Below are 72,089 nucleotides of genomic sequence, written 5' to 3'. Positions count from 1 at the left end.
GTTTTTCTCGAGAAAATGCTTCCAACAAAACAAGCTATTTTTGACAGTTTTTGAAACGAGCTCAGATTCTGAAGTTCAATAGCTCATTGTGAAGCAAATCCAGTGTAAAATTTAAAAAATGTAATTTTGAAAGAAATCCAGATTATTTTTCTTAAGAAAATATTTCCAAATTTAGACTCCCGGGGTGAAAATGTCAATTTTGGAAACCCGAGGTTTGAAATTGATTTCTTAAAACTTTTAAAACTCAATCTGGATTGAAATTTATAAAACTGGAGTTCTGGACTTCGAAAATGAAATGAAATGTGATGAAATGTTATGATATGCTAAGAAATGATATGAAATGATGAGAAATGACATGCGAAATGCAGACCCTGAATGGAGAATTTTAGATGTTAGACCCCGATTGGCAGCTGTACCAATTTAAAAAGTATAAAAACTGATAAAATTTGCAAAATGATTGAAGAAATGGTTTTTGAACTCTACTGGGTTAGAGTGACACTGAAAATTAGGGTTTGAGCTGAATTGAACTGAGATGAGCTAGATTGAGCTGGGTTTTAGAGTTTCAGAACTCCAATGAGCTGACAATGATACTGACTCAACTGACCTTTCCGATTGAATTTTCAAGAAAAGTTGCCATTTCTAGAGAAATGGTACGGAATGATCACTGGAGCGAAGTGAATTACGAACCTGAGTTGGGTTTGAGCTTGAACGAAGGTCAGTAATACTGATATGAACTAAAATCAAAGCTTGAACACTAGCTCAATTAACTGAACTCAACTCAATTTCAGCAGAAAGAGCTAAAATGGACTAAAATGGGCTCCTAGACACTTGGAAATGGGTTTGAACTGAAACTGGAGCACTTGAACTCGTGGCGAGCTCAAGTTAGACTCTGGGAGTATGACTGACTATGAATGACTGACTTGGAGACAATTGGCTTGGATTTGAGTGAGAAGTAAGCTCATTTCTGAAGAAATGATCCCATTTTGGCAGGAATGGTCAGAAATGGAAATGGTTTATTCATTATGAGATCAGATGAGCTTGAGATGACTGATATTCTAACTGTCTTGAACTGACCAATGAGCTTGGTTGACTCCGACTGACTGGGGTCCGGGATGACCTAGGGGTAAAATGGTAATTTTCCTAATGAAAATGGGTAAAATGGTGATTTTTTGAAATTGACTCTGGGTTTGACTCCTACATTGACCTAACAAGGTTGTCACTGCATGAGGGGGGTTGTTTGAGAATGGATGTGGAAAATTTGGGGTGTTTACACCCATCCATACCAGTTTCTGTCAAAATCCATACCTCCCACAATCCATGTTAAGATCATGCTAACACTGAATAAAAAAAATGTATATTTTTTTTTTCAATGTCACTCTACAGATTCAACCTATGTGTATGATACTGTGATCATCGCAAAATTTTTCCTATTCTCTTGTGGTTTCTCTCTCTTCCGTCTCTTTTCCTTTTCTTATCTCTATTTTCCTCCTTTTTGAAGGGAGGAAAATAAAAGAAAGAAAAAAAAGAGAGAAGAGAAAAGAAAGAAAGAGAGAGAGAAGAGGAACTATTTTGCGGGTTTTCACTTGACCTTTATTTGAAAAATATTTAAAAAATAACTCGCCTCCGTTTTGAAAATTTGTGGGAAAATGGAGAGACGGGATTCGCTCGTCGGTACGAGGTTCGACCGTTCCTGGCGCCTTTACCAGGGGTAATCGAACCAAGGATTGAATCTATGCCTTTTTGCATTGCCTAAATATAATCTAAGAATTTATTTTAACTCTAAATGCACAAAGAATCATACTTGTGCAATGCAAGGATGTATGCTCTTTTGAAAAGAATGTTTTGGAAATTTCCAAGTATTCTGAGATGAATTTGATAAGGGAGTAAAGAAATGATTGAATCTAACTTTAGAACTTGAGATAGATCAGAGAAGTTCTAAGTCTTTGAGGTAAATCAGATTTGGAAAAATAAATTTTTGACTTTGAGAGAGAATGATTTGAAGCTTTGAAATAAAAGGAAATGAAGTTTCAAAGTCAGAAATGGACTTTGAATTTAATCATGGATTTAGGAGAAGATGAAATTTTGAAGTGACATTGAATTTTGAATCTTAGAATGGATCTGAGAAAATGGCATTAAAAAATAGAAATGGATTTAGAAGATTCAGATTAGATCCGAAAATGGAATTTGGATTCAAATTCTAGACTTGGGAATGTAATTGGATTCTGGATCCTCAAATGGAATTGGATCTGAAGTCTGAGATCCAAAGTAGAATTGAGTTCTGGATCCTAAAATGGAATTGGATCTGAAGTTTGAGATCCAAAGTAGAATTGGGTTCTGACCCTAGAATGGATTTGGATCTGAAGTTTGAGATCCAAAGTAGAATTGGGTTCTGACCCTAGAATGGATTTTGGATCTAAGGTCTGAGATCCAATGTAGAGTTGGACTCTGGACCCTAAGATGGATTTTGGATCTGAAGTCTGAGATTCAAAGTAGAATTGGGTTCTGGATCCTAAGTGGATTGTGGATCTGAAGCCTGAGATCTAAAATAGAATTGGATTCTGGATCCTAAAGGGGGAATTGGATCTAAAGTCTGAGATCCAATATGAATGTTGAATCCTGGATCCTAAAATGGATTTGGAGTTTGTTAAATTCAGAAGATGAATTAAGAACTTCTAAGTTTGAATTGAACTTGAAAAATGAAATTTAGAATTTGACCCTTGAATATACAAATGAATTTCAAAGTCGAATTAGACCTTGAATTTGAAGTTTGAATTTGGAATCAGAAGATGAATTTAGAAAACTTCAAAGTTTTAAATTAAACTTTGAATTTGATTGGAGTTTTGAATATAAAATGAATTTGGAATTTCAAAGTCAAATTGAACTTTGAAATCTGATTTGAATTTGAATATAAAAATGACTTTGAAATCTCAAAGTTAAATTGAACTTTGAGATTTTGAAAATGAAATTGAATTTGAAATTGGATTTTATAAAAATAGATTGAGGAAGATATTTACATCACTTGGAGTTTTTGAAAAAGGGAATTTTGAAAATATGATGCAGTTCTATCCTAAGTGATTAATGAATTTAAAGAATTTGAAATTAGATTTTGAAAAGCTATTTCATTCTTTGGATGAATTAAAACAAGAATGAAGATATAATACATCATTGACTATGGTCATTGAATGTATTATATAATAATCTATATTTAGATTCAGGTGAAGAATGAAACATATTTGGTGCTTTTATAAAATTTAAAATGAAATTAACTCTCAATATATCCTGACTATGGCCATTGGTATATATTTTGAATTAATTTTAAATTAAATTCTGATAAAAGAAGGTAATATTTGGAAAATATGATGATTTTTGAAGAGGATCCAGTGTGGATCAGTGTTATTTCATAAAAGATATAAATCCTAAGTCTTGTTTACATCCCGACTATGGCCGTTGATGTAAATCATCAACTTAGGATTAATTACCTTTCATGAAATGGTGCACGTGCCATTCGTGTTGCCATTTGTGAGAATTTGAGAAATAAAGACAAAATACATGAACAAGTAATTCATGATATTTACAATGCTCATTCATTCTATCTAAGACAGGAAATATAAATTCTCATTAAGATCTAACTATTACAGTACATGAAATTGAATTTACAACTCCAAATAATGATATTTTCCGCATATTCCTTGCAAAACAGAGTTAGCAAGATGCCACATACGGAAGAAGATAAAAAATGCTATCTTGAAAAATGGATGTGATCATTTCTATTCACTTATGCAAAATGCTATGCTTAATATCGACAATGAAATGCACATATGTGTCTTATGCTACTGAGACAATAAACTCGCATATGGCATCTTAGGCTGATGAAAATGTACATATGAGAAGGTCTGTTCAGTGCCTTTTGGGTTTAGTGAATATATATAATGAATGATCTACTGAAAGTATAACAATGATATGGTAAGTGGGAAATTGACAGCAGGTGAACAGTAAAATTGTGAATAGTGACAGTGAAGGCAATATGTTAAATGAGTGTGAAGTAACATAGTGTGCTGATGGTGGTTGAGGTGATGTAAAGGGGCAGGAAGTAGTGTTGAAAGGTGTAAATAGTGGTGTTGTATATTATGACAGATGATACAGAGGATGTTGGAGCTGTAATGCACAAGCTGTGGGCCTTACTCTACTACAGTGGGTATCACCTTGCTGCAAATGGATCATTTGCAGGAAAAGTATATGGTGATACTGCAGGTTATAAAGAGGGCTGGAGCATTGGAAGTTGGTGGCAATATTAATGGGTTGAGAGAACTTACAGCAACAACTGATGCTAATAGGGGCTTGGACAACCACAACAACGGCTGTGGGTGTGAGGTGGTAATGAAAAGGGAAAATATATATCAGTTGATGAAACGGGATAAAATGGGTTGAAAGTAGGTGACAGGGTGCTGTTGGGCAGCAAATATTGTTGTGAAGAGGGTAGCAGGATGTGGAGAGTTTTCAAATAATGAATGGTGACATGATTAAAAAAAAAAAAATGGCTATACAGATGATGAATAAAAATAATGAACTTGTGCATTAAATAGCTATTATATGAAGCACATAAGAGGGTATTTATTGATGTGCATTGACTAAGTGTATGGGTCGACTAGCAGACATATGGGTATGGCTGCTACTACAGATGGGTGAGAGTGGTGGTGGTATAAACATAGTGCAGTGGGCTGTTGTGAAGGAGATAGCTATGGTGCTGCTACAGCAAGTGTTGTGTGCAGGATGGTATAGGTAGTGTGGGTGCTGTGAGCCAAAAAAAAAAAAAGTGGATGACAGGGGCTGACTTCCTGCAAAATGGCAACAATCAAGTTGTTGTAAAAGTGGAGTTGGTGCGGATGGAGAATGGGGATATTGTGACTGAGATGACATATGCGGCTGCGTCAGTTCTTGCGGCTGGGCTTGCTCCCATTGTCCAGCATGGGACAACCTCCATGAATTGCTGGATAGTGGCAGAGTGAGTGTGGGTTATGTTGCAAGGCTGGCAACATACACATGCTGTGCTGTGTAAAGGGGGTGAAGGTGAAGTGTTTACAGCAGTCTCGAACTGCTGTGGATGCCTGTGAAAAAGTGTAGTGGCTATAGCTGTATTATAAAAGTACAGAAAATTACATCAGCCCATGAAGCTGTTGTGCTGTGAATGGATGGAGTGGCGTCTGAGCCCATCTCTTTGCAGTCTTCCAGAGAATTCTAAAGGTCACAACTGGTTTTCACACCAACTTCACTATCACTGTAAAAGCTTCTGATGATACATAGTTTGGTGAACTCTATGTTTTTTTTTTCAAATGGACAACACTTCTGATCCCACCAACCACTATTCATGTGGTCAGTCTGGTGTGCATTGTGGCTGGATTTTCAGATGCTCTCAACAGTGGGTATACACTTGCAATAGTGAAGGGGGTGTAAGTGTAGTAGAGAGGACGTAGATAGGGCTTGGTTCTAAGAAAATGATTTTCCCTATCACCTTTTTTGCTGGAAGTACTCGACTGTCAAAAAGACAACCGACACATTGAATACAAATGACAAATTTTGCAGAAAAAGAAAACTTACCTCACCAATTGATAATGAAGATTCCGATATAGCTCAATGGCTTGATAATCAATTGCTCCTGAAAAGAAATCAACCATTTCTTTAGAAGATGAGAAGTGTGTTAAACTGAGATAATAATGTTAACTTCCTCACGAAGACAGTTGGGTGCAGCACCTCCAAAACCATCCGTACCATGTACTAGCTACTACTCAAATATTAGACAGTGTATTTATCAAATAAACAGGGCTGAATTGTAGCAGGAACACCAAACTTACCTGAGCTTTCAACCAATATAAAACTGTAGCCTTCCATAACCTTTTCAAATGTAGGAAGAGAATCATACAAGGTAGATGTAGGTTCTAAATTGATAAGCTTTGTCCCTGCCAAGAGTTTATATCATAGCTGGAAGCTTTTGCTGGGCCATATGTGATGAATGGCTTCAACGAATGTAAACTTTCAGCTATTAGGAACCTAATCCCCATATTGCTTGGACCCATCTTTTTTGTCTTTGTTTTTGCAGATTCAGCAGTAACCACGTATGGCCTACTTGAAGAGACCACAACTACTGAGGGAAAGTTGATTTCCTCTTTGATATTTAGTGTATCTCACGCTAGCACAAGAGACAATTTTCACTCCAGCTTCCAAATGCAAAGATTCACATATCCTGTGAACTTCAGGGTAATAAATCTGGATATGTTTCCTGAGGTGGTTTTATTGACTCACGTAAGGTATCATCCATTATGAAAGGGGACTATTATCAGCCAACAAAGTCAAGGTTTTTATAGAGGTTATAAACAAAAGGTGCTAAGGGGCGAGGGCTGAAGTCTCTTTCTTCAATGGCACCAGAAAAGAGGTAACGAGATCATATAATATTTACAGCCATTAAACATTGACTCAGTTTAGTATTTACAGAGGTGGTCTATGCGCTGATCTATGGGGGATAAGTATACAAAATGCAAATCATAGAACCTCAAACAGCTCAAAGAGAAAAAAAAAAATAGCAAAATATGAAGAAAAAAAAATAGAAATAATGAAAGGTGGGAACGAGATCGTTCCTTTGATATAGCACAGGGAGGTTTTCAGGTTACTACAGGTAACTCGAAAACCATCCGTGGTGCGTTACATGGAAATCTGAAACAGAAAAATTAAAGGAAATCAGGAAAGTAAAAGAAGAGAAGGGAGACTTACAGGAATGTTGCAGGGACGACTGATCTTATTGCTGATTGGAGAGCACCAGAAAGAGATCAGGGGTTGAAGAGATAAGAAGGGGAAGAAGAAGGAGAAACGTCGAGAGGAAGTTTAATGAGGAGGTGAGGCATGGATGCTGTTTAATGGATCCCCCTAATGAATAATTGTTCACCACCGAAAGTCTGTTAAGGCTTCAAAATTTGAATGGCAAAACAATCAGTCAAACTGATCCAGAGATCAGTAGCTCAGCATTCACAACATATCCGGCGATCGGACTATCCCACCAAGATCGGAAAAATTGGCAAACCGTCATCCAACCAGTTGATCAGATTTTGAAATTTTATTCTTGTTGCAGAGAGTCAAAACATACGAAGCAAAATCAAATAAAAGTATTGAAATGCTATGAAATGAAATGAAACATGAATCAAAATGTAATGACTAATGAAAATATCAAATCAAATTCTGAGAATGATAGTAACGTGAACAGAGAATTGAAAACTCTCAGAAAAACGAAAAAAAAAAAAATGAAAGCAGAAATAAAAATCACCAATAGAATGAGAATTCAGATGAATTACATAAACTCATAAACTCACTAGATATGATAGTACAAACAAAACAAGGATGAATAAAATATAAAACCAAAGGAAAATGTTGGAATCATGAATTCCGTTATTGTGGCACAGAGATGGGTTGAGGTTGCTATTTGCAACTCAACACCATCGATGGTGCGTCAATGGTGTAAAACCGATAAAAAATCTAAAAGGAAACCAAAATTTACAAAGGGGAAGAAAGGATTCTTACTTGGTTATTTGTTGTAGGGAGGATCGTTCTGGTAACTACAGATGCTTTAGAATGATCGGCTGATTTGCAGAAGTTCTGAAGAAAGAGGGAAAGTGGCTTCTTTTGTGACCTTTGGGAGGAAGACTTCAGAGGAGAGAGAGGGATCGGAGAAGAGACGTGGCGAGGTAGAAGACGATCCCCTTGAAGAGGCTCCAAGGCCTCTTCTTAAAGGGAAATCGAGAGCTTGAGCGTGAGGTCAGTTGAAGATGGGAGGCTGAGAGAAGAAGAAGTTGTTGAAGATGGAGGGTAGGCGAGAGAGAGGGGAAGTGCGCGGGAGATGGTTGTTGGAGATTTTCCAAATTTCCAAAAGAAGGCCCCCTTGAAAGAATTTTGTAAATAAAAAAAAAAAGGTTCAAAAAGAGGTTTTTTGGCAAAAATTCAATTTTTCAATTTTTAGAACTATTTGCTTTTCTCAATTTTTGGATTTTTGTATTGCTTTTCCATTTTTTTGTACTTTTGTAGGAGAAAACTAAGATTTTAAAAGAAAACAAAGTTTCAAACACTAAATTTTTGTATTTTTCTGAGAAATATTTACAAAAGTATTTTTCTGAGAATTTTAATCCATTTCGGGGAAATTTCTTCAGAAGAATGGGTTTGGATACCAGGTTTTGAGAAAATGTTCGAGTTTTGATGCTCGAATCAAGAAGTACAATGTAATGGATCCAAACGGATGTCGAATGGACTATTCGAGCTATTTAAAGGCTTTTTTTGGTATTTTCTATAATTTTGATTTAAAATTTGAACAAGGAGATTCAGATTTAGATCTAGACAATGAATCCAGATCCAAAATCAATTTAAACATATGAAATGAATTTAATTTCAATAAAACTAGAGAAATGTACCGGAATTTAGATTTTAAATGACCCATTTGCTCAGAAAATGAATTTAGGGGGCAAGAAGGAAATATTTAAAAGATTTTGAAAAATTTTGGGTGTTCACAGATGCCCCTCTTTGCTACTAAGCCGGTTGAAAGCCGAGCTTAGTGGCAAAGATAACACTCCAAATTTTGAAAATGCCCTAGTCAGCAGATCTGGACTGGGTGTGGAAGAATTTATTTGAAAGACATGGTTTTTCAGGTTTAAAACATTATCCTTGATGGCTTGGGGGGGACGAAATCCTTGAAAATGATATGACTGAATAATAGAGATGAGGAAATCGTGATGGGACTTTGGGTAATGATCCTGAAATGATAAAAGATAGGAGTTTTGGTCAAGTCTCACGGGTGAGGCGAGATCAATCTTTGTGGAATGACTCAGGTTTAGCCCTTAACCTGGATGGGACGAATATATCTCAAAATAACCTGGATGGGGAAGGGAATATATGAGGACTTTGATGGGACATTTATGAGAGAAGGCCTTGTGAGATGGAGTTCAAATAGGATCCTATTCTGGATGAATATACAAAGCATGAATTCCTCGATGGGAAGAATCATGATGGGACTGGAGGAAGAAAACACCTCGCCGAAACGAGACTCAGGTTTAACCCAAACCTGAAAAAGGAAGATACCTCGAGGTACGAGGTTCAGGCTTAACCCTTAACCTGAAGGGGACGACCATATGGAATCCTCGAGTAAATAGACCATGATGGGACCTTCGGCGTTTGGACGAACAAATCCGAAAGGGGTTTGCGAAAGGAGTAAGGAAATGGGGTTCCCTAAAGTTTGAAAAAAAGGATAAACTTGGGCGTCTCATTGCTGAGACTGTAACCGACTTTTGAATTTAATGACCTCTCGCAGGAAGTACATGTTTTGACCCTTAACCTGAGTGGGAACAACCATATGGATTTCTTGAAACCGTGATGGGACAGGAGAGATACTTCAACTGAATGGGGTAACTCTTCTGGAAGATATGAACAACACTAGGTTGCACCAAAATGGATATTGAATATTTATTTCATTCTTAGGATATCTAAAAAATTTTGCAAATAAGATAAATTTATAGTTGACTTCAATGCTTGAAAATGTGCATATGTGTGCAAAGATATTCCCTCTTTTACCTAGAGTATTTCCTCCAACGGGGTTAACTTTTTGGTTTTAAGAGTCAAATTCAGAACTTTAGCGCTGATGATTTTCTTTAAGGAAGCTATCCATTTCCTTGATATCAGGAGAGAAGAAATATTCTCAATTTCATAAAAGCAAGTAGTGAAAATATATTGATAAAAGATATTTTGCATAAGAAGAGATGATTTCTGGCAATTTAGGCGGTTTGATATCTGAGTGTTTTCTCATGGTGATCTTCTTGCACTCTTTTTTTGAGTCATTGGGCTTTTTCGGGCTCTTTACATCATCCTTCATTTTGGAGATGTCTTGACTTTTCTCTCTTTTTCAGGGAAGGGTACGTCACAAACTCCTTCATCTTGGAGATGCTTCGATCCTTCTTTTATCTCAGGGATTATAGATGATGGTATTGACTCAAAGGTCTTTAGATGATAGCTGAAATCAAATATCATTTAGGGTTTGCCGGTAGGTTCATCGCACTCGCCTTCATCTCGACGGTGATCTGAACTTTCCCTGGAAGGATCTGTCACAAACTCCTTCATCTTGGTAGATGATCCAAATCTTCTTTGGCCTCGGGGGTCTACTCGCTTAATTCGCCTTCATCTTGACGACAATTGAGAGATCCCTTTTGCCGATATTTGATTGCAGCTTTAAACTGGATAAGGTGATATGGATTAAGTGGATTCTTTTATGGCTCAGGATATTTCCACTGTCCAATTGCCAGGAAATCGTCTTTAAACATGCATCATAGCTATGATCAATATCAATTTGCTTCCGGCTTTTCAATGTCATCGAATATTTATTTCACTAATCATATCGAGGATATTTCTTTCATCCTTTTGGTTAATCAATAGGAAAAAGATTTGAATTTTACCTCTCTTTCGCAAAGAGTTTCACCTTTTATGAAGAAAATACTAGAGGTAATCTGAGGTAATTCTTTTGATGTGACCTTTAGTTGCAATTTATGATTTTGGACGTTCTGATCAGTAAAACTGGAACCTTTCATTTAACGACCAGCGAAGGAGATAGAACCTTTCATTTAATGACCAGTGAAGTAGCTGGGACATTTCATTTAACGACCAACGAAGTAGCTGGAACATTTCATTTAGCGACCAGCGAAGTAGCTGGAACATTTCATTTAATGACCAGCGAAGTAGCTGGAACATTTCATTTAACGACCAACGAAGGAGTTGGAACATTTCATTTAGCGACCAGCAAAGTAGCTGGAACATTTCATTTAATGACCAGCGAAGTAGCTGGAACATTTCATTTAGCGACCAGCGAAGTAGCTGGAACATTTCATTTAGCGACCAACGAAGTAGCTGGGACATTTCATTTAGCGACCAACGAAGTAGCTGGGACATTTCATTTAACGACCAACGAAGGAGTTGGAACATTTCATTTAGCGACCAGCGAAGTAGCTGGGACATTTCATTTAGCGACCAACGAAGTAGCTGGGACATTTTATTTAGCGACCAACGAAGTAGTTGGGACATTTCATTTAGCGACCAATGAAGGAGTTGGAACATTTCATTTAATCATTTAGCGACCAGCGAAGTAGCTGGAACATTTTCATTTAATCATTTAGCGACCAGCGAAGTAGCTGGGACATTTCATTTAATCATTTAGCGACCAGCGAAGTAGCTGGGACATTTCATTTAATCATTTAGCGACCAGCGAAGTAGCTGGGACATTTCATTTAATCATTTAGCGACCAGCGAAGTAGCTGGGACATTTCATTTAATCATTTAGCGACCAGCGAAGTAGTTGGGACATTTCATATAATCATTTAGCGACCAACGAAGTAGCTGGGACATTTCATTTAATCATTTAACGACCAGCGAAGTAGCTGGGACATTTCATTTAATCATTTAACGACCAGCGAAGTAGCTGGGACATTTCATTTAATCATTTAACGACCAGCGAAGTAGCTGGGACATTTCATTTAATGGCTTGATTTAAGATTGAGACTTTCTGAGAGACAAACAACACGAGGACTGATGAACTTGATTTTTAGATTTGGAAACTTAGCAAAATACCCAATGCGAACACTAGGTTTTTCAACTGAGAGTCGGGAAGGAGATCGGCCTATTTTAAGATATTTAGAGATTGAAGCAAGAAGAATGGTCGAGGTTTCAGGATTATCCCTTATCCTGAAGGGAAAATAGAATAGACATTTGATGAGAAATTTAGGAAAAGAATGATTCAGGTTTATCCCTTAACCTGAAACGGAAAATAGAAGATTTTATGAAGAGATAACCTGAGACTTGAATTTAGAAGGGATATGACAAGATTTAGAATTTATGATCTATGATTTAGATGGACCAGGTATGTGACGGGGAATATAAAAAGAATAAACTTTGAGAAGACAAAAGGATATAGAACTTTAAAAAAATGTAGAACATTTGAGGAAAATTTGATTTTTATTTTTGTAAAAAGAATTCTCACAGGTAGCATGGTTGCCCCTATGAGTGATCTCAAGATTATCCCTTATCCTGAATGGGGAAAAGAATAGAATTTAAGGAGATTTAATGAAGGGAAATTGATATAAATCTAGAAAATCAACAAAGATTGACAAAACTTGTATTTACAAAAGAATCCTCATAGGTAGCGTTATTGCTCCTACGAGGGGTTTCAGGATTATCCCTTATCCTGAATGGGAAAAGAATAGAATTTAAGAAAATTTAGCGAAGGCAAATTGATAAAAATCTAGAAAATCAATAAAGATTAACAAAACTTGTATTTACAAAGGAATCCTCATAGGTAGCGTTATTGTTCCTACGAGGGGTTTCAGGATTTTCCCTTATCCTGAATGGGAACACCTCGGACAACGAGGGTCAGGTTTATCCCTTAACCTGAGGGGGAACACCTCGGACAACGAGGGTCAGGTTTTTCCCTTAACCTGAAAGGGTACACCTCGGACAACGAGGGTCAGGTTTATCCCTTAACCTGAAAGGGTACACCTCGGACAACGAGGGTCAGGTTTATCCCTTAACCTGAAAGGGGCCACCTCGGACAACGAGGGTCAGGTTTATCCCTTAACCTGAGGGGGAATAAGAATAAAGGAAATACCTCATGGGAAAGAGGCATCAGGTTTATCCCTTAACCTGAAAGGGTAAAAGAATTGATAAAATTTAATGGATTTTGAGGAAATATTTGATAAACTTGATAAAATTGATGTAAACTTGATAAAATATGAATAAAATGAATGAATACCAAAAATTAACTGAAAATTTATAAGATATGAGAAAAAGGAGTTTTTCTGATCCTGCCTGCATATGGCATCTTGGAAGGAAAATGTTTATTTAAAAGATAAATGAGAAATCATTTTGGGGGAAGAAAATCCATCACAAGAAGAATGATCAGCGCGAGATCTGATCCTTTAAATCAAACATGAGAGATCATCATGAGGGTTAATTTTCGAAGGCAATGGTTTTGAATACCAAATTTTGAAGAAGAAGATCAACACTGGATCTAGTTTCTAAAAATAACAGTTCGAAATTGATAATAAGATCAATACAAGGGTTGATCTTTGAAGGTAATGTTTAAAAAAAACCAATCTTGGAAGATAAGACCAACACAGGGTCGATCTTTTGAATATAATGATTTAAAACCCATTTTTGGAAGATAAGACCAATGCAATGATTGATCTTTGAATATGATGATTTATAACCCATTTTAAAAGATAAGAACAACGCCAGGGTTGATCTTTGAAAAGTTTTGAGATCAATTTTGGAGGATAAGACCAACGCAAGGGTTGATCTTTTGACTAAAAAGATTTGAAATTCATTTTGGAAGATAAGATCAATACAAAGATTGATCTTTGAATATAAAGGTTTTTGAAATCCACTTTGAAAGATAAGGGTTGATCTATAAAGATTTGAAATCTATTTTGAAAGATAAGACCAACACAAGGATTGATCTTTGAATATAAAAGTTTAAAAATTCATTTTGGAAGATAAGACCAACACAAGGGTTGATCTTTTAATATAATGGTTTGAAAAACTTATTTTTGAAGACATGATCAACACGAGGGTTGATTTTTTGTCAAAGGTTAGACCAAGGAATATTTGAACTCTTTGGTCATAACGAAGATTTTTTAAAATTTCATGATTTTTGAAAAAGCCCTCATAGGTAATATCATTTCTCTCATGAATGATGTCAGGATTGCCCCGCATTCTGAAAAAAAGAATGGGAATTAAAATGCCCAAAAAAAGAAGCATTATAAAAGATATAAAGGAAATTGACATTTCATTTGATAAGCAAAAGTTTGATAACAACTGAATATTTACAAGAACTTAAAAAGGAAAAGACTCATAGAAGACTGGGCTGACTAGCCCCTACAAGACAACTGACAAAAAGAGACGAAAGCAAACAAAAAACTTTGGCTTTATCAATTCTTCGAGTGGTCCGAGAATGGTTCTGTCAGGACTGCTGGCTGCTTTTCTTCCTCGTCCTCTATCAAAATACTTCTATCAATGCAATCTTGTATCATGTGCTTGAGGACGAAGCAGTGCTCTGTGTCATGCCCCGTTGCTCTATGGAACTTGCAGAATTGATCTTTGAATTTTCCCAAGATTACGGGAGGATCCGCTATCTTAGGGACTTTGATCATCCCATGCTTTAAAAGGTAATCCAGAACTGCTTCCAAAGTTTGATCTAATGGAGTGAAGACTCGATCTTTCTCCCACTTGATGTACTTGGGCTTCTCTTGAAGATCACCCTTTTGCTGAAGGCCAATCGAAAGCGGTTTATCATTGTTTTTAAAGGATTTCTCCTTCTGGCCCTTGTTCTGATCTACTCTCGGACCATTGCCACTGTTGTTCTTGTTTCCTTTGCTGCTGCTGCCAAGATTATTGCAGGAGGCATCAACTGAATGAGCAAATTGTGCCTTTTTCTTCTGGTCTTGGACATTCTTGACCAGAGGCGTGCCCTCGTAAAGTCCGCTTTCTATTCCTGCTTCGAGCCATTCGGCTCGCTCAATCAACTTGATGAAGGATTTCGCCGGGGAAGTGGCGATGAGGCTCCTTATGGGCTGAGAGAAATTGTTGAGGATCACCTGCAATGCATGTTCCTCAGGAATGGGTACCTTCATCTTATTACAGGTGCTTCTCCACCTGTGAATGAAATCACCTGCCCTTTCATTCTCTCCTTGCTTCAGGTTGTAAAGATGAATTAATGTAGGTGAGGCTTCAGTGTTGAATAAGAAGCGCTCGATGAACTGATTTACTACTTTATCGAACTCTCGTAGTTCGATAGGATTCACATGATCAGCATACCATCTGGCTGCTATACCCTCCAGACTGCAGGGAAAACAGATGAACAGAGCCCTGTTGTCTTTTCTGAAATGGCTGCACTCTGCATAGAAGGTGGCTAAGTGGGCTTTAGGGTTGCCAGTCCCATCAAATTTGAGAAACTTGCGGGGAAGATTCTCCAGGTTCTCATCCCCATCTAGACCATCATAAAATTCTTCGCCGGTGTAGGTCTGCTTGCCCTTACCCTTGGCTTGAATATCCTTGATTGCTCGATTCATCTCCTTCATCTGCTTGCTCATCAGGTCCTCTGCTGGAGCCCCAGACTTGGGCTTGTTGACGGATTCGGGCTCTTCTGCAGCTATCTTTGTAGACTGTCTTGGAGGATTCTGTTTGTAGACAATCTGCTCTTCCTCTTCTGACTCTTCCTCGACTGACTCTGATTCTTCCAAAGTAGTGTCCGGTTGTACCTTCTTCCTGATGATTCTGACTTGCTTTTTTACAGGCTTCTTCCTCGGCTTGCTTTTAGGAATTGCCTCTTTCAGCTTGGCCTCGGCTTGCTCCGACATCATCCTCGCCATCAGCTTTTGGAACATATCATACATAGCGGGGTCGATGTCATCTTTCTTGCTCTGACCCTGTCCCCTGACTGATTTAGGAGAGCTTATCTCTTCCCCCTCACTATCGCTGAGTTGAGGAACTGTTTCTTTTCCCCCTCTCGTCGTGACCATTTTCGGATATCAGTGATCTCTCTGTAGAGGAAAGAGGAGGTTTTTAGACCAGAGAAACTTTTTTGGAAAAAATTTTGACAAGAGGAAGGATTTAGGTTTGAAATCTAAACAATTGTGTCCCATTACTAGGGATTGAGTCGCCACAAAATTTGTGACAATTGCGTTGTTTACTCTACGAGGGAGAGTAACCAACTAAAAATGTGAAGAAAATATTATTTTGAAAAGGATATCTCTTGACAGAAAGAGATTTTTATGAAAATATAAACAAGAATATAAAATCAGAAGAAAATAAAAGAATAAATGAAATTTGAGAACAAATGGTAAAGATTTAAAATTTTAAGAACTTGCAGGCAGGATCAGAAGAATTTTTTGAAGAAATGTAGAAGAAGAAGAAAGAATACACCTGGGTTTTAGAAACAAAAGAGAAAATTTTGAAGTATATACCCAAGGTTTTGGAAAATATAAGGAAGATATATATATAAAATATCATACAGTCACAGATATACAAGCATGGATGCACAAATAGCACTCCCTGAAGTTGACTCTATATGCAATATTTGAAATGGCTGATAGGACCTTAATCCTAACTCTAAGATTTATATCATCTGATTCCAATCAAGGTTAGCCGATATACTCAAGCCGAAGCTTGAAGTACATGGCATATAAGATATCTCTCCGGTTCTAAGGTAAAGGCTTCCCAACATCCTTGAGCACCTACCGATATACCTCAGACTATGGCCCTTAGGTACGTGGTAGGGGGGCGTGAACCCAAATAAGTGGTCCAGTTGTGAGGCTCTCTCCCGAACTATGGTTCAGTGAGACAGCCCAGCAACGTGAAGACCGGGACAATATAGGTAGGGATGTTTTCAAAATATGATCAACATGCAATAAAATCAGAAGGTTCTAATGCAAGTCCTAAAGAGATAGATTTAAAATGAAGAGAAGCATACACTTGCATACATTGTTTGCATTCAATCCCTAAAATTGAGGAGAGTTGTATTTAAGACCTAATCCTAATGTGAACATAGATAATCTCCCCAATATGGTCCTACCAAACCATACTTAGATCATATATGCAAAGATGTCAGCTTAGGACAGAGTCTAGGCTCCTAAGGTTTGTATGAAAAATGAAGCTGACATAGCAGAATAAAGACTTAGAAAATATTAAAGCAAAGCAAAGGCATAGATTCAACCGGACGAAGACGAGGTCCCATCACGGTCGCCAAAACTGTGATCATCGCAAAATTTTTCCTATTCTCTTGTGGTTTCTCTCTCTTCCGTCTCTTTTCCTTTTCTTATCTCTATTTTCCTCCTTTTTGAAGGGAGGAAAATAAAAGAAAGAAAAAGAAAGAGAGAAGAGAAAAGAAAGAAAGAGAGAGAGAAGAGGAACTCTTTTGCGGGTTTTCACTTGACCTTTATTTGAAAAATATTTAAAAAATAACTCGCCTCCGTTTTGAAAATTTGCGGGAAAATGGGGAGACGGGATTCGCTCGTCGGTACAAGGTTCGACCGTTCCTGGCGCCTTTACCAGAGGTAATCGAACCAAGGATCGAATCTATGCCTTTTTGCTTTGCCTAAATATAATCTAAGAATTTATTTTAACTCTAAATGCATAAAGAATCATACGTGTGCAATGCAAGGATGTATGCTCTTTTGAAAAGAATGTTTTGAAAATTTCCAAGTATTCTAAGATGAATTTGATAAGGGAGTGAAGAAATGATTGAATCTAACTTTAGAACTTGAGATAGATCAGAGAAGTTCTAAGTCTTTGAGGTAAATCAGATTTGGAAAAATAAATTTTTGACTTTGAGAGAGAATGATTTGAAGCTTTGAAATAAAAGGAAATGAAGTTTCAAAGTCAGAAATGGACTTTGAATTTAATCATGGATTTAAGAGAAGATGAAATTTTGAATCTTAGAATGGATTTGAGAAAATGGCATTAAAAAATAGAAATGGATTTAGAAGATTCAGATTAGATCCGAAAATGGAATTTAGATTCAAATTCTAGACTTGGGAATGTAATTGGATTCTGGATCCTCAAATGGAATTGGATCTGAAGTCTGAGATCCAAAGTAGAATTGAGTTCTGGATCCTAAAATGGAATTGGATCTGAAGTTTGAGATCCAAAGTAGAATTGGGTTCTGACCCTAGAATGGATTTGGATCTGAAGTCTGAGATCCAAAGTAGAATTGGGTTCTGACCCTAGAATGGATTTTGGATCTAAGGTCTGAGATCCAATGTAGAGTTGGACTCTGGATCCTAAGATAGATTTTGGATCTGAAGTCTGAGATCCAAAGTAGAATTAGGTTCTGGATCCTAAGTGGATTATGGATCTGAAGCCTGAGATCTAAAATAGAATTGGATTCTGGATCCTAAAGGGGGAATTGGATCTGAAGTCTGAGATCTGATATGAATGCTGAATCCTGGATCCTAAAATGGATTTGGAGTTTGTTAAATTCAGAAGATGAATTAAGAACTTCTAAGTTTGAATTGAACTTGAAAAATGAAATTTAGAATTTGCCCTTGAATATACAAATGAATTTCAAAGTCGAATTAGACCTTGAATTTGAAGTTTGAATTTGGAATCAGAAGATGAATTTAGAAAACTTCAAAGTTTTAAATTGAACTTTGAATTTGATTGGAGTTTTGAATATAAAATGAATTTGGAATTTCAAAGTCAAATTGAACTTTGAAATCTGATTTGAATTTGAATATAAAAATGACTTTGAAATCTCAAAGTTAAATTGAACTTTGAGATTTTGAAAATGAAATTGAATTTGAAATTGGATTTTATAAGAATAGATTAAGGAAGATATTTACATCACTTGGAGTTTTTGAAAAAGGGAATTTTGAAAATATGATGCAGTTCTATCCTAAGTGATGAATGAATTTAAAGAATTTGAAATTGGATTTTGAAAAGCTATTTCATTCTTTGGATGAATTAAAACAAGATTGAAGATATAATACATCCTTGACTATGGTCATTGAATGTATTATATAATAATCTATATTTAGATTCTGGTGAAGAATGAAACATATTTGGTGCTTTTATAGAATTTAAAATGAAATTAACTCTCAATATACCCTGACTATGGCCATTGGTATATATTTTGAATTAATTTTAAGTTAAATTCTGATAAAAGAAGGTAATATTTGAAAAATATGATGATTTTTTAAGAGGATCCAGTGTGGATCAGTGTTATTTCATAAAAGATAAAAATCCTAAGTCTTGTTTACATCCCGACTATGGCCGTTGATGTAAATCATCAACTTAGGATTAATTACCTTTCATGAAATGGTGCACGTGCCATTCGTGTTGCCATTTGTGAGAATTTGAGAAATAAAGACAAAATGCATGAAGAACAAGTAATTCATGATATTTACAATGCTCATTCATTCTATCTAAGACAAGAAATGTAAATTCTCATTAAAATCTAACTATTACAGTACATGAAATTGAATTTACAACTCCAAATAATGATATTTTCCGCATATTTCCTTGCAAAACAGAGTTAGCAAGATGCCACATACGGAAGAAGATAAAAAATGCTATCTTGAAAAAAGGATGTGATCATTTCTATTCACTTATGCAAAATGTTATGCTTAATATCGACAATGAAATGCACATATGTGTCTTATGCTAATGAGACAATAAACTCGCATATGGCATCTTAGGTTGATGAAAATGTACATATGAGAAGGTCCGTTCAGTGCCCTTTGGGTTTAGTGAATATATATAATGAATGATCTACTGAAAGTATAACAATGATATGGTAAGTGGGAAATTGACAGCAGGTGAACAATAAAATTGTGAATAGTGACAGTGAAGGCAATATGTTAAATGAGTGTGAAGTAACATAGTGTGCTGATAGTGGTTGAGGTGATGTAAAGGGGCAGGAAGTAGTGTTGAAAGGTGTAAATAGTGGTGTTGTATATTATGACAGATGATACAGAGGATGTTGGAGCTGTAATGCACAGCCTGTGGGCCTTACTCTACTACAGTGGGTATCACCTTGCTGCAAATGGATCATTTGCAGGAAAAGTATATGGTGATACTGCAGGTTATAAAGAGGGCTGGAGCATTGGAAGTTGGTGGCAATATGAATAGGTTGAGAGAACTTACAGCAACAACTGATGCTAATAGGGGCTTGGACAACCACAACAACGGCTGTGGGTGTGAGGTGGTAATGAAAAGGGAAAATATATATCAGTTGATGAAACAGGATAAGATGGGTTGAAAGTAGGTGACAGGTTGCTGTTGGGCAGCAAATATTGCTGTGAAGAGGGTAGCAGGATGTGGAGAGTTTTCAAATAAATAATGGTGACATGATTAAAAAAAAAAAATGGCTATACAGATGATGAATAAAAATAATGAACCTATGCATTAAATAGCTATTATATGAAGCACATAAGAGGGTATCTAATGTTGTGCATTGACTCAGTGTATGGGTCGACTAGCAGACATATGGGTATGGCTGCTACTACAGATGGGTGAGAGTGGTGGTGGTATAAACATAGTGCAGTGGGCTGTTGTGAAGGAGATAGCTATGGTGCTGCTACAGCAGGTGCTGTGTGCAGGATGGTATAGGTAGTGTGGGTGTTGTGAGCCAAAAAAGAAAAGAAAAGTGGATGACAGGGGCTGACTTCCTGCAAAATGGCAACAATCAAGTTGTTGCAAAAGTGGAGTTGGTGCGGATGGAGAATGGGGATATTGTGACTGAGATGACATATGCGGCTGCGTCAGTTCTTGCGGCTGGGCTTGCTCCCATTGTCCAGCATGGGACAACCTCCATGAATTGCTGGATAGTGGCAGAGTGAGTGTGGGTTATGTTGCAAGGCTGGCAACATACACATGCTGTGCTGTGTAAAGGGGGTGAAGGTGAAGTGTTTACAGCAGTCTCGAACTGCTGTGGATGCCTGTGAAAAAGTGTAGTGGCTATAGCTGTATTATAAAAGTGCAGAAAATTACAGCAGCCCATGAAGCTGCAGTGCTGTGAATGGATGGAGTGGCGTCTCAGCCCATCTCTTTGCAGTCTTCCAGAGAATTCTGAAGGTCACAACTGGTTTTGACACCAACTTCACTGTCACTGTAAAAGCTTCTGATGATACATAGTTTGGTGAACTCTATGTTTTTTTTTTCAAATGGACAACACTTCTGATCCCACCAACCACTATTCCTGTGGTCAGTCTGGTGTGCATTGTGGCTGGATTTTCAGATGCTCTCAACAGTGGGTATACACTTGCAATAGTGAAGGGGGTGTAAGTGTAGTAGAGAGGACATAGATAGGGCTTGGTTCTAAGAAAATGATTTTCCCTATCACCTTTTCTGCTGGAAGTACTCGACTGTCAAAAAGACAACCGACACATTGAATACAAATGACAAATTTTGCAGAAAAAGAAAACTTACCTCACCAATTGATAATGAAGATTCCGATATAGCTCAATAGCTTGATAATCAATTGCTCCTGAAAAGAAATCAACCATTTCTTTAGAAGATGAGAAGTGTGTTAAACTGAGATAATAATGTTAACTTCCTCACGAAGACAGTTGGGTGCAGCACCTCCAAAACCATCCGTACCATGTACTAGCTGCTACTCAAATATTAGACAGTGTATTTATCAAATAAACAGGGCTGAATTGTAGCAGGAACACCAAACTTACCTGAGCTTTCAACCAATATAAAACTGTAGCCTTCCATAACCTTTTCAAATGTACGAAGAGAATCATACAAGGTAGATGTAGGTTCTAAATTGATAAGCTTTGTCCCTGCCAAGAGTTTATATCATAGCTGGAAGCTTTTGCTGGGCCATATGTGATGAATGGCTTCAACGAATGTAAACTTTCAACTATTAGGAACCTAATCCCCATATTGCTTGGACCCATCTTTTTTGTCTTTGTTTTTGCAGATTCAGCAGTAACCACGTATGGCCTACTTGAAGAGACCACAACTACTGAGAGAAAGTTGATTTCCTCTTTGATATTTAGTGTATCTCACGCTAGCACAAGAGACAATTTTCACTCCAGCTTCCAAATGCAAAGATTCACATATCCTGTGAACTTCAGGGTAATAAATCTGGATATGTTTCCTGAGGTGGTTTTATTGACTCACGTAAGGTATCATCCATTATGAAAGGGGACTATTATCAGCCAACAGAGTCAAGGTTTTTATAGAGGTTATAAACAAAAGGTGCTAAGGGGCGAGGGCTGAAGTCTCTTTCTTCAATGGCACCAGAAAAGAGGTAACGAGATCATATAATATTTACAGCCATTAAACATTGACTCAGTTTAGTATTTACAGAGGTGGTCTATGCGCTGATCTATGGGGGATAAGTATACAAAATGCAAATCATAGAACCTCAAACAGCTCAAAGAGAAAAAAAAAATAGCAAAATATGAAGAAAAAAAAATAGAAATAATGAAAGGTGGGAACGAGATCGTTCCTTTGATATAGCACAGGGAGGTTTTCAGGTTACTACAGGTAACTCAAAAACCATCCGTGGTGCGTTACATGGAAATCCGAAACAGAAAAATTAAAGGAAATCAGGAAAGTAAAAGAAGAGAAGGGAGACTTACCGGAATGTTGCAGGGACGACTGATCTTATTGCTGATTGGAGAGCACCAGAAAGAGATCAGGGGTTGAAGAGATAAGAAGGGGAAGAAGAAGGAGAAACGTCGAGAGGAAGTTTAATGAGGAGGTGAGGCATGGATGCTGTTTAATGGATCCCACTAATGAATAATTGTTCACCACTGAAAGTCTGTTAAGGCTTCAAAATTTGAATGGCAAAACAATCAGTCAAACTGATCCAAAGATCAGTAGCTCAGCATTCACAACATATCCGGCGATCGGACTATCCCACCAAGACCGGAAAAATTGGCAAACCGTCATCCAACCAGTTGATCAGATTTTGAAATTTTATTCTTGTTGTAGAGAGTCAAAACATACGAAGCAAAATCAAATAAAAGTATTGAAATGCTATGAAATGAAATGAAACATGAATCAAAATGTAATGACTAATGAAAATATCAAATCAAATTCTGAGAACAGGGATAGTAACGTGAACAGGGAATTGAAAACTCTCAGAAAAACGAAAAAAAAAAAATGAAAGCAGAAATAAAAATCACCAATAGAATGAGAATTCAGATGAATTACATAAACTCATAAACTCACTAGATATGATAGTACAAACAAAACAAGGATGAATAAAATATAAAACCAAAGGAAAATGTTGGAATCATGAATTCCGTTATTGTGGCACAGAGATGGGTTGAGGTTGCTATTTGCAACTCAACACCATCGATGGTGCGTCAATGGTGTAAAACCGATAAAAAATCTAAAAGAAAACCAAAATTTACAAAGGGGAAGAAAGGATTCTTACTTGGTTATTTGTTGTAGGGAGGATCGTTCTGGTAACTACAGATGCTTTAGAATGATCGGCTGATTTGCAGAAGTTCTGAAGAAAGGGGGAAAGTGGCTTCTTCTGTGACCTTTGGGAGGAAGACTTCAGAGGAGAGAGAGGGATCGGAGAAGATACGTGGCGAGGTAGAAGACGATGCCCTTGAAGAGGCTCCAAGGCCTCTTCTTAAAGGGAAATCGAGAGCTTGAGCGTGAGGTCAGTTGAAGTTGGGAGGCTGAGAGAAGAAGAAGTTGTTGAAGATGGAGGGTAGGCGAGATGGAGGGGAAGTGCGCGGGAGATGGTTGTTGGAGATTTTCCAAATTTCCAAAAGAAGGCCCCCTTGAAAGAATTTTGTAAATAAAAAAAAATGGTTCAAAAAGAGGTTTTTTGGCAAAAAATCAATTTTTCAATTTTTAGAACTATCTGCTTTTCTCAATTTTTGGATTTTTGTATTGCTTTTCCATTTTTTTGTACTTTTGTAGGAGAAAACTAAGATTTTAAAAGAAAACAAAGTTTCAAACACTAATTTTTTGTATTTTTCTGAGAAATATTTACAAAAGTATTTTTCTGAGAATTTTAATCCATTTCGGGGAAATTTCTTCAGAAGAATGGGTTTGGACCCAGGTTTTGAGAAAATGTTCAAGTTTTGATGCTCGAATCGAGAAGTACAATGTAATGGATCCAAACGGATGTCGAATGGACTATCCGAGCTATTTAAAGGCTATTTTTGGTATTTTCTATAATTTTGATTTAAAATTTGAACAAGGAGATTCAGATTTGGATCTGGACAATGAATCCAGATCCAAAATCAATTTAAACATATGAAATGAATTTAATTTCAATAAAACTAGAGAAATGAACTGGAATTTAGATTTTAAATGACCCATTTGCTCAGAAAATGAATTTAGGGGGCAAGAAGGGAATATTTAAAAGATTTTAAAAAATTTGGGGTGTTCACAGATACAGATTTTGTATTATATTTGAGCAAGCATATCAACAAGCCTTATGGCACATTTTCTAGACTATTGTTCAAAACTCAGTCCACCCGAATGACCGAGTAATTTCTCATAAAGTACTTGAGACAATCATGAAATTCCACTAGAGGGGGGGTGAATAGTGAAATACGATAAGGATCGATAAAATAAAATAATCAGGCAATAAGGCACAACACATAAAACATAGAATTTATACTGGTTCGATCAGTACCCAGACCTACATCCAGTCACCAAGCAAACCACTTGAGCTTTCCACTATAACATCCGAGTCACCGGATAAATAGTACAACACCCTCTTCCTCAGAGGTCTTCTTCTCTCAACAGAGAAGGGACACACCCTCTTCCACAGAGGTCTTCTTCTCTCAACAGAGAAGGACAACACCCTCTTTCTCAGAGGTCTACTTCTTTCAACAAAGAAGGAATACAGTGAATAACAGAGTTACAATACTTCCTGTAGAACCTTCAGAATGATATGAATGCACGAATGAAGGATTCTCAGAATGTTCTGTTTGTCACTCAGAAGATACTCTTTGTCAAAGAGCTGGACTTGACTTTTTCTCTTTTCTTTCTTTTCTTTTTCTCTTTCTTTTTCAAGGCTCTCTTTTCAAATAATGAATAGAATTTTTCTCGTTGTAAGCTCACACACCTATTCCATTCCCTGTCTTGAATAGTTTATTTGAGTGTGTTTATATAGCTTTAAAAAAGTAGTCGTTACATTTTGAAATTGTAGCCTTTTTGAAATGTGAAATGTTATGTCATTTCAAAAACATCTTTTAGAGAAATTCGAGAATGCCTTTTTACATAAAAGTAAAATATAGGGTACACTTAGTCGTTGTAATATTTTAGGTGATACATATTTTATGTAAAAAGTCTATTTCTTACAATAGTATATTGAACGTTGGATTTGTAGTTTTGTCTTTATTCTAATTAATGATTTGAGGTACATAAGTACTTCTTTACCTTAAATGAGTGTAAGTACAATGAGTGCTTTGAGATATTTATTTGTACATAGTCATGTCAAGTGTTTTCTTTATGTTGTGTTTTTCAAAGTCTTTAGAGAGAATGAGGACTACAAGAAAGTCGACATTCTTGAGAAGGATATTAACAAGGATTTTTTACAGGAGGTATTTAATGCTTGTACAAAGAGAATGATGACTTCAAGTAAGTCGACATTCTATGGGTTTGTAAAAAGGTAACTAGAGTCTTTATCAAAATAATTTATATTTGTTTTCTTTGTGTAGCCGATTTTCATGTTTTGTCTTTTACCCATATTTTAAAATTATTTCTTTAAAGAAGGTAACTAGAGTCTTTTCAAAACATATTATATTTGTTTTCTTTATGTAGCCGATTTCATGTTTTTGTCTTTTTCCCATATTTAAAAACATTTCTTTAAAGAAGGTAACTAGAGTCTTTTCAAAACATATTATATTTGTTTTCTTTATGTAGCCGATTTTATGTTTTGTCTTTTTCCTACATTTCTTTTCATGTTGTCTTGTATATGATGTAAGGTACAATTATTACATTTTGAAATCATGCCTTTTTCATAAATGGTTGTAAGGAGGTACAATTATTAGTTTTCAAAAAGGAGCTTTTTGAAACTATCGTATACTTTTATGATATAGTTTTTATGAATGACTATGTAATATGCAATATGCAAGTTCCTGAAGGTTCTGTTACATATGACTCTAAAGAAGAAAAAAAATCTTCATCTTGAGGTAGCCGATCTCTTCAGTTGAACTTTAGGAATGCATGGCTCATCAAGCTTTTTCTTCAAGGAATATGATTGCACTAGTTGTACTTGAATAGGAAGTCTTCATCCTTTTTGGGTGAGATATCCTTGCATCAAATACTCGTTAGATTTATGGCAAAACATATTCAGTCATAATATAACATTTTTCAAGAGGACATATTATCATATCATATAAAATCAAATACGACAGTGTATCATATTATGTGACATCAAAACAGAGTTTCTCAACATTCTCCCCCTTTTTGATGATGACAAAATATGCTCCCCCTGTCAAAAAGACATTATGCATAGAAATAATAATATGATAAAATATTGAAAAATGTTTAAAGAGAGTATTTCTCCAATAATGGAGACAGGTTTTCTCCCCCTTTGTCATAGACAAAAAGGAAGGGATCAGAGTAAGAGAGTTATTACAGACCAAAAAAAATAAGTTTATCCCGAAGGTGGAGGTTGTTGATGTGTTCGGTTGACTTGATCCGACTGGAGGGTTCGTAGAGTTTGCTGCAACGAGGCTTGACGGCGAAAAATACGATCCTGAGAGCGCTGGACATCCATCAGAGCAGGGAAGTAATTGAAGGTGGATGTTGGATCTTTTTCATCAGAGCCGGGCATGTGCAGGGACCTTAGATTGAAGGTGGTAGCATCGAGGACCTGAGAGGGATGGAGGATAACTTCGTTGTGAAGGGGTACTTTGAAGTATTTGAGAATCGGAGTTATGAAACACCCGAAAAGAAGAGGCTTGAATTTTTTATAACGAATAAAAAGGTCAAAAAGAATGGAGGACCAGTTTATTGGAGTAGAAGAAAAAATTGCGTAGATAAGAAGAGAGATTTTTCGTGGAACTAATCCCTTGCGGGGAAGCTTGGGATAGATGTTGTGGAGAAGAATCTGGGCAAGTAATTGAGCATGAGGTTGGAGATTCCTCATGTGCCAGGGAAGTTGGTAGCAGTTGGTGCAGAGAAGTATTTTTCGAAGAACCGATCGTTCGATTGGTACTATGTTGTTGAGGTCGGTGGCGGTGGAAGGTAGGTTTAGAATTCTACCTAGGTCGGAAACATCGAAAAACATTAGCTTTCCTCGAACTTTACTGGTGATTGTAGTTTGTTCATGATCAGTAGAAAAGTTTGTATAGAATAGTCGAACTAGTTCAGGATAATAGGCAGCGTGGGATGAAGATCCTAGTAGATGTTTGAGTTCGGGGAGATAGTTGTCTAAGTCAAATAGCATGAAGTCTTCATAGTGAACTAATTTTCCTTCATGAATGGGTCGAGAGCAAAGTAGGTTGTAGTCATGAAAAGATCGGGATACCTTAGATCTGCGGCAGTGATTGCAGAGTTTGAAGAGGAAGCCATTGCAAAAGAGAGTTGTGAGCGGAGGAACGAGTTGAAAGTATGTATGCTATGAGTGGTAGTGGTGAGGAATGAACCAAACGTTTAAATAGAAGAGAGAAATAATTGTGACAATAATTGAATGACAATGAAAGTGAATGATTTTTGGATTATAGTTTGAATAAGGAAATTCGTGAGTTGTAAGTTAAGGGGCTTGTGAATTATAAATCAAATCAATGGTGGAAGATAGTGTATTATATTGGTGTGTATTTTAAGAAGGACATAGATATGAACAAATTTGTATATATATATATATATGAATTTTACTATGGGTGAGTTTATCGACTAGTGAGACAAGTCATTAATAGAGTATGGGGTGTCATGTTTTGAACTTGAGAGAGTGAATAATTCAAAAAGTTTAAAAGAATAGTTATAGAGTGAAGAAAATAATGGCCTAATAAAACAAGCAACTTTTTCTACATGATTTTACTTTATGTGGAAGTATTCCTAATTCGTGAAAGGAGAGTTTGGAATAGGACAACCCATGGGGTATGAGTTAGAGGCAATAATAATTTTTATTTAAGAAGTATATATATTGATAAGCATGAAAGGAGAGTGAATAGACATAAAAAGATGATACGGATATGTAGAAAAATGAGAAAGGTTATAAAGGACAACAATCACTTGATTTAGATATGACATAAAGTAGAGTTAGATTAGCCAATAGATAAAGTTTTGCTTGAAGACAAGACTTTTATGAATCTCGATTTAAGATAGATATAAAGTATATGAGAGAGTCATGGTCATGGATAGAAAGTCACTTAATATGAGATAAAGAGAGAAAGAGGAAATAAAAGGGTGGTACTAGTAGTACTAAAAAACACTAGAGGACAAGTTGCCGAAAAAAAAAGGAGAGTTTAAAATTTCATAAAGGATGTGTCAGGATGATAATAGATTATACTTAAGCTATGAAATAACCGATGATATAGTAAAAGTTTACGTGAAATATAACCACTTAAAAGGTGATACAAAAATAATAATCACTTTGAATTTTTTTATAAGAGGTTTTAAGATTTTAGAGAAGTATATTGATACAAGGTCATGATAGCTTTTTACTTAATACAAATGGTTCATAATTAAGAATAATAATCACATGAATATAATTAATTAAGAATAATAATCAAAATTATGAGGAATCATGTTTGGAGGTCGGCTAGCTTATCGTAAGAGAGGTTGTCACAAAAAGACAAAAGATATAAAAGGTGTAATGAAATGAGTGATGTGATCCAAGTCATGATAGCTTTTTACTTAAAGTAAATGGTTCTTATGGATATACGTAAAAGGAGATAGGACAAGAAGTCATTATGAGAGTGTACTTGAAAGATGACAAGTTGAAAGACATAAAGAGTGTGTCATGATGAATGTGTTTCTATGAGTATTGAGAGTATACGAAAATATGAAAACATAGTTTGACTTTGAATAGTAAAACAAAAAAAAATCGATAAGAAAAAGCCTTTTAAAATAAGATTTTATCAAAAGCAATAATCTTAATAAGTGTGATTAATTTATAAGTCACTTAGTTTGCATATTCCTAGTTTTCTTCTAATACGTGTGAAGTCTTCATGTTTTAATGGTTTAGTGAATATGTCTGCTAATTGTTGATTAGTGGGTATAAATTCCAGTTTAATAATGTTGTTTAAGACTTGTTCTCTTAAGAAGTGATGTCTTATTTGAATGTGCTTAGTTCGTGAGTGTAAAATGGGATTCTTGGATAAGTTTATAGCACTAGTATTATCACAGAAAATAGTTGTATTTTTAAAATTTAAACCAAAATTTTTTAAGGTTTGTTTCATCCAGATAACTTGGGTACAGGCTTGGCTAGCAGCAATGTATTCAGCTTCAGTAGTTGATAAAGATACACAGTTTTGTTTCTTACTGAACATGATACTAGAGAGTGCCCTAGCATATGACATGTTCCACTTGTGCTTTTTCTATCAGATTTACTTCCAGCAAAGTCAGCATCGCTGTATGAGATTAGATCAAATGTAGAGGATTTTGAATAGAATAATCCAAAATCAACTGTCTTTTAAATATCTCATTATTCTTTTTACAGCTTTAAGATGTGATTTTTTTGGATTTGACTGAAATCTAGCACACAAGCAAACACTGAACATAATATCTAGACGGCTAGCAGTTAAATATAGAAGTGATCCTATCATACCTCGGTATACCTTTGTATCAACAGACTTACCATCTTCATCTTTGTCCAAAACAGTAGTAGTGCTCATAGGAGTAAATTTTGAAGCAGTTGAGTTCATGTTGAACCTCTTCAGAAGTTCACGAGCATACTTAGATTGATTGATGAAAACTCCATCCTTAGTTTGCTTAATATGCAGTCCAAGAAAGTAGGTGAGTTCTCCCATCATACTCATTTCAAATTCTTTCTGCATGGACTTAGAAAATTCTTCACAAAGAGTGCTGTTAGAAGATCCAAAGATGATATCGTCTACATATATTTGAACTATTAGGGTATGATTATTCACTATTTTAACAAATAATGTAGAGTCTGCTTTGCCTACAGAAAAACCAGTTTTTAACAGAAAGGTTTTAAGTCTATCATACCAAGCACGAGGTGCTTGTTTTAAACCATACAAAGCACGTTTGAGTTTGAAAACATGATCTGGATATTGTTCATTTTCAAATCCTGGAGGTTGTTTTACATAAACTTCTTCATTTATAAATCCATTTAGAAAAGCACTTTTAACATCCATTTGATATAATTTGAAATCCATATAGCTTGCATATGCTAAAAACATTCTAATAGATTCAAGTCTAGCAACAAGAGCAAATGTTTCATCAAAATCAATACCTTCCTCCTGGTTGTATCCTTGAGCTACTAGTCTGGCCTTGTTTCTTATAACATTACCTGTTTCATCTAGCTTGTTTCTGAAGATCCATCTTGTCCCAATGATCGGATGATTCTTTGGTCTAGGTACAAGATCCCAAACTTCATTCCTTTGGAATTGGTTCAGTTCTTCAATCATGGCTAGCATCCAGAACTCATCGATGATGGCTTCATCAATCTTATTTGGTTCAAGTTGAGAAATGAATGCCATACTTGCAATTCGTTCTAGCTGAGCTCTAGTTTGAACCCTCTTTGTCAGGTCTCCCAAAATCTGCTTTTGAGGATGATCTTTGATATTGACATATGTTCTTTGATGATCATCTTCATTAGACTTAGCTGTGTTATCTAACATTAAATCTGTACTTTCAACATCATCATCGTTAGTTTGCTTATGAACAGATTGATCTATAGATTCACAAAAGCTAACATGCAAAGATTCTTCAATAGTATTAGAACTCTTATTGAAAACCCTGTATGCTTTACTATGACTTGAATATCCTAAAAATATGCCTTCAATAGATTTAGCATCAAATTTATCTAGGTTATCTTTTGTGTTTAGGATAAAGCATTTACAACCAAAGACTTTGAAATAGTCTATTCTTGGAGTTCTGTCATAGAATAGTTCATAAGGAGTTTTATTTAATAAGGGTCTAATGATAACTCTATTTGTTATGTAGCATGCAGTATTAACAGCTTCTGCCCAAAAAGATTTAGCAAGATTATTGTGTTGGAGCATAGTTCTAGCAGATTCCTGAAGGGTTCTATTCTTTCTTTCTACTACACCATTTTGAGGTGCAGCTCTAGGAAAGACAAAGTTATGAGAAATACCATGCAAGTTACAAAAATTTTCAAAAAGTTCATTTTCAAATTCTCCTCCATGGTCACTACGGATTTTAACAATAGAACAAGATTTTTCATTTTGTAATTTTTTACATAAGATTTCAAATTGACAAAACGTGTCACTTTTGTTTTTCAAAAATATTACCCAAGTAAATCTTGAGTAGTCATCTATAATAACAAAAACGTATTTATTGTGATTATGACTAGCTACCCTAGAAGGACCAAAAAGATCCAGGTGGAGAAGCTCTAGAGGTCTTTTGCTAGAAATGATATTTTTTGATTTAAAAGATGATTTGGACAGTTTTCCTAATTGACATGCATCACAAAAATAATCCTTTTTAAAAGATATTTTGGGTAACCCACGTACTAGCTTATTTTTAGCTAATTTAGACATGTACTTAGAATTTACATGACCCATTCTCATATGCCATAAATGTTGAGAGTCATTATTAGCTATAAGGCAATGTTCTGTGATGTTTTCTATGTATAGTTCATATATATTATTCTTTCTTATACCTTTTAAGATGATGTTTTCGTTGGTGTCTGCTATGAGGCATGCATCATGATTAAAGCTAAAATTATAACATGTGTCACACATTTGACTGATACTTAGTAAGTTATGTTTTAAGCCTTTAACAAGGAGAACGTCTTTGATAAGAGGTCTATCTATGTTACCAATATTACCAATGCCAATTATCAAACCTTTGTTGTTATCACCAAAGGTGACGGTTTCTCCTTCTTTATGATAAAGAACAGCAAAAAGGTCTGGATGTCCTGTCATGTGTTTTGAACATCCACTGTCTAGAATCTATCTGTTCTTCTTATTTGGAGCCTGCAAATCATCAAGTAAAATTTCTTTTTGGTACCCAATCGGGTCCCTTTTTGTTAGACTTTGGAACCCATATCCATTTGGATTTGGGTTTGTCTACATCTTTAGAGGAGTTAAAAAAACTAACATTATAATACTCCTTATTTGGTTCAGACGAACCTTTCACAAACGTGGTCTTTTGATTCATACAAGAAGGCTTGTTGAAATGAGAGTAGCCAATGCCATTCTTGTAGAAAGAGACTTTTTGAGAAGATAGGAGTTTATTCAAGTTCTCTTTTCCTTTAGTAAACTTGAAAACCGTTTTCATGAGGTTCTCAGTTTTACTTTTTAGTTCTGAAATTTTTACTTGCAGATTTTTAGTTTTGGAGCTAGTAGAAGAGATTTCAGACATAAGCATTAAGTTTCTCTTTTTCAACTCAGAATTTTTACTGCTGAGTTTTTCATTTTTTTGGGAAAGCTCTAGATTTTCAGATTTTAAAGCTTTATTTTTTAAACTCAATTTTCTAGATTCTTCAAATAGTTCTTGAAAAGCATCTAGAAGTTCTTCAAAGGAAAAATCTGAAATTTCACTTACAGAGCTTTCGTTTGCCATGAAGCACATGTTTGCAGTTTCGACTTCATCATCACTTGACTCTTCACTGGTGGATGGTTTTGAGTCATCCCATTGAGCATGCAGAGCCTTTTTCTTGAAGAACCTCTTCTTTGGTTCCTCAGTCTTGGACTTTCTTTTGAGAAGGGGACAGTCACGCCTCAAGTGACCTGGCTTATTACACTGATAGCACATGGGATCCTCCTTAGGATCTTTTCTTTTCTTGTGCTTGTTTGGAAGCCGGTTCCTTCTCATGAAGAGCTGGAATTTTCTGGTTAGTAGCGCAATTTCAGATTCTTTATCTGAGTCTTCATTCTTAGATAGAGCTGGGAAGGCTAGAGTTTTCTTTGTTGGTAGTTCTTCTTCCCTTCTTTCTTTCATGTGGACTTCATAGGCCATAAGATTGCCTATTAAGTCATCCAGAGTAAGCTTAGATAAATCTTGAGCTTCTTCAATAGCTGTAGTCTTTTTCTCCCAATCAGTTGTGAGAGATCTCAAGATTTTCTTTACCTTGTTTGTCTGGGAATATGTTACACCCAGAGATTTTAGATCGTTGGTGATGTTGGTGAATCTGGTAAACATCTCTGTGATGGGTTCATCTTTGTTCATTTTGAACAACTCATATTTTCTGACAAGAGATGAGATTTTGGCTTCTTTCACTTTGTTGGTTCCTTCATGAATAACTTCTAAAGAATGCCAAATATCATATGCAGATTCACATATAGATATTCTGTTGAATTCGTTCTGATCAATGGCACAATATAAGGCATTCATAGCCTTTGCATTTAGGTTTTCCATTTTCTTTTCTTCATCAGACCATAAGTTATAGTCTGCGGATAGAGATGTGTATGGATGCTCAACAATTTTCCATACAGCAAAATCTATGGACTTGAGAAATATAGCCATTCTACACTTCCAGTATCCATAGTTGGAGCCGTTGAAGAAAGGAGGACGAGATGCATGTTGACCTTCAATATCACGAGCATAAGATGTAGATGCCATTTGTGCTGAAAGACTTGTTATGTCGAAACCAGCAAACCTGCTCTGATACCAAATGAAATTCCACTAGAGGGGGGGTGAATAGTGAAATACGATAAGGATCGATAAAATAAAATAATCAGGCAATAAGGCACAACACATAAAACACAGAATTTATACTGGTTCGGTCAATACCCAGACCTACATCCAGTCCCCAAGCAAACCACTTGAGCTTTCCACTATAACATCTGAGTCACCGGATAAATAGTACAACACCCTCTTCCTCAGAGGTCTTCTTCTCTCAACAGAGAAGGGGCACACCCTCTTCCACAGAGGTCTTCTTCTCTCAACAGAGAAGGACAACACCCTCTTTCTCAGAGGTCTACTTCTTTCAACAAAGAAGGAATACAGTGAATAACAGAGTTACAATACTTCCTATAGAACCTTCAGAATGATATGAATGCACGAATGAAGGATTCTCAGAATGTTCTGTTTGTCACTCAGAAGATACTCTTTGTCAAAGAGCTGGACTTGACTTTTTCTCTTTTCTTTCTTTTCTTTTTCTCTTTCTTTTTCAAGGCTCTCTTTTCAAATAATGAATAGAATTTTTCTCGTTGTAAGCTCACACACCTATTCCATTCCCTGTCTTGAATAGTTTATTTGAGTGTGTTTATATAGCTTTAAAAAAGTAGTCGTTACATTTTAAAATCGTAGCTTTTTGAAATGTGAAATGTTATGTCATTTCAAAAACATCTTTTAGAGAAATTCGAGAATGCCTTTTTACATAAAAGTAAAATATAGGGTACACTTAGTCATTGTAATATTTTAGGTGATACATATTTTATGTAAAAAGTCTATTTCTTACAATAGTATATTGAATGTTGGATTTGTAGTTTTGTCTTTATTCTAATTAATGATTTGAGGTACATAAGTACTTCTTTACCTTAAATGAGTGTAAGTACAATGAGTGCTTTGAGATATTTATTTGTACATAGTCATGTCAAGTGTTTTCTTTATGTTGTGTTTTTCAAAGTCTTCAGAGAGAATGAGGACTACAAGAAAGTCGACATTCTTGAGAAGGATATTAACAAGGATTTTTTACAGGAGGTATTTAATGCTTGTACAAAGAGAATGATGACTTCAAGTAAGTCGACATTCTATGGGTTTGTAAAAAGGTAACTAGAGTCTTTATCAAAATAATTTATATTTGTTTTCTTTGTGTAGCCGATTTTCATGTTTTGTCTTTTACCCATATTTTAAAATTATTTCTTTAAAGAAGGTAACTAGAGTCTTTTCAAAACATATTATATTTGTTTTCTTTATGTAGCCGATTTCATGTTTTTGTCTTTTTCCCATATTTAAAAACATTTCTTTAAAGAAGGTAACTAGAGTCTTTTCAAAACATATTATATTTGTTTTCTTTATGTAGCCGATTTTATGTTTTGTCTTTTTCCTACATTTTTTTTCATGTTGTCTTGTATATGATGTAAGGTACAATTATTACATTTTGAAATCATGTCAAAAATACCTTTTTCATAAATGGTTGTAAGGAGGTACAATTATTAGTTTTCAAAAAGGAGCTTTTTGAAACTATCGTATACTTTTTTGATATAGTTTTTATGAATGACTATGTAATATGCAATATGCAAGTTCCTGAAGGTTCTGTTACATATGACTCTAAAGAAGAAAAAAAATCTTCATCTTGAGGTAGCCGATCTCTTCAGTTGAACTTTAGGAATGCATGGCTCATCAAGCTTTTTCTTCAAGGAATATGATTGCACTAGTTGTACTTGAATAGGAAGTCTTCATCCTTTTTGGGTGAGATATCCTTGCATCAAATACTCGTTAGATTTATGGCAAAACATATTCAGTCATAATATAACATTTTTCAAGAGGACATATTATCATATCATATAAAATCAAATACGACAGTGTATCATATTATGTGACATCAAAACAGAGTTTCTCAACAAATCATTCTACTGAATCATGGAAACATTGACAGGAAAATTGAGATCTCATAAAGAAACTTTTTATATCGCAATATCGTGCATACGGGACATCCACACATGAAAAACATTGAAACCCTTTACCTAAATCACAAGGGTTTGATTTGGGGGTTTTCCTTTTTGGTTTCCCACGCACACACCCGAGCATATGTATAGCTACAGGAAAAGCTACAGAGATCCTACCTGTTCCGGCGAGAGGGAGGAGGTTGCCACGATTGGGATGTCGTTGGTGTTCACTGCTCCACTATCGAGCACGGTCGAGACGAACCGGGAGAAGAGAGAGACGGTGGGTGTGAAGCAGAGAGGTTGGCGAGAGCAGAAGGCTGACGCTGTTGGGGGTCGCTGGCAAGGCTATCGGAGAAGGGAACGTCGGTCGACAGTGGTACTTGGTCGCGGGTCGCCGATGGGGACTGTCGTCGTCGGCGGCGGCTGTCGGGGAAGGATCGCGCAAGGCTCATTGGAGATGCAACAAAGAGGGGGACAAGAGAGAACGTGAAGGAGGAGGAGAGGGGCTGCGAGGTGAGGCCTCCTCTCTCCTGCGTGTTTTTAAAACACAGGGGGTGCATTTCAGGAAACTAGAAAAAGGGTTTCCCCCTTTTTTTTCGTAAAGGAAGAGTGCGGCGCATGATAGGGGAGAAGAACTCTTGCCCCTCAGCTTTAACCCTAACGGTTCGGGGTCGGGTCTGGATACGACCAGGGTTCGTTTTTTTTTTGCGTAACGTGCTTGGAGGCACTGTAAACACCCCAAATTTTCACCCTCATCCAGTGTTTATATATTTCATGTGTCACTGCATATCATTACATGCATTCGGCACACCATTTCATTGCATTGCATGTCATTACATCTCATTTTCAAGATCCAGCACTCCTGTTTTTAAAATATTTAATCCAAATTCGGGTTTTAAAACTTTTCTTTCAAAATCAATTTTAAAACTTGAGTTTTTAATCAACATTCTGTCATTTGCCAACCCCCAGGACCTTATATTTTGAAATGTTTTTCTGAGAAAACAATCTGGATTCATTTTAAACTCAATATCAATTGATTTCAATTCTCAGATGATGCCCATTTAGGTGGTGTCACTTCTGGATTCCTTTATTTATCAAAAATCTCAAAAATTTTAGAGTCCTAGTTGGATTCGGACTCTGTATTTTCATCTTTTTGAATCTTTTTAAAACTCCATTCTGATTTTAAACTAGTTGTAGTCATATTCTTGCTCATTCTCATCATTTTTGGCCAAAATTTCAGAATCCCAGTCCAATCAGGATTCATTTTCCAAAATCCTAGTTGGATCAGGACTCTTTTTCTAGAGTCTCAATCGGATCAGAACTCTACTTTTTAATACCTTTTCTACCTGTTTGGGCGAAAACCTTTTAAAATCTTTCGTTTTGGCCAAAATCCCAGAGTCCTAGCTGGATTAGGACTCTTCTTCAAGAATCCCAGTCGGATTAGGACTCTTCTTCAGAGTTTCAGTTAGATTAGGACTCTGTCGTTTGTCACTATTTTTACCTGTTTTTAACCAAATCTTTTAAAATGAGTCAAAACTCAGAGTTTCAGTCAAAACAGGACTCTGTTCAGAGAGTCCTAGTTGGATCAGGACTCTGATCTTGATTTCAGTTTTGAAAGAATCTTTCAAAAATCTTTTCATCTATCAAAACTATTACACTTTTATCAAAGAATTTCAAAATTCTGGGATTTTATCCTAGAGTCCTGATAGAATCAGGACTCTGCCCCAGAGTCCTGATCAAATCAGGACTCTATCCAAAGTTTGTTTTCTCACTCCATTTTCACTGATTTTCAAAATATTTGTTTAAATTTCATCATTTGCTTATCGAAAAACCAAAAATTCTTAGAGTTCTGATCGAATCAAGACCTTTTCTTAGAGTCCTAATCAAATCAGTACTCTGAACCAAAACTTTAATTTTATCCTATTTTTAACTGTTTTTCAAAATTCTCTCATTTGTTTTCTCAGAAAATCCAAAAATCTGAGAGTCCTAGTTCAATTAGGACTTTGTCCCCAGAGTTTCAGTTGAATCAGAACTCTGTTTTATTTCAATATTTGTTATTGTTTTCATTGTTTTCATAAGTTCTTTCATCTGTTTTTCAGAAAATACCAAAAAAATCTAGAGTTCCAATCCGATCAGGACTCCGTCTCAGAGTCCTAATCTAGTAAGAAGTTTGTTCTAGAGTCTGTTTTTGCTTCCATTTTACTCTTTTCCATTTGTTTTTCAAAAATTAGGTTATTTTGTAGAGCCCCAGTTGATTCAGAACTCTATTTCAGAGTTTCGGTTGAGTTAGGACTCTAACCTTGACTGCATTTTCTGACTTATTTTACCATTTCTGATAAAATCTTTCAAAAAATTCTTCATTTAGCTTTTAAAATCCTAAAATCTTAGAGTCCTAAAAATTCATGACTCTAGCCCGGAGTTCCAGTTTGATTAGGACTCTATTTCTAAGTCTTTGAATCTCATTTATTGATTTTAACCCCTTTTCAAAGCTATTTTTAGTCTTTATTTCAAAATTTTAAAACTTCGATGTGGGGCCCACTCAGTTGGCGCCATATCCAGAGGAGTTCTGACTCAGTCAGGACTCTGTGTCATTTCAAAACTTTCTATCTCAAATTATAGTTTTGAATGTCTTTTGAAAAAACTCTCATTTTAAAGTTTTAAAATTGTTTTTGAAAATTCAAGTGGGGCCCACTCGGGGTGGCGCCACATTTGAAGAAGTCAAGCTTAGACTAGGGTTAGTCAATGTGCTAGTTAGGTTAGGGGTTTAGAGGAGTCAAAAGCAATTTTAAAAATCCATTTTATTTAAGTTTTAAACCATTGGTTTTTAAAGGTTTTAAATTCAAGTTTTAAAAACCAAATGTGGGTTCATACTAGGTGATGCCACATTTGGACTTTCTAGGGTTTAATTAGGTGTTAATTAGAGATTAATTAGAGTCCATTTAAGTTAGAATCCTCTAAGAAAATCATTGCCCTTAGTGGATTTATTAGAAAGAGTCGTAAAAAAAAGAAAAACCACTTAATTAACCCTAATTAAGTGACTTTTTGAAAACCTATAAAAGAGGGACTTCAAAAGGTCAAAGGGAGCTCTTTTTCTCTCCCAATTTCGTGACCTCTCTCTCCTCTCCAGCCCTCCTCTCCTTCCTCCATTGTTTCAGCCCCAAGGTAATGTTTTATTTAATTTATTTTATTATTTTCATCATTTTTATTACTTTATTTCATTAAAATAACCATTATCACCTCTTTTAGCATGCTTTTCTTTTCTTTTATTTCAAAAAAATCATGTGAGGACCTCAATATGATGTTAAGCTGATGTTTGATGGTGCCTTACACTTTTTGATTCATTAACAATGTTTTATTTTTTATTTATTATGCTAAACGCCCGAAAAAGATTACGATTCACCCGTTTAATGGGTCGAATCCATCTTTTAATGGTTAAATCAAAATCTAACCATGGATTCCCTGTGTTTTATTTTTTTTTTAGCCTATTAATGTTTATTACATGTGTTTAATCATTAAAATCAATTTTGTTTTGCTGTTTAGATAAATTTTATGGTTTTTCATTATTAAATCATATTTTTCTTAGTGTTTCTTAGATTTCTGTAGATTTTAATTTCAGATCAGTAGAAAGCATGTTAGTTTATATTGAAATACTAGTTAGAAATTACTGATTTTTTTATATGTGATACACGGATATGTCAGTAAACTACTGTAAAAAATTCATACGTTTTGGGATTGGGGAACCTTGTTAATAAAATACAAAGTCAAATCGAGATTTCTGTTGATTAAAATCGTTGTTTAATTTCAAGCCTAACTTGCAGATGTGTTATTTCTCTCATCCAATATCTGATTCGATATTCGTAAAATGCAGTGGCTTTGTGTTGATGTAGGATATTTACTGTAAAATGTTCATAAATTTTTTGCCTTTGTTTGGTGTTTTTATTGTGTCATAATGTCAGATCCATATTTTAAAACTCGTTATGATTTATCAAAACCCTAATCCAATTTGTATTGATAATAGATCTCAAACCGTAGAACCGATTCATGATCTTTAAAAATGAAAGTTCATTATTTTTTTGTCTACTATTCACTGCTTAAATTTCAGAAATTTTTGATAAAGTCTGCTATTTATTTCTGTATTTATAACAGGAAGTACCTGTTCTAAGCAATTTTATATTCATTAAATTTTAGTCCAGATTGCCGGAATGGTTTCTCCCTCATCGAAGATGATTTTTTTGATCCGTAAAAAGGAGATTCTTTGTTTTTATGTTTAGTTTACCTATGTACAATTTCAAAAAATTTCATGGTGGATTGACCCCTGATTTGGGTCTAACACTAAAACTGGTTTATAACCATGGATAAAAATAGCATATTTTAGGGTTTTACTGCAATGTTCGAGTTGAAATAATGTCAAAAACATATTTTTATAATTCCAATCTGATTTTATGGTTATAATAAGTTCAGGTGACGATTTTTATGAATTTTAGAATCCATTTGATGCTTGAATGGATCAAATTGTAAAACAGGGTACCTGCAGGATCCAGAAACACTGCCAAAATTTTGATTTTCATGATATTTTTGGATTTTCGTGTATAAGTTCATGTTTTTAGGATTTAGTTATGTTTTAGAATCATATTAGGATGCTTCATGAGTAATTTTGTGTTTATTTGATTTTATTTAAACCCTAAATCCAAAGTTTTTACCAAAATTCATTTCAAAAAAATCGTGATTTCAAGGCCATAGTCTTGCTATCGGGGGCATTTTGGTCATTTGACCTCAATTTTTAAATTCTAAACCCTAATCTTCATATTTTTAATCATATCGTGTCATCTTATGTTTGATTTATCCTTATTTGAATTTCAAAACTTGCATTTTATAAAATATCTTTCTGAAAACCCTGATTTCAAGGCCATAGTCTTGCTATCAGGGGTATTTTAGTTATTTTAACCTCAATTTCAAATTTTCAAATATCATTTTTATATTTTTTCAATTTTACTTCATATTTTATTATGTTTATTTCATGGAATCATGGAAAAAGGCTTATATCTAGCAAAATCCAACAATTTCCAGATATTGCTGGATAAACCTAGAAAAGTCGACATATCTTCACTAACAAGCTTTTCTAGTTTTGCAAGAACATTCAAGAAGAAGATTTTCTTTTTTTTTTTCTTTATTCAATTCAAGGTAATATCAAAGTTTTTAATATTTGGAATAAGATTTACATTTTCTGCTTAGAATATGATGCATTGCATATAGTTTGAACTTTGATATATAATTGTTATGCTTGTCATTCATATGCATATTTCTATAAATCCACCATGGTCTACACGAATGACATGTTCACTAGCTCTTATGGAGTTGACAAACTCGGTGGAATTCGTATTTATGGCCATAGTCAGAATACGAATGAGACCCAAATTTGTGATCTTCGTATTAGCCACATTCAGCCTACACTCTTAGGCTAACTTCAAAATGCACTTTATTTCTCAAAAATACAAAAGGATTTTCTCAATTCCTTAAAATCAAGACTTTCAAATCCATATTCATTCATTTGCAAATTCCAATTCCAATTCAGAGAAATCAGTTTGCTTAAAATTTCTCAAGTCTTTCTCAGAATTTGATTTTCTCAAAACTCTAAGCTTTCAAATGATATTTCAAGTAATTATCAAAGTTCAAAATTCAATTTTCCAAGTTATATATTTAATTTCAAAGTTCAAATTCGGAGAAATCAAGTTTTTCCAAAGTTATTTGAAATTCCTTAGAAATCGATTTTCACAAAACCTCTAGATTCTTCAGAAATCGATTTTCATTTTCCTCAAAAATATTCTTTCACTATGATTCACGATTTTCCAAGTGACATCTTTTCCAAGATTTTTCCAAGTATTTCAGTTATTCTAAGCAAACATCATGTTTTCAAATCTGCATTTTATGAAAATTCATAGCACATGCCTGATTCTTTGTGCATTTAGGAGATAGAACATGATTTAGACAAGTTGAGCAAAGCTAAGCACACAATTGATCCTTGGTTGAATTACCATTGGTAAAGGCGCCAGGAACGGTTGAACCTCGTACCGACAATCAAGTCCCATTCTTCAGAATTATCCTTCATTTTAAAATGGAGGCGAGTTATTTTGAAAATCTTTTTCAAAGGTCAGTTTGACTTGCAAAAGTAAAAATTTTGTGATGATAACAGGTTTGGCGACCGTGATGGGACCTGTCTTCGCCTGATCAATTGTGTGCTTAACTTAGTTCAAATTGTCAAAATCGTGTTCCATGGAATGTCAACTTTTATTTCATGATATCATGTGAACCTAGGAGCCTAGACTTGAACTCAGCTGACATGGATTGCATATAGACTAGGCATGGTTTGGTAGGACCATATTGAGGAGAATTATTCATGCTCATATAGACTTAGGTCTAATACAACACTCCTCAATCTAGGATTTGTATGAAAACAATGTTTGCTTCTTCAAAATTTTTAAAATCTCTATCTCTTTAGGTTTTAGAGCCTTTTGATTTTCTTGCATGTGATCATGTTTTCAAAAACCACCCCACCTATCTTTACCCTGTCTTCACGTTGCTGGGCTTTCTTTCAGAACCATAGTTCGGGACAAAGCCTCACAACTGGGCCACCTATTTGGGTTAACGCCTCCTTGCCACGTACCAAGGGCCATAGTCCAATGTATATCGGCAGGCGCTCAAGGATGTTGGAAAACTTGAACTTAGAACTAGAGAAATTGATTTTATGCCACGTACATCGGGCCTCGGCCTAAGAATATCGGCATAGCATGATTGGACACAATTGATCTGAACCGTAGAGTTAGTATTAAGGTCCTACAGCTACTTCAAATCGGGTGCATCTAGAGTCAGATTTTAGGGAATGCTATATGTGCATGATTGTTTGTACAGGATGTGATTGAATATGTTATAGTCATCTCCTCTTTACTTTTCCATATTTTTCCCAGTTTTTCCAAAATATTGGACGATTTTTCAAATACCTCACTTTCCAATTTATGAAGTTTTTCTTTATTCAAACCCTGGATGATTTTTCAAATTCACCTTTATTTTCCTCAAAACTCTAGGTAATTTTTCATCCTTTCGTTCTTCTGGATCTCAAATTTCCTGCTTCATTTTTTTATCCTGCTTGCATCTTTTTCAAAATCCTTATATTTTCCTAAGTTTTATTCCAATTTTCCATGTTTTCCAGTCTGATGGCATCCAGTCAACTTGATTCAGTCTTTCCTGAGGGTCACATCTCCTACGAGGTGCGACAAGATCTTCTTGAACATAGACTCCTCAGCACCGGATCCTTCATTCCCCGGTGGTATTATTCATGGCTGAAGAACTTCTCTCGTATGTTTCCAGACCATTTGAGCAATTGTGGGTTAGAACTGACATCTGCAGTGGGAAAACAAACAATCAACAACAATTTGATCCACGCACTGGCAGAGCGGTGAAACCCGAGTACTAGTACCTTCTGGTTCCCATGGGGGGAAATGACTTTATTGATGGAAGAATTCTCGGAGATTATGGGATTACCTGGACCAGCTGATCAGCCTAGAGATCCATTGGACAAACAGTTTTTGATCAATGTCAAGGGTCTGGATCCCCGAGACGCTTTAGCCCGCATGACAGGACACAAGTCTTGGCCATTGATCGAGGAGAATGAAAATGAATATGTGAATCTGCTTGAAATCTACAGGCAGTATGGGGCATTTGTGGAAGTCAGTTCCTTATCTCGAACAGCTCGAGAGAGAATCCAACATGCGATGGTTCTATGCACTGTAGGACTGACCCTTCTTCCAGATGGACAAAATTACATGGATATCAGGATAGTTCAGCTCTTGAGAAGGTGGGGAAGTCGACAGACCAGCCACCTCTCTATAGCCATGACCGCACTCGCTTTTTTGTACCGAGGGTTGACCTGTTTCATGCTCGGAGAATCAATTCTCGTCGAAGGGTGCACCTATGCATTGCAATCTTGGTTCCTCCGACATGTGCCAGCCCGAGCCAGTTTTTTCAGATACAATGGTGAAAAGCTTCTGACAGTTGCGCGATACCGATTCTTGATCGACGACCTTCAGGAGGAAGAAGTCATATGGGACCATTTTGATTGTCAGAAATCACATCCCAGATATACTTATGCATATGGCAAGCGATTCAGGCTACTTGGCTCATTCTTCTGCGCATACTACCATCCAGAGCGGTGTGTCAAGCAGTTCTCTCAAAGACATAAGCATAGAAATTCGTCTATTATCAAGAATCTTGCCAGAGTTCGATCTCATATCAGATCAGTGGTCCGCAGCATACCATTCTGCCATACATGGCTAGGATTCTTTTATTACTCTCACTATTTTTCCTGGTCCTCGAGTGTCCTCTGATTATCAAGAGTGGTGAAAATTTGTCGGTTTCCCTCCTTATTGTCAAGTATATTATTAATAAAATCATGTTTTTCCTTCAATACAATTCCTTTAATTTTCATCTTGGTTTGACAACATCGCCTAGGTAACAAGGCATATTTCCAGTTGTTTATTTTGCAAAGAATAGCAGCGCAATTGTCGTGACTCCAACGACGACTCAGTCCCCTAGTAATGGGATATCCTTCCAACTATCAATTGAAATATCCAGCAAATATTTTCTATTCAAAACTACTTTCAGCAGCTAATCCTCAGTTTCGCTCTACAGAGAGTATTTGCACCCTTATATGGTTCAAAAAAGGTCTGGCAGAAAAATTACACTCGTTCAGCATATCAGTTATTTGCCAAGCCTTAGAATAGGAAATGGCCTCTTCAAGATCTATCAGAAACAAAAATCAGCAGGGAAATGATGATGTTGATCCCCAGATGTATGTCATGTTTCAAAAGATGATGATCAAGATGCTGGCAAAACAAGCTGAAGCCAATACAGAGCAGACCCAGGACAAGCAGAAGGCAAAAGGTCGGGTAGTCAAAAAGGTTTTAAAGCTACCCAAGAAGCATGCTCAGAATACTGATACGACAGATGAAGAGGAATCAATAGAAGACACTGATGAGGAGTATGAAGTCCTGCAAGCATTTCAAAGATCTCCTCATAGACAAAGGACAACCTATAAATTCAAAAATCAAACAATGGATGATCCAGTCCAAATACAGCTGAAGGAAATGGCCAAGATGATTAAAGATTTGCAAGCCAGTGACAAGGGCAAGAAGGTCTTCAGGAGCAAAGACTTCTATGATGGCATCACCCCCGATAGGAATAATCAAGATTCAGAAAAGAAGACAAATTTCACCTTCTTCGTCAATGCCAACCGCAGCGATTGCAAAGATAACAAGGGAGATCATACAAGTCAGAAAGAAGAGTCTTTGAAGCGGAGTGAAAAATTAAGTCAACAGAAACAGAAGAAAAACACGACAACTGGAGTTTTAAACGTGACCTTACTCCTCTAGATCAGTCACGTGAAGAAATCCTTGAGTATATGTTGGCCAAGGAGATGATTAAGCTCCCAAGAGTCGATGATCCTCCTATTAATAGGGGAAGATTTAAAGATCAATTCTGCAAGTTTCATCGGGCCATGGGGCATGATACCGAGTACTGCTTCGTTCTCAGGAATATTATCCAAGACTATATCGATAAAAATATCCTTGTGGAAGGCAAAGAAAAGGATAAAGCAGCCAGCTCATCAGCACCCTAAGAGCGACAAGGCCAACACTCTTTCATTCTTGTATTTTGCTTTTGTCATTTTATATGGATGGCATGGTCCCATCTCTTTCATTAATAAAATTATCAATCTTCCTCATAGCTTGGCATCATCTTTTGTATTTTTCCTTCTTTATAAAATATTTTTTTACAAGGAGTAACCACTTTCAGAGTGCCTCCTGAATCCATCAAGAAGCACATCGTCAATCTTTCCATTGTTATCTTCAGAGAACGTTCCTCAAATATCAATTATTTATCCTTTCGTCCAATATCTTACTCCCCCATTACACTGGGGAATTATTTTGAAATTTGTCTTCAAAACATCCTGTATGCAGGCAGGATCAAGCAAATCTCTTATTTTGCGTGCATACCCATTCATTTGCATTAATTCAAATCAAATTTATCACTCATTCAGGATAAGGGATAAATCCTGAGGCCCCGACAGTCGTCAATGTCATCGTGATGGTGAAGATAAAAAATCTCCCATCACAATCAATTGATAATCTTTTAGAAATCAGTGCTTGTGCTGGTAATGTTTTAAAAAATCCAGTGCTCGTACTGGTAATCTTTTAAAATCCAGTGCTCGTACTGGTACTCCTTTAAAATCTGGTACTCATACTAGTTGAACTAATTCCAAATTTCATCCTTTCAAATTTCAGAATTGGTCTAGAAGATCCGAGTTTCGATTCGAATCTTCTTCCAAATCCAATTCAGAATTGGTCTAGAAAATCTGAGTTCCGACTCAAATTTTCTTCCAAATCAAATTTGCTTAGCTTTCCTTTAAAAGTTTGAACTTCTACTCAAACTTTCCTGCAAATTTAGCAATTGGTCTAGAAGATCCGAGTTCTGACCCGAATTCTCTTTCAAAATCCAATTCATCTAGTTTTCTTTCCTTCAAATGTCTTGAATTGGTCTAGAAGATTCGAGTTCCGATTCGAATTTTCTTCCAAATCCAATTCAGAATTGGTCTAGAAAATCAGAGTCTCGACTCAAATTTTTTTTCCAAATCCAGTTCATCTAATTTTCTTTCCTCCAGATTCTAGAATTGGTCTAGAAGATCCGAGTTTCGACTCAAATTTTCTTTCAAATCCAATTCAGAATTGGTCTAGAAAATCCGAGTTCTGACTCGAATTTCTTTCCAAATCCAATTTGCTTAGCTTTTCTTTAAAAGTTTGAAATTCTACTCAAACTTTCCTGCAAATTTAGCAATTGGTCTAGAAGATCCAAGTTCCGACCCAAATTCTCTTTCAAAATCCAATTCATCTAGTCTTTCCTTGAAGATTTGAATTCTGATTTAAAGCTTCCGACCAAACCCAGTTCTCCACCGGTCCGATTAAATCCAATTTTCAAATTGGTCCTTTTATGAAATCCAACCTTGCCTTGGTTGCTTTACCAGATCTTGTATTTGTATGGATAATCTTTCAAAAATCCAGTGCTCGTACTGGTAATCTTTTAAAATCCTATGCTCGTACTGGTAATCTTTCAAAATCCAGTGCTCATACTGGTAATCTTTTAAAATCCAGTACTCTTACTGGTACTTTGTCAAAGTTCAGTCTTCATACCGGTCGCAACATAAATCACACATTGGGGTTCAAACTCAATGTTAATCTTCAGATCTGCAAACCAAACAATCTTTATCAGACCTTTGGGTCACTCCATTCAGTTAATCTGACCTTTGGGTCACCAATTTTGCCAGACCTCTGGTTATCCGTTTTACCAAGCAAACCTTTGGGTTATCAAATTCTATCAATGTCGATCATATTTGTTCGACCTTCGAGTCATATCCTGTAATCATAGTCCTTCAAGATACGACCTTTGTGTCGAATTCGTCTGCCAATTGGTTCAAAATCAATCATCAATCATTTTCTCTTGCGAGGGACTCTTTTTACAGGGAGAGTTCGAGAGAGCTCATTCTTTTCATATGTCTTTATTGTTCGTTTGTTGAACCCTTTTTTCTAGGAAGAGTTTGAAGGGACTCGTGCTTCATGAACAGTTTGCAAAACAATCTTTATTGTCATACAAGGAAACCTTTTTTCAGGGAGAGTTTCGACGGAAGCTTGTCCTCCTTGTAATCCTGAATGTCTTTTGTTAGGCCACCCCCATCATCGAGGACCCTTTTTCTAGGGAGAGTGTGATGGAATCGCTCCTCTATGATATCCTTCCAACTTTTGTTAGCGGACCCCTTTCCATAAGAGAAACCTAGAAGTAGGGAGTTTTGACGAAAACTTTATTTCTCTTCGAAAGCTCGTTTTGCAAACACCTCCTCTTTAGGGAAGAGAGGAGTATCTTTTTGTTACCCGTTCAGGTAAGGGTCAAGCCTGAGTCTCTCCTTTGGGGAAAGGAGAGGAGAATCTAGCCACGGATGTGTCATTCAGACCTCAAGTGATTTCTTTCACCAAGGATTCTAAGAATATTTTGCTAATTTGTTATGAAAAATAGTTGTTGATTCAAAAAATCTTTTATTACACAAATGAATTATCTCAAGTTACCTTCAGTATTACTTCTAAAAGAGCAAAGCTTTTGCGAATAAGGATTCAAAATCCAAATTCTTTCTATTGACGAACCAAAGGGATGAAAAATAAATCCTTGATATGACCAACAAAGAAAATTCAATGTTGTTGCAAAGCCATAAGTGATTGATATTGATCGAAGCTATGGAACATTTTTAAAGATCATTCTTGTAAAGATAAGGTAGTCAAAATATTCTGGGTGATACAGAAAAATCCATTCAATTCCTATATCTCCTCAATCACCCAAGCTACAATTAAATATCTGCAAAAGGGATCTCTCAATTGTCGTCAAGATGAAGACGAATTATGCGAGTTAGACCCCCGGGGCCAAAGAAGATTTGGATTATCTCCGAGATGAAGGAGTTTGTGATGGTTCCTTCCAGGGAAAGTTCAGAGCACTGTCAAGATGAAGGCGACTGCGATGAGCCTCCCGACAAACCCTAAAAGATATTTAATTTCAGCTATCATCAAGAGACCACCAGCCAATGAGCCAATATCGTCAATATAATCCCTGAGGCAAAGAAGGATCCGAACATCTCCAAGATGAAGGAATTTGTGACGTACCCTTCTAAAAAGATAAAAAAAGCTAGGACATCTCCAAAATGAAGGATGATGTAATGAGTTTCCCAGAAACCCAAAAAACTCCAATTCTGTTGAAAAAAAAAAGAGAGTACAGGCAGAAATACCATTCTGAGAAAAGAATCCCAGGATATCAAACTGTCGAATATGCCAAGAATCTTCTTTAATTTTGTGAAATTCTTTTATCAATATCCTTTCACCAATTGCTTTCACAATGAAACACCTTTCTTTTTTGTTCATATCAAGGAAATTGATAGCCTCCTTAAAAGAAAGTCAATTGCAAGCAATTTGAATTCCAATCTTAATTCTACAAAGTAAGCCGCGTTGGAGGTAGTACTTTAGGTAGAAAAGAGGGAATATTTTTCATATAAATATACTTACATTTCAATCATTTTTCAATCAACTACACTTTTTATCTTATTGGTAATCTTTTCAAGTTATCTTGACATGAATGAGAACTTGATGTCTATTTTGATGTATCCAGGCATTGTTGTTATCCCTTTTAGGATCAGATGATGGGAGTTGTTCAAGATCCTTCCCTTCTTGTTTTGATTTGAGCGCCTCGACTCTCAGATTTGCACACTTCCTTGTGTTCTCCACTGTCCCACCATAGACAGTTCCCGTTCAGGGTAAGGGTTAAACCTGAATTTTCTGTAAAAAGGTCATTTGTCTTAAAAGTCATTCAGTCTCAGCGATGAGACGCCCAAGATCAATCCCTTTTCAAGCTTTAGGGAACCCTTTTTCTTCCTTTTGCAAACCCCTCTCGAATTTATTGTGCAAAATTCGAAGGTCTCATCAAGGTTTCTTCATTTGAGGATTCTGTTTATCGTCCTCTTTCAGGTTAAGGGTTAAGTCTGAACCTTGTTTTTCCATGAGGTATCATCCCTTTTAAGTTAATGGTTAAGCCTGAACCTTGTTTTTCCACAAGGTATCATCCCTTTCATGTTAAGGGTTAAGCCTGAGCCTCATTTTTCCATGAGGTATCTTCCCCTTTCAGGTTAAGGGTTAAGCCTGAGCCTCATTTTTCCATGAGGTATCGTCCCCTTTCAGGTTAAGGGTTAAGCCTGAGCCTCATTTTTCCATGAGATATTGTCCCCTTTCAGGTTAAGGGTTAAGCCTGAGCCTCGTTTTTCCACAAGGTATTGTTCCCTTTTAGGTTAAGGGTTAAGCCTGAACCTCATTTTTCTACGAGGTATCGTCCCCTATCAGGTTAAGGGTTAAGCTTGAACCTTGTTTTTTCACGAGGTATCATCCCTTTCAGGTTAAGGGTTAAGCCTGAACCTTGTTTTTCCATGAGGTATCATCCCTTTCAGGTTAAGGGTTAAACCTGAACCTCATTTTTTCACGAGGTATCATCCTCTTTCAGGTTAAGGGTTAAGCTTGAGCCTCTTTTTTTCATGAGGTATCATCTCCGATTAGGTCAAGGGGTTAAACCTTAGCCTCATTCTTATGATGTATTTCATTTTCCACCCCATCCAGGTAAAGGGCTAAGCCTGAGCCTCATTTTGATGAGGTGAATCTTCTTCTTTATTCTCCATTCCATATCTACCATCATCGTCTGAATTAATTCTTTCACACCCAGTCAGATTCTCCTGACTGGGGCATTTTTATAGTCCAAATTTGGTGTGTTTTTCTTTGCCACTAAGCTCGGCGCTATACCAATTTAGTAGCAAAGATGGGCATCTATAAACACACTAAATTTTCACCCTCATCTAGTGTTTATATATTTCATGTGTCACTGCATATCATTACATGCATTCGGCATACCATTTTATTGCATTGCATGTCATTATATCTCATTTTCGAGATCCAATACTCCTGTTTTCAAAATATTTAATCCAGATTCTGGTTTTAAAACTTTTCTTTCAAAATCAATTTTAAAACCTGGGTTTTTAATCAACATTATGTCATTTGCCAACCCCCAAGACCTTATATTTTGAAATATTTTTCTCAGAAAACAATCTGTATTTGTTTTAAACTCAATTTCAATTGATTTCAATTCCCAGATGAGGCCCATTTAGGTGGTGTCACTTTTGGATTCCTTTATTTATCAAAAATCTCAAAAAATTCAGAGTCCTAGTTGGATCAGGACTCTGTATTTTCATCTTTTTGAATCTTTTTAAAATTCCATTCTGATTTTAAACTAGTTGTCATATTCTTGCTCATTCTTGTCATTTTTGGCCAAATCTTCAGAATCCCAGTCCAATCAAGACTCTTTTTCCAGAATCCTAGTTGGATCAGGACTCTTTTTCCAGAGTCCTAATCAGATCAGAACTCTACTTTTTAATACCTTTTCTACCTGTTTTGGAGAAAACCTTTTAAAATCTTTTGTTTTGGCCAAAATCCCAGAGTCCTAGTTGGATTAGGACTCTTCTTCAAGAATCCCAGTCGGATTAGGACTCTTCTTCAGAGTTTCAGTTGAATTAAGACTCTATCTTTTGTCACTATTTTTACCTGTTTTTAACCAAATCTTTCAAAATGAGTCAAAACTCAGAGTTTCAATCAAAAGAGGACTCTGTTCAGAGAGTCCTAGTTGGATCAGGACTCTGATCCTTATTTCAGTTTTGAGAAAATCTTTCAAAAATCTTTCCATCTATCAAAACTATTAAACTTTTATCAAAGAATTTCAAAATTCTGGGATTTTATTCTAGAGTCCTGATAGAATCAGGTCTCTGCCCCAGAGTCCTGATCAAATCAGGACTCTATCCAAAGTTTGTTTTCTCACTCCATTTTCACTGATTTTCAAAATTTCTGTTTAAATTTCATCATTTGCTTATCAGAAAACAAAAAATTCTTAGAGTTCTGATCGAATCAGGACTCTTTCTCAGAGTCCTAATCAGATCAGGACTCTGAACCAAAACTTCAATTTTATCCTATTTTTAACTGTTTTTCAAAATTCTCTCATTTGTTTTCTCAGAAAATCCAAAAATCTGAGAGTCCTAGTTCAATTAGAACTCTATCTCTAGAGTCTCAGTTGAATTAGAACTCTGTTTTATTTCAATATTTGTTATTTTTTCACTGTTTTCACAAGTTCTTCCATCTGTTTTTCATAAAATACCAAAAAAATCTAGAGTTTCAGTCCGATCAGGACTCCGTCCCAGAGTCGTAATCTAGTCAGGAGTGTGTTCTAGAGTCTCTTTTTGCTTCTATTTTTACTCTTTTCCATTTTTTTTTCAAAAATCAAGTTATTTTGTAGAGCCCCAGTTGATTTAGAACTCTATTTCAGAGTTTCGGTTGAGTTAGGACTCTAATATTGACTTTATTTTCTGACTTATTTTACCATTTCTGATAAAATCTTTCAAAAACTTCTTCATTTGGCTTTTAAAATCCTAAAATCTTAGAGTCCTAAAAATTCAGGACTCTAGCCCAGAGTTCCAGTTCGATTAGGACTCTATTTCCAAGTCTTTGAATCTCATATATTGATTTTAACCCCTTTTTAAAGCTATTTTTAGTCTTTATTTCAAATTTTTAAAAGTTCGATGTGGGGCCTACTCAGTTGGCGCCATATCCAGAGGAGTTCTGACTCTGTCAGGACTCTGTGTTATTTCAAAACTTTCAATCTCAAAGTATACTTTTGAATCTCTTTTGAAAAACCTCTCATTTTCAAGTTTTAAAATCATTTTTGAAAATTCAAGTGGGGCCCACTCGGGGTGGCGCCACATTTGAAGAAGTCAAGGTTAGACTAGGGTTACTCAATGTTTAGAGGAGTCAAAATCAATTTTGAAAATCCATTTTATTTAAGTTTTAAACCATTGGTTTTTAAAGGTTTTAAATTCAAGTTTTAAAAACCAAATGTGGGTCCATAGTAGGTGATGCCACATTTGGACTTTATAGGGTTTAATTAGGTGTTAATTAGGGATTAATTAGAGTCCATTTAAGTTAGAATCCTCTAGGAAAATTGTTGCTCTTAGTGGATTTATTAGAAAGAGTCCTGAAAAAAAGAAAAACCTCTTAATTAACCCTAATTAAGTGACTTTCTGAAAACCTATAAAAAAGGGACTTCAAGAGGTCAAAGAGAGCTCTTTTTCTCTCCCAATTTTGTGGCCTCTCTCTCCTCTTCAGCCTTCTTCTCCTTTCTCCATTGTTGCAGCCCCAAGGTAAGGTTTTATTTAATTTATTTTATTATTTTCATCATTTTTATTACTTTATTTCATTAAAATAACCATTATCACCTCTTTTAGCAAGCTTTTTCTTTTCTTTTATTTCAAAAAAATCATGTGAGGACCTCAAGATGATGTTAAGATGATGTTCGATGGTGCCTTATGTTGAGAAACTGTGTTTTGATGACACATAATATGATATATTGCCATATATGCTTTAATATGATATGATGATATGCCTTCATGAAAAATGTTATATTATGACTAGATATGATTTGTCATGTATTTAACGAGTATTTGACACAAAGTTATTTCACCTAAAAAGAATGGAGACAACCTGCTCAAGTACAACTATTTGATGGAATCATACTCTCTGAAGAAAAAGCTTGATGGGCCATACATTCTTAAAGATCATCCAAGGAGATCGGCTACTTCAAGATGAAGATTTTTTTTCTTCTTTAGAGTCATTTGTAACAGAACCTTTAGAAGCATGCATATTGCATATTTCATATTACATGCTTTATCATACAAGCCATCTATTTTACAAAAAGACATGTTTTCATAAAAGGATACGATATCTCAAAAGCACCTTTTTGAAAACAAATCATTGTACTTTCTTACATGCATTTATGAAAAAGACAACTTGAAAAGAAATAAAAGCTAATGATTTCAAGTATGAAAGAAAAAGACAAAATGAATTTAATACATAATCGTCTACCTTGTATTGACAATTTGAGAAAACAAATATTATTTTTATACAAGACAATTGTGTTTGGAAAAGACTTTATTTACTTTATACACTCAAGAATGTCGACTTACTTAAAGTCATCATTCTTTCTGTAAGCATTAAAAGCCACCTTAAAAGCATTTGAGAAATGACTATTTATTTAATAATAAAATCCACATTCAAGAATGTCGACTTACTTAAAGTCATCATTCTTTTTGTAAACATTAAATGACACCTCAAAAAGGATTTGAGAAATGACCATCTTTAAATAAAGTACTCAACAAAACATTTATTGTACTTACATGCATTTAACCAAAGAAGTGACGATTTATAAGAAAAATACTAATATACTACAAATCATTAAATTGAGTAAAGACAAAACTACATGATAACATACACTCCAACGTTCAATGTACTACAAATCATTTATTGTAAGAATAGACCTTTTACAAATTATATCTTAAATAAAAAAACAACAACGAATAGTGTACCCCAAATGCTACACTTATGGAAAGAAGACTTTTTGAAAAAGCAATATAGTACACACAGAGTTGTTTTTGAAATGACCTAACACCTCATATTCCAAAAGGACAATCATTTCAAAAAGGCAACGACTATTTTTCTGAGGCTATATATACACTAACAAAATAGTATTTCAAGCAGACATGTGAGCTTACAAAGAGAAAAATTCCTATTCAATATTCGAAAAAAAGAGCCTAGAAAAAGAAAGATAAAAGAAAGAGAAAAAGTCAAGAATAGCTCTTTGACAAAGAGAATCATTTGAGTGAAAAGAAAAGATCATTCTGAGAATCTTCAATCATGCATCCATATCATTCTGAAGGTTCTATAGGAAGTATTATAACTTTCTGTTATTCACTGTATCCCTTCTTTGTTGAGAGAAGTAGACCTCTGAGAAAGAGGGTGATTGTACTATTTATCCGGTAACTCGGATTTTATATTGAAAGGCTCAAGTGTTTTTACTTGGGTACTGAATGTAGGTCAGTAAGTCGACTGAACCAGTATAAGTCTTGTGTCTTATGTGTTGTGCCTTATTGCCTTTAATTTTTATATTATCGTACTTTTTCATATTTCACTATTCACCCCCCTCTAGTGGAATTTCATTTGGTATCAGAGCAGGTTTTGCTGGTTTCGACATAACAAGTCTTCTAGCACAAATGGCATCTACCTCTTATGCTCGTGATATTGAAGGACAACACGCATCTCGCCCTCCTTTATTCAACGGCTCCAACTATGGATATTAGAAATGCAGAATGGTTATATTTCTAAAGTCTATAGATTTTGCTGTATGGAAAATTGTTGAATATCCATACACATCTCCATCCTCAGACTATAGCTTATGGTCTGATGAAGAAAAGAAGATGGTCAATCTAAATGCAAAGGTTATGAATGCTTTGTATTGTGTCATTGACCAAAATGAATTCAACAAAATATCTATTTGTGAATCTGCTTATGATATTTGGCATTCTCTGGAGGTTATTCATGAAGGAACCAACAAAGTGAAAGAAGCCAAGATCTCATCTCTGGTTCGAAAATATGAGTTATTCAAAATGAACAAAGATGAACCCATCACAGAGATGTTTACAAGATTCACAAACATCACTAACGACATTAAATCTCTGGGAGAAACCTATTCCCAAACTGATAAGGTGAAGAAAATTTTGAGATCTCTCACAACTGATTGGGAGAAAAAGACAACAGCAATTGAAGAAGCTCGAGATTTATCCAAGCTCACACTGGATGACTTAATAGGAAATCTTATGGCCTATGAAGTCCATATGTAGGAAAGAAGAGAAGAGGAACAACCTACAAAGAAAACTCTAGCTTTCCCAGCCCTTTCTAAGAATGAGGACTCAGAAAAGGAATCTGAAATCGCGCTGCTTACTCAAAAATTTCAGCGCTTCATGAGAAAGAACAGGCTGTCAAATAAGCACAAGGAAAAGAAAGATTCTAAGGAAGATACCATGTGCTATCAATGTAATAAGCCAGGTCACATGAGACGTGATTGTCCTCTTCTAAAAAGGAAATCCAAAATCGAGGAACCAAAGAAAAGGTTCTTCAAGAAGAAGGCTCTGCATGCTCAATAGGATGATTCAGAACCATCCACAAGTGAAGAATCAAGTGATGATGAAGCCGAAACTGCCAACATGTGCTTCATGGCAGAAAGCTCTGTAAGTGAATCCTTTGACTTTTCTTTTGAAGAACTTCAAAATGCTTTTCAAGAACTTTTTGAAGAATAAAGAAAAATGATTCTCAAAAACAAAATTTTGAAATCTGAAAATCTAGAGCTTCTCCAGAAAAATAAAGAACTCAGTATTGAAAATTCTGAGTTGAAAAAGAAAAAATTCATTCTTACTTCTGAAATCAGTTCTACCAATTCCAAAACAAAAATCTTCAAGTAGAAATTTCAGAATTAAAAAGCAAAATTGAAAACCTTATGAAAACGGTTTTCAAGTTTACCAAAGGGAAAGAGAAGCTGGATAAACTCCTATCCTCTCAAAAAGTCTCTTTTTACAAGAATGATATTGGTTACTCTCATATAAATAAACCTTCTTGTATGAATAAAAAGACTATTTTTGTCAAGGGTTCTGCTGAATCCAAGCAGGAGTATTATAACTTAAATGTTAATACTATGTACTCCTCTAAATTTTTAGACAAACCCAAATCAAAATGGATATGGGTATCAAAGTCTAACAAAAAGGGACCCGATCGGGTACAACAAAGAATTTTTACTTGATGTTTTGCAGGCTCTAAAGAAGAAGAACAGATGGATACTAGACAGTGGATGTTCAAAACATATGACAGGACATCCTGATCTTTTTGTTGTTTTTTATCATAAAGAAGGAGGAACCGTCACCTTTGGAGATAACAACAAAGGATTGATAATTGGTATTGGCAATATTGGTAATATCGATAAACCTCTTATCAAAGACGTTCTCCTTGTTAAAGGTTTAAAACATAACCTATTAAGTATAAGTCAAATGTGTGACACAGGTTATAACATCAGATTCAAACATGATGAATGCCTTATAGCAGACACCAACAAAAATATTATTTTAAAAGGTATAAGAAAAAACAACATATATGAATTATACCTAGAGAATATTATTGAACATTGTCTTATAGCTAAGAATGACACTCTGAATTTATGACACATGAAAATGGGTCATGTTAACTCTAAATATATGACTAAATTAGCTAAGAACAATTTGGTACGTGGGTTACCAAAAATATCATTTAAAAAGGACTATTTTTGTGATGCATGTCAATTAGGAAAACTGTCAAAATCATCTTTCAAATCAAAAAATATTGTTTCAAGTAAAGGACCTTTAGAGCTTCTTCACCTGGATCTTTTTGGTCCTTCTAGAGTAGCTTGTCTTAATCACAATAAATATGCTTTTGTAATTGTAGATGATTACTCAAGATTTACTTGGGTAATATTTTTGAAAAACAAAAGTGATACGTTTTATGAATTTGAAATTTTATGTAAAAAATTACAAAATGAAAAGTCTTCTACTATTATCAAAATTTGTAGTGACCATAGAGGAGAATTTGACAATGATCTTTTTGTAAATTTTTGTAACTTGCATGGTATTTCACATAACTTTGCCTTTCCTAGAGCTACACCTCAAAATGGTGTAGTAGAAAGAAAGAATAGAACCCTTCAAGAATCTGCTAGAACTATGCTCCAACATAATAATCTTGCTAAATATTTTTGGGCAGAAGCTGTTAATACTGCATTCTATATATCAAATAGAGTTCTTATCAGGCCCTTATTAAATAAAACTCCCTATGAATTATTCTATGACAAAACTCCATGGATAGACTACTTTAAAATCTTTAGGTGTAAATGTTTTATCCTTAACACAAAAGATAGCCTTGATAAATTTGATGCTAAATCTGTTGAAGGCATATTCTTAGGATATTCAAGTCATAGTAAAGCATACAGAGTTTTTAATAAGAGTTCAAATACTATTGAAGAATCTATGCATATCAGTTTTTGCGAATCTATTGATAAATCTGTTCATAAGCAGACTAACGATGATGATGTTGAGAGTACAAATTTCTTCTTAGATAACACAGCTAAACCTAATAAAGATGATCCTCAAAGAACATTTGCTGAAATCAGAGATCATCCTCAAAAGCAGATTTTGGGAGAATTGATCAAGGGGGTTCAAACTAGAGCTCAACTGGAACGGATTGCAAACATGGCATTCATATCTCAACTTGAACCAAAGAAGATTGATGAAGCCATCATTGACGAGTTCTGGATGCTAGCCATGACTGAAGAACTGAATCAGTTCCAAAGAAATGATGTCTGGGATCTTGTACCAAGACCTAAAGATCATCAAATTATTAGGACAAGATGGATCTTCAGAAACAAGCTGGATGAAAAAGGTAATGTTATAAGAAACAAGGCGAGGCTAGTGGCTCAAGGATACAACCAGGAGGAAGGTATTGATTTTGATGAAACATTTGCTCCTGTTGCTAGACTTGAATCTATCAGAATGTTTTTAGCATATGCAAGCTATATGAATTTCAAACTATACCAAATGGATGTTAAAAGTGCTTTTCTAAATGGTTTTATAAATGAAAAAGTTTATATAAAACAACCTCCAGGTTTTGAAAATGAACAATTTTTGGATCATGTCTTTAAACTAAAATGTGCTTTATATGGTTTAAAACAAGCACCTCGTGCTTGGTATGACAGACTTAAAACGTTTTTATTAAAGACCGAATTTTCTGTAGGCATGGCAGATTCAACATTATTTGTAAAAATAGTGAATGATCATACCCTAATCGTTCAAATATATGTGGACGATATCATCTTTGGATCTACTAACAACAGTCTTTGTGAAGATTTTTCTAAGTCCATGCAGAATGAATTCAAAATGAGTATGATGGGAGAACTCACCTACTTTCTTGGACTGCATATTAAGCAAACCAAGGATAGAGTCTTCATCAATTAGTCTAAATATGCTCATGAACTTCTGAAGAGGTTCAATATGAACTCAACTGCTTCAAAGAATACTCCTATGAGCACGACTATTGTATTGGACAGAGATGAAGATGGTAAGACTGTGGATACAAAGTTATACAGAGGTATGATAGGATCACTACTTTATTTAACTGCTAGTCGTTCAGATATCATGTTTTTGCTTGTGTGCTAGATTTCAGTCAAATCCAAAAGAATCACATCTTAAAGCTGTAAAAAGAATAATGAGATATCTAAAAGGCATAGTTGATTTTGGGTTATTTTATTCAAAATTATCTACATTTGATTTAATCTCATACAATGATGCTGTCATATACTAGGGCACTCACTAGTTTCATGGTTCAGTAAGAAACAAAACTGTGTATCATTATCAACTACTGAAGCTGAATACATAGCTGCAAGCTTAGCATGTACACATGTCATCTGGATGAAACAAACCTTAAAAGATTTTGGTTTAAAATTTGAAAATACAACTATTTTCTGTGATAATACTAGTGCTATAAACTTATCTAAAAATGTTGTTTTACACTCACAAACTAAGAACATTCAAATTAGACACCACTTTTTAAGAGAACAAGTCCTAAACAACATAATCAAACTGGAATTTATACCCACTAATAAACAATTAGCAGACATTTTCACTAAACCTTTAAAAAATGAAGACTTTATAAGAATTAGAAGAGAGTTAGGAATCTATAAATTAAGTGATTTATAAATCCATATGACCAATTAGGATAAAGTACAATTAGTCTACACGAGTTCACCTTTTCAAATAATAAAATATAATTTAACTACAAACTTGATTTGACAAAATAAATCTTAAAGCTTAACAAGTAAGAATGTTAAAAACACTTTATGTCAAATCATCTTTTGTCTTCTTACATTCATTTACTAATTGCTTTTTAGACTATCATCAAAATCGAGTGTTTATATTTCTTGTCATATTTTGTCTTCATTCCCTTTTACCACCTTTTTCAAAGTTAATGCTTTATGTCATATATCATTTCTCTCAAAGTACATTCACCTCTATGACCAATTACCTTTTACACCTCTCTATAAAAACTCATACAAAATCTCATTCTTGACAAAAATGTCTTTCCTCTTATATTTTTTATTAAGTGTCCTTCTCATTGGTCTCATCCTTCTCTTTTCTCTCTCTCTCTCATCTACGAAATCTGAATCCACCTTTTTGTCATCTCAAAACCACATATTTGGCCCCTTGACAAGATTTGAAAACCTCATTTTTTATTCTCTAAAACTATGAACTCTTTCATATCGAGTTTCTTAAAAACTGTCTTTCAAATATATTTTAATCATGACATTACTTTATGTCATTCATCTCATATCAATCATTAATTATTTTTGTCCTCTTCTCCATTCATATCTTATTCAAAAATCCATGTATGACATCACCATTTCTTTATGTCTATGGTATAATATCTTGTTCCTTCCATGCCTATCCATAAAAACTATTTTTATATAAGCAAACATCACTCTTCTCTCATAAGTTTTTTTTGTCTCCTTCTAAATGCATCCTATACGAATTTAGACTTTATCCTCTTTAAGTAAATTTTTTTTTGTTGTTTGTTTTATTAGGCCATTATTCATCTTGCTTTTACTCACCTTCCTTTCACGATTTTTTCCATCTCATCACATCCACACATGGAAATCTTTAAAATCTATGAATCATAATTCACATCGTGGAACACACCTCTTTGGCTCTACTCTTTTATCCTTTATTATTTTCATCCATATTTTTTTTACACACTACTTACAATAAGCACTCCATACTCAAACTATGACATATTTCACTTTACGATAGACCTTCTTATATTAAAATTTCCTTTTATAGAAAAATAATTTTTAAAACTATGTTCTTCTTGTCATCTTTCCTAATATAATATACTCTCATCAACACTATATTCCAAAGAATGATTTAATCTATCATTCACAAGAACCTCAAGCCACAACTCACGAGTCCTCAATTCAACTAAAATCTAAATTTCATTCACTTCAATTGTCATTCACTTGCTATCATAATAATTTTCATTCCTCTGATTAATAAAATGATTCATTCCTCACCAAATTCATTCGAAAATTCTATCATCCTACAAGCTCTTACGCTCTCCATTTTCTCATTTTCTCCAAGTCTTTATTCTCTTAAGATTAGCTGCAATGGCATCCTCCTCAAGAACTTCTGATGTCAACATGATTGAGGAAGCCAAATTGAGATATCCTGATCTCATTCACCACTTCAACTCCATTAACTCTCTGCCGATCCAAACTGGTAAACTTGTCCACTTTGAGGCATTCCCGTCCTTCGACTTAGAAACCTCCCTTCAAGATTTTGTTTACATATTAGGACCATCCAACCTCATGTCCATTTATCCTTATTTAATCAAAATTTTCTACACCAACCTTTCAGTCAACCATGACCAGTCAACTATCACATCCATGGTCCATGGAAAGACTTTTTCTTTCGACATTCCTTTGTTAGGCAATATTCTTCACATTCCTTCTTATGGCATCGAACTCCTCAACATAGTACCTATAGAACATACTGTGTTTAAGAAGATCCTCCACTCCACTCGTTCAACCCACTTCCCGTGGCATACAAGCAATTTGAAACCTCATGCTCTGTTGTTGTCACAGATCCTATCCTCCAATGTCTTCCCTAAACCACCATCCAAGGGATTCATCGGAAACGAAATTTATCTTCTCTAACCTCCCCATAAATTGGTCCAACATTATTTTCAACAACATGATTACTTTTCGCACCTTCCGTTCTCTCCCATTCGGGTATTTCATCACCCACATACTTCAGCATTTCCAAGTGCCACTTTGAAATGATGTTGTCTCCTATTCCTTACATGTCTTTGATGACTCCTACCTTCCTGAGGAAGGGTCACCTCAACACTGCTCTGACGACGAAGGTCATGGTGAAGCAGATCCAGTAGCAACTTCTAAACTAGACATCTTCTCAGCACTTGTCAACGTCCAGAATACCCAGGATCTCCTTCTGAGAAACCAAGCTTCCCTGCACCAAGCCTTTGAATCTTTAAAAATAGGCCAAGATGCTTTACTACGGAAGTTCAATCCCACATCCGATTCTAACTGAACTTTTCTATTTGGTCTGTAATAATAATATTTTTTATACTCTGATCCCCTCCTTTTTGTCTACGACAAAGGGGGAGAAAAACCTGTCTCCTTTGTTGGAGAAAAGTACTCTGATTCTCCCTTGTTGGAGAAAAATACTCTGATCCATACCTTACACTTAAAACTTTTATGTGTTATGTTTATGTTTAATGCATTTCTATGATATCATGCATAGGGCTTTTTGACAGAGGGAGCATATTTTGTCATCATCAAAAAGATGGAGAACGTTGAGAAACTATATTTTGATTACACATAATATGATATACTGTCATATATGCTTTAATATGATATGATGATATGCCTTCATGAAAAATGTTATATTATGACTAGATATGATTTGTCATGTATTTAACGAGTATTTGATGCAAGGTTATTTCACCGAAAAAAAATGGAGACAACCTGCTCAAGTACAACTATTTGATGGAATCATACTCTCTGAAGAAAAAGCTTGATGGACCATACATTCTTAAAGATCATCTAAGGAGATTGGTTACTTCAAGATGAAGATTTTTTTTTTCTTTAGAGTCATTTGTAACAGAACCTTCAGAAGCATGCATATTGCATATTTCATATTACATGCTTTATCATACAAGCCATCTATTTTACAAAAAGACATGTTTTCATAAAAGGATACGATATCTCAAAAGCACCTTTTTGAAAACAAATCATTGTACTTTCTTACATGCATTTATGAAAAAGACAACTTGAAAAGAAATAAAAGCTAATGATTTCAAGTATGAAAGAAAAAGACAAAATGAATTTAATACATAATCGTCTACCTTGTATTGACAATTTGAGAAAACAAATATTATTTTTATACAAGACAATTGTGTTTGGAAAAGACTTTATTTACTTTATACACTCAAGAATGTCGACTTACTTAAAGTCATCATTCTTTCTGTAAGCATTAAAAGCCACCTCAAAAGCATTTGAGAAATGACTATTTATTTAATAATAAAATCCATATTCAAGAATGTCGACTTACTTAAAGTCATCATTCTTTTTGTAAACATTAAATGACACCTCAAAAAGGATTTGAGAAATGACCATCTTTAAATAAAGTACTCAACAAAACATTTATTGTACTTACATGCATTTAACCAAAGAAGTGATGATTTATAAGAAAAATACTAATATACTACAAATCACTAAATTGAGTAAAGACAAAACTACATGATAACATACACTCCAACGTTCAATGTACTACAAATCATTTATTGTAAGAATAGACCTTTTACAAATTATATCTTAAATAAAAAAACAACAACGAATAGTGTACCCCAAATGCTACACTTATGGAAAGAAGACTTTTTGAAAAAGCAATATAGTACACACAGAGTTGTTTTTGAAATGACCTAACACCTCATATTCCAAAAGGACAATCATTTCAAAAAGGCAACGACTATTTTTTTGAGGCTATATATACACTAACAAAATAGTATTTCAAGCAGACATGTGAGCTTACAAAGAGAAAAATTCCTATTCAATATTCGAAAAAGAGAGCCTAGAAAAAGAAAGAGAAAAGAAAAAGAAAGAGAAAAGAAAAAGAAAAGAAAGAGAAAAAGTCAAGAATAGCTCTTTAACAAAGAAAATCATCTGAGTGAAAAGAAAAGATCATTCTGAGAATCTTCAATCGTGCATCCATATCATTCTGAAGGTTCTATAGGAAGTATTATAACTTTTTGTTATTCACTGTATCCCTTCTCTGTTGAGAGAAGTAGACCTCTGAGAAAGAGGGTGTTTCCTTCTCTGTTGAGAGAAGTAGACCTCTAAGAAAGAGGGTGTTCTCTTCTCTGTTGAGAGAAGTAGACCTCTTTGAAATAGGGTGTTCCCTTCTCTGTTGAGATAAGTAGACCTCTGAGAAAGAGGGTGTTCCCTTCTCTGTTGAGAGAAGTAGACCTCTGGGAAAGAGGGTGATTATACTATTTATCCGGTAACTCAGATTTTATAGTGAAAGGCTCAAGTGTTTTTGCTTGGGGACTTGATGTAGGTCAGTAACTTGACCGAACCAATATAAATCTTGTGTCTTATGTGTTGTGCCTTATTGCCTTTAATTTTTATATTATCGATCTTTTTCATATTTCACTATTCACCCCCACTCTAGTGGAATTTTACCTTACATGTTTTGATTCATTAACAATGTTTTATTTTTTTATTTATTATGCTAAACACCCGAAAAAGATTACGATTCACCCATTTAATGGGTCAAATCCATCTTTTAATGGTAAATCAAAATCTAACCACGGATTCCCTGTGTTTTATTTATTTTTTTTAGCATATTAATGTTTATTACATGTGTTTCATCATTAAAATCAATTTTGTTTTGCTGTTTAGATAAATTTTATAGTTTTTCATGATTAAATCATATTTTTCTTAGTGTTTCTTAGATTTCTGTAGATTTTAATTTCAGATCAGTAGAAAGCATGTTAGTTTATATTAAAATACCGGTTAAAAATTACTGTTTTTTTTATATATGATACAGGAATATGTCAGTGAACTATTGTAAAAAATTCAGATGTTTTGGGATTCGGAAACTTTGTTAATAAAATACAAAGTCAAATTGGGATTTTTGTTGATTAAAATCATTGTTTAATTTCAAGCCTAACTTGCAGATGTGTTATTTCTCTCATCCAATATTCAATTCAAGATCCGTAAAGTGCAATAGCTTTGTGTTGATGTAGGATATTTACTGTAAAATTTTCATAATTTTTTGCTTCTATTTAGTATTTTTTTTTTGTCAAAAAGTCGGATCCATATTTTAAAACTCGTTATGATTTATCAAAACCCTAATCTGACTTGTATTGATCATAGATCTCAAACCGTAGATCTGATTCATGATCTATAAAAAAGAAAGTTAATTATTTTTATGTCTACTATTTACTTCTAAAATTTCAGAAATGTTTGATGATGGATGCTATTTATTTCTGTATTTATAACCGGAAGTACCTGTTCTAAGTAATTTTATATCCATTAAATTTTAGTCCAGATTGCTGGAAGGGTTTCTCCCTCATCAAAGATGATTTTTCCAATATGTAAATAAAAGATTCTCTGTTTTTATGTCTAGTTTACCTCTATAAGATTTCAAGAATTTTTATGGTGAATTGACCCCTGATTTGGGTCTAACACTGAAACTGGTTTATAACCATGGATAAAAATAGCATATTTTAAGGTTTTAATGTAATTTTCAAGTTGAAATAATGTCAAAAACATATTTTTATAATTGCAATCTGATTTTAGGGTTATAACAAGTGAAGGTGACGATTTTTATGAATTTTGGAATCCATTTGATGCTTGAATGGATCAAATTGTAAAACAGGGTACCTGTAGGATCCAGAAACACTGCCAAAATTGTGATTTTTATGATATTTTTGAATTTTCGTGTATAAGTTCATGTTTTTAGGGTTTAGTTATGTTTAGAATAATATTGGAATGCTTCATGATCAATTTTGTGTTTATTTGATTTTATTTAAACCCTAAATCCAAAGTTTTTACCAAAATTCATTTTAAAAAAACTGTGATTTCAAGGCCATAGTCTTGCTATCGGGGGCATTTTGGTCATTTGACATCAATTTCAATATTCTAAACCCTAATATTCATATTTTTAATCATATCATGTCATCTTATGTTTTATTTATCCTTATTTGAATTTCAAAACTTGCATTTTACAAAATATCTTTCTGAAAACCCTGATTTCAAGGTCATAGTCTTGCTATCAGAGGTATTTTAGTCATTTTAACCCCAATTTCGAATTTTCAAATAACATTTTCATATTTATTCAATTTTACTTCATAATTTTATATGTTTATTTTAGGGAATCATGGAAAAATGCTTATATCTAGCAAAATCCAACAATTTTCAGATATTGTTGGATAAACCTAGAAAAGCCGACATATCTTCACTAACAAGCTTTTCTAGTTTTGCAGGAACATTCAAGAAGAAGATTTTCTTTATTTTTCTTTATTCAATTCAATGTAATATCAAAGTTTGTAATATTTGGAATAAGATTTATATTTTCTGCTTAGAATATGATGCATTGCATATAGTTTGAACTTTGATATATAATTGTTATGCTTGTCATTCATATGCATATTTCTACAAATCCACCATGGTCTACACAACTGGCACGTGCACTAGCTCTTATGGAGTTGACAAACTCGGTAGAATTCGTATTTGTAGTCATAGTTAGAATACGAATGAGACCCAGATTTGTGATCTTCGTATTAGCCACATTCAGCCTACACTCTTAGGCTAAGTTCAAAATGCACTGCATTTCTCAAAAATACAAAAGGATTTTCTCAATTCCTCAAAATCAAGACTTTTAAATCCATATTCATTCATTTCATTCATTTGCAAATTGCAATTCGAATTCAGAGAAATCAATTTTCTCAAAATTTCTCAAGGCTTTCTCAGAAATTGATTTTCTCAAAACTCTGAGCTTTTAAATGATATTTCAAGTATTTATCAAAGTTCAAAATTCAATTTTCCAAGTTATATATTCAATTTCAATATTCAAATTCAGAGAAATCAAGTTTTTCCAAAGTTATTTGAAATTTCTTAGAAATCGATTTTCACAAAACCTCTAGATTCTTCAAAAATCAATTTTCATTTTCCTCAGAAATATTCTTTCACTATGATTCACGATTTTCCAAGTGACATTTTTTCCAAGTATTTCAGTTATTCTAAGCAAACATCATGTTTTCAAATCTGCATTTTCTGAAAATTCATAGCACATGCCTGATTCTTTGTGCATTTACGAGATAGAACACGATTTAAACAAGTTGAGCAAAGCTAAGCACACAATTGATCCTTGGTTCAATTACCCCTGGTAAAAGCGTCAGAAACGGTTGAATCTCGTACCGACAGGTGAGTCCCATTCTTTGAAATTATCCCGCATTTTAAAATAGAGGCGAGTTATTTTCAAAATGTTTTTCAAAGGTCAGTTTGACTTTCAAAAGTAAAAAATTTGCGATGATAATAGGCACGGCTTGGGATCGGGTCCGTGACCCACGATCCGGCTGCGGTGTGTATCCGTGGTTTGTTTACGGTTTGGGTCCGCAATTTGAACCCATACGGATCCAACTGCGGATCCATATATATTTATTTATATTTGGTATTATTATTACTATCTTATTTATATTTATATATATATATATATATATATTTATATATATATTACACCCCAATTGGGTACGGTTTCGGTTTGGCCACCACTGAGACCCGCGACCCAAACTTTAATGAAACCACCCAGTTGGGAAATTTGGATCTGTCTGAGAATTCAAAATATTACAAGCTTTAAAATATTATTTTCTTAATACATTTGGTTTATTCTTCGATACGATCTTATGGATCCATTTACGTTAACCAAAAATTGACATAACTTATTATGGGTCTAGGATCCATTGTGCTTCGTAAATCCTTTTAATAAATTCGGATCCAGGAATCCGAAGTTTTGATCATACTCTAATTTGGAACTATGGATCCAAATGAATTATTATGGATCCAACTAAATGTACATTGATCTTTATGGCTTCGATACAAGGATCCAGATTAATATTGAAGTTCTGATATCGAAGATCCAAATGCAAAATTGTAGATTCGAACATCGCCTTAAGCTATACCGATTCCCACTAAAGTGTTGTAGAAATTTTCTCATTAAAATCTGATTTACTTCAAGGATCCAATTAAATATTCAATTTAAGGTTCGCGATCCGATATCTAAGATCTGAATGGGATGTCGGAGTTCTAAACAGGATATTAGGGATCCAACATTGAAGATCCAAATAGGTTATCTAAGATCCAATTACGAATAAATAATTAAAACAATAAAATATTCTTGTATCACCTTAATGACTTTAAATCTAAATTTATTTATCTGATAAAAATCACGAGTATTACATCCTTTCCCCCTAAAAAGAATTTCGACCTCGAAATTTCATTCTAAAAATGCCATAGAGATCGTAGTTTAAGGGGATTGGTATCGACAAGGATGCACATATGTGTGCGAGCTCCCAACATGTACCCCACATATAAGGATCAGGACAACACACGATGAGTTTCTAAGAGAAGTTTGGAGCTAAAAGTTGGTCTCGACAAAATTCACAATTGGCTTCCTTGATGGAAACATTTGTACTGAATCACGAGAAAGTCTTAACCTAAGACAATTAGAGTGTATTTTCACTAATTACTAGTGATGATAGACACAACCTGATATTCTTTTAGCTTTCCCTTGATTATTGGATAGAGTTTTCCTTTATTTTATCATAATCACGACATTGTTTGTTGTCCTCGCTATTTCTAACAGAGTCTTTGTCCTGAATAACCTCCACCTACTCCTATTTCTCAAGGCCTTTCATGGTCAGTTGTCTTCGATCGAGATCGAGATCTCGCTCAAGGCGTAATTGTCTCACAGAATGGCCCTTCTATTCACAAAAGGCACAAACATGTCATTATATCAGGATTTAAAATCAATAACGATCTAGTGCTGTTGTAACTAAAGCCAAATCTATTGATCTCTAATAGGCTATATCAATCAATCTCAGCAAATTCTCCCAAGTTACCATAACTCTTCATTAATTAAGAATTAATAAGATTCACGTCGGATCACCTGGTCTAGAAAATGCACAACCTCACAAGGAATTACCACCCTAGATGGTATACCCGGTCTTGGACAATACACTTCCTCACAGGAATTTACCGTCTTTGCGGTTGCCCGTTCTTGGATAATGTATTACCTCATAGAGATCTACCGCTCTAGTCGGATTACCTCGTCTTGGTCATACACACCCTCACAGATAATCCTTTACTAGAAAGGTCCTCAATAGGTGCCAAAATAGTGATACTACAAATGACCACTCTCAAGGTCGGTAGCCACCAATATGGGCACAAGCATATATATCATCAATATGCATCATTACTTCATCTGGTACATAAATCATAAAATCACACCTTTCACCAATAAGGTTCCATGAATCATAGTTCACTATTGAACTTAAGCATATATCGCATGCTTTCAAAATCTCTGATCACGTGGCATTTCAATCATATCAGACGAAAGCATATGATCATATACATCATATCATTGCCACCAAAAACATTGCATTTTTCAAATCTGACCTCGAAGCATGCGTAACCAAAGCATGAGTTCTATACCATGTGATCTTGTATATATCAAGAATCAACTAAACCTCAAGATATGTAACTTTTACGTAGTTCGAGTTATGCACACAGGATTCAAATCATATATGAATCTAAGACATTCAGATCATTTCACGTGCATTGATAATTCTTACATCATATCACATTCAATTATTTTGACATGAAACGCACACACATATCTACTAAGAAATTTAGTCAGACATCCATGATCCACACATCAATCATGCTATACACGTATGCTAGATCCATTCAGACAATCATAATACGGTCATCTACAATGAAACTATGTAGGCGTGGTACATCCACCTAGTAGGTTGACACTAATGATTTGTTGGCATGATAAGTCAACAACCTAAACGCTAATCATTATAGGCGTGATGTATCATTCTCCTAATAGGTCAAAATTAATCATGTGTAGGCGTGAATTCACCTATATACTATTATGAGCATCACAAAAGAACAAATAACATGATCAATAACAAAACAAAATAAATTATACTCACAGAGCGCTTGCAGGGTGTGACACGATCGTGATTTTTGATTTATTGTTCCCAAGCTCTGATACCATTTGTAACGCCCTGAAATTTTAACCCAAATTTAAGTGGATTTTTTTTTTATTACAGCGGAAACAAGTAATATTATGGGGTTAAACATTCCAGAACATTACAGTGGAGAGAAAGCCACAACGTTTATTTCACTTCACTATCAATGAATAATAACATCAGAGTTTTAAAACATAAAAAGAACCCAAGTGATCCATGGAACAATAGATCCAAAAATCTCGATCCGATGCCTTATCATGCAGCCGCTCATAGGTCTACTCTTTGCCTGAAAATGATAAAAATTATAGGAATTAGACTACCACGTCTAAGTAGGAAAACTGTAACTCTTAATGCAGGTATATCATGAATCTCACATGTGATATGAGTGTCAAAGGTGATTTTTAACATATATCTAAACAAGTAAGCAGATTATGCAACAAAAATCAACAGTCATAAAGCTGAGCATGTAAGCAATTATACAACAACAATAACTGAGAAGGTAAAGCATAGTATACAACATTAATAAGAAAGTGAGGTATTTTATGCAGCAGCAAATAACAATAACATGCATAACTTTCATGTAATAGTTTAATCATCTCGTATCTGCACATTTCAAGATTTCAGTTCATTACAAATTCAGAATATAAAGCATGCTGATAGAATATGCCAATGTCTCTTTAATAACTCCACTCACTGTGATACCTAGCTGTTCTAAATAGTGATTATTTTATCTTATCCCGTGGGTACACACGGACCGAGGCAACCATCACAGAAAAGAACGTTCGGGAGTATATTATTCAAAGTTGTTTTATTAACCCAAACATTCTAATTGAGACTGAAATCCCAAGGGAGCGACCAGTGATCGAGAGAACCTCCCAAAGGCCAAAACAAAACGCGATGCATCCCTAACTTCTGCAAAAGAACAAAGAGCTACCACCTAGGACATATTGGTAGTTCGGGTCCCCCCCCTAACTTCGAGGACTGGGGACCAACGAGTCATTTTAGCTCGAAACAATTAAACATGTCCCCGGAGTTTTGTACCACCTACCCTCTCCAAAGTAAGCCCGAATCTGAGTGGGTTATCTTTTCATTTAATTAATTTCCCGAAGTATAGGGCATTTTTCCAACTTCCTTCTACTACCATAGCAGTAGAATTCCCAACCTTAGTCATTTTACCAAGATGCATAAAACAGTCCCAACCCTTTGTCATATTGATTGCATAAACCCACTCAAAGTGCTCCAGTGCCTTTAAACCAGTCAAGCACACAAGCCCAGGTACCTTTAAACCAGTCAGACCACAAAATTTAAATTTAAGATTCTCATCGGTGTTATGGTTAATACCCAGAGTGTTTTGGTACCTTTAAATTATCAATCACTGATCCTTCGGTACCTTTAAACCAGTCAGGCTCACATTACCTCCATATATGATTCAATTTTTTACACTATTTTCGCTTATGATTTCAAGGGCTAGTGTGCCCCAACACGTAGTGCCATGCACTATCAACTCTTACCAAGAACAAGTAGAGTATTGATATGTTAAGAAAAAGGGCACTTAGGGCAGATTCAGGGATTCATGATTTGCAACATACATACTCTTTTCTCCATCACATTAACAATTTATGTTTCAAAATATGTGGTGATGTAGACAGGGAAGCACATTCACTCAAGTTAAATAGGCATATGGATCATGAGAATCTACATATCATAAGCATTTCCATAATACAATCTAGCAGCATACCCATATGTCTGAACCCAACACACAGTTAAACGAAATGGTGCCACATAATACAAAACTTATAGTCAACGCTGCTGTAATCAAGTGAAATTAAATTCCTACTGATTCAAGAACTCAGAACTGTGAAAGTAAACCATAATAGTGCACTAAAAATCAGTATGGTGAAAGCAGGCCATACTGTTGCAATAAAAAAAAGAGTGTTCTGAATAGGTTAACGACATCTATTCAGAGGATAACAAGATATGTTAGTCAAAGTATAATAGGATACAAAATCAATATTAATTGATCAGTCGATAACATGGTGGTCAGTTAACATTAACAGGAATTCAATTAACACTAATCGTTCAGAACCTAACAGGGTAGTAAGTTAACTCTAACTGATCAGCAATTTACAAGGCATGCTATTCCAGTTACCCTATGTAAAGAAAATCACAGTGAATAACACAAAATAGAAACAGTATGTGGCGTACGGCTTGTGCCTGGAACTTAACATAGAACATAGTTTTGCCATGGAGAAATTTAATTTCTACTAATAACCTACCCCGTCTAAGTCATTCAACCCTTACATTTACCCCTAATTATCGATTAAGAACATGTAGGGCACTTCCTCAAGTCCTATTTAATTGGCTTCAAGAAGTCCCAACAACCAACCCAACAATCCATACAACTATATCTTTTTCTTTCAAAGGTCACCTCTTCGGACCGTTATAATTAAAAAAAAAACTCCCTAATTGAGTTTTGTATTGAGTTTTGATAAGACCGTACCACATCTTTCTGTCTACTTACAATAATGCAATGATTGATTTTTAACAAGAGGAACAACAACAAAATGGTAGCTGCCCTGTACCCAACAGAACAATACTTCCTGGATCTTGGAGTTCAAACAAAATTCGATTAAAATTAGTGTATACAAACTACATTGTCAACAAACCCCATCCATACCAGTTTCTGTCAAAATCCATACCTCCCACAATCCATGTTAAGATCATGCTAACACTGAATAAAAAAAATGTATATATCTTTTTTTTCAATGTCACTCTACAGATTCAACCTATCCTATGTGTATGATACAGATTTCGTATTATATGTGAGCAAGCATATCAGCAAGCCTTATGGCATATTTTCTAGACTATGCTTCAAAACTCAGTCCACCTGAATGACTGAGTAATTTCTCATAAAGTACTTGAGTCAATCATTCTACTGAATGATGGAAACATCGACAGAAAAATCGAGATCTCAAAAAGAAACTTTTCATATCGCAATACCGTGCATACGGGACATCCACACATGAAAAACACTGAAACCCTTTACCTAAATCACAAGGGTTTGATTTGGGGGTTTTCCTTTTTGGTTTCCCACGCACACACCCGAGCATATGTATAGCTACAGGAAAAGCTACAAAGATCCTACCTGTTCCGGCGAGAGGGAGGAGGCTGCCACGATTGGGATGTCGTCGGTGTTCACTGCTCCACTATCGAGCATGGTCGAGACAAACGGGGAGAAGAGAGAGACGGTGGGTGTGAAGCAGAGAGGGTGGCGAGAGCAGGAGGCTGACGTTGTTGGGGGTCGCTGGCAAGGCTACCGGAGAAGGGAAGGTCGGCCAACAGTGGTACTTGGTTGCGGGTCGCCGATGGGGACTGTCGTCGGTGGCGGCGGCAGTCGGGGAAGGATTGCGCAAGGCTCATTGGAGATGCA

This window comes from Nuphar pumila, chromosome 9 (assembly GCF_984573655.1).
Source record: "Nuphar pumila chromosome 9, dmNupPumi1.hap1.1, whole genome shotgun sequence".
NCBI lineage: Eukaryota > Viridiplantae > Streptophyta > Magnoliopsida > Nymphaeales > Nymphaeaceae > Nuphar > Nuphar pumila.
Note: the sequence above shows the minus strand (reverse complement) of the source record.